The sequence below is a fragment of the Peromyscus californicus genome, unplaced genomic scaffold (genome assembly GCF_007827085.1).
Source record: "Peromyscus californicus insignis strain IS unplaced genomic scaffold, ASM782708v3 Scaffold_13__1_contigs__length_99412109, whole genome shotgun sequence".
In the NCBI taxonomy this organism is placed as follows: Eukaryota; Metazoa; Chordata; class Mammalia; order Rodentia; family Cricetidae; genus Peromyscus; species Peromyscus californicus.
The window spans coordinates 30579578-30651666 of NW_026294424.1; the positions used below are offsets into that span (position 1 = coordinate 30579578).

Sequence of the window (72089 nt, forward strand, 5' to 3'; positions counted from 1 at the left end):
CATTTCTCTTGGAAACACATTTTATTGTAACCAACACAGCAATAAATAGAAAGTTAGAACAGTACTATATTTATAGGCAAGTTGATTTTGGAAACACTTTGATGCCCAAATATCTTCAGTGGTAAATTATTTTCTAGTGTCACAGGAAAAAGAAATGTGAACTTTGTAAAACTCTTTTCAAAAATTGAAGTGGGCACATTTTCATCACATTTTATGAGGCTAGAATAATCTTGATGTCGACCTGTCAAGGAAAGAAAATCACAGGTAGTTACTTTCAACAATGCAGGGATGAAATTACGTATGAATCACAAGAAAACATATGCAGTGGAATAAGAATTTCATATGAACTTCAGTACATGACAATGTTTTGATGTAGAAAGAGTTTAAATATTAATATAAATTATATTTTAAAATGAGACAAACCATATAACCACTTTTATGCACTTAGTAGATGCATAAGATATAGTAGAGATAAACATTTACCATTTAGACCTCCAGGTAGCATTATGTTAAGCCATAAGTAATAATAGATTATCCCCACATTTAATGCACAGCACATATTTACTCCAAATTTCAATAGTTTGTTCCACACAATTTTCTTCATTACATTAAAAATATTTCATTGTAAATAATATCCATCTTGATCACTGATGATTTTGTTGTCCCTTTTCTTAAATTTGGGATTCCAGGTGCTATTCTACATCTGTTATCTTAGTTTTGTTTGTGACATCAGGGAAATGTAAATTAAAAACAACAAATTATTGCTTCAAATTCACTATGATTAAATGGTATGGGAACTAAGTACTGGCTATGACACTGAGCTATGTGAGTCCTTGTTCATTGTTGGGAAGAGTGTAAAGTGGTATGAGCGGTTTACTGTGCTAAGAATGATTGAGGCTTGTGATGCACTTGCTTTGACCTATCTGCTCACTTAAAATATACCTTGTATAAATAAAAATTTCTTTCAAACGTTTTATTAGCATGCTCAAAGTCCTATTGCTTCTAATAACCACCAAACAAGAAATAACCCAGCTTTCCATGATAGAGTCAAGGATAAACTGTGATGCATTCATGGTATGGACTATTATTATACAACAAAAGGCATAAACTTAGTTTGGGAGATGGAAGCAGGAGGATTTGATTTCAAGGTCTGTCTGGGTAACATAGCAAAACCTTGTTTGCAAAACAGAAATATAAACTGTGTATACACAAAACAAAATGAAAAAAATCCCACAGTGTTCTAGTATTAAGGGAAATGCTTAAATGTAATAGCTTAGCAATGAATAATTCAGCCTCTGTGAACTTCAGGAGCAGTCAAATGAATCACTGGTGATGGAATGATGGTCTCTGGCATGCAGGAGGGCAGAATGGAAAGGGAATGAGGCATCTTTTGGGATGATGACAATATGCTATGTCTTGATTGGAGCATTGGCTGTATGTTTACCTGTTCATATACTTGTATTGCAGATCTTATACTTTTGTTAGTCAGTTTTCTGTCACTCTGACACAAGAAAATCGGATTGTAAAGAGAAAAGATTTATTTTGGCATGCAATTTTTTTATTATTAAGAAATTTTCTACTCATTTTATATACCAACCACAGATCCCCCTCTCCTCCCTCCTCCCGTCCCCTAGCTTTCACCCGCACCCCCCCCCCCCCATTCCCACCTCCTCCAAGGCAAGGTCTCCCATGGGGAGTCAGCAGAGCCTGGTACATACAGCTGAGGCAGGTCCAAACCCCTCCCCTCTGCACCAAGGCTGCGCGAGGTGTCCCACCACAGGCACTGAGCTCTAAAAAGCCGGCTCATGCACCAGGGACAGATCTCAATCCCACTGCCTGGGGGCCTCCTAACCAGTTCAAGCTAAACAACTGTCTTGCTTTGGCATGCAATTTTGTAGGTACTAAGTGATGCCCAGGACCTGTGGTGAGGCAGTGCATCATAGCAGGAGCAAAACTATTTACATCATGATTAAGAAGCAAATGAGGGAAAGAGATATGTCTTTAAGCATATACTCCTAATGACATACAGACCTGTAGTGCCTCTATCAGTTAAACAACCCATCACTTCATGATATCACCACTAAGTGTGCCAATCTTTAACACATGTGCCTATAAGGGAAACAGGATTCAATCGAAAGCAGTATCTCAACATGTGTAAGTTGTCAGCACATTTTTTTTTAATATAAAATTACACACATCTATTTTTAGGAAGCTGGAAATTTGCTACAAGTTAAACTGTTCTTTAATTTTATTAAGTCTGAATTCTAGAAGGAACACCATTGATTGTGAGGATGTTAATATCATTTCTTTTAAAAATTGCAAGATGATTCTGATAGTTCTTAACTCATGGGGACTATAATAAAAATCCATGGGATTATATTCAGATTTCTAAATAGCTCAGAGTAGCTTGTAATTCTATAATCTTAGACTTCAAAGTTACACATGAAATTATAAAAATAATGATTTGTAAAAGTAACATTTACAGTACTGGGCTATGATATTCCTAAAGCACAATATAATGAAGACATTTCCTGGGATCCCACCAGCCATGCTGACTAGGGAAGGAGCTTGACATTATTCAGACCTTCATTCTCCTTCCTCTTTTCCAAATCTGATCCTCCAGTTTCATCTCCAGCTCTATAGAAGACCACCCGCTGTGCCCATCCCCTTCCTCTCTGCCCGCATCTCTAGAAAATCATGCAGATTTTTTCTTAGAGGGTCCTTTACCCCCATCCCTTTGACTCAACTCCCACAAGCACTCCCTGGGAATGCATCTAGTAATGCCAGCAAGGGAAGCAGGCAGACCAGAGAATCAGGTAGGCGATTTTCAGACCTTCTCTACCTCTTTTTCTCCAATTCAGTCCTCTAGTGTCATCTCCCAGTTCTCTCTTCCCTCTCTGCCCCCATTCATAGCTACTAAGCACATCTTGTTGGAACACCCTGCTGTCCTCCCTCTTGTGGAACCCCTCAGACACACTCCTTCCAGCTCATCTCCATCACTAGTGTCAGCTCCCACACCTAGAAACATTTTGTACTTGGAAATTCCAGTAGCCACACATAGCAAGGATCCCAGAAACATTCCCCACCAGGCAGCACATAGCTACCACATTCTCTTAGGAACCTGAATGGGCAGCAAAAACAAAGGAATGAAATACCTACTCAATAAGTCTAGACCAGATATCAGCACCTAGAATTATGATCATACCAAACCTAACTGCCTAGACACCAACACAAAAACATAATCATTAACAGCCAGGATGATATGTCTCCACTGGAGTTCAGCAACCCTACTGCAGTAGGCCCTGACAAATGCAATATAGCTGAAGCATAAGATAAGGGCTTCAAAATAGCCTTTATGAATATGTTAGGGTCTTAAAGGGGAAATGAATAAATCCACTAAAGAAATCTAAGAAAACACAAACAGTGGGATGAAATAAAGAAAACAGTTCAAGACAGGAAAGGGAAAATAGAATCAGCAAAGAAAACCCAAACTGAGGGGAATCTGGATATGAAAAACTTAGGAACTCAAACAGGAAGTTCAGAGAAAAGTCTCACCAACAGAATAGAAGAGATGTAAGAGATAATCTCAGGCATTGAAAACAAGATAGAGAAAATAAAGAAACCAGTAAGTTTTAAAAAATATTTTTAAATATAAAAAATTTCAGGCACAAAACATTTAGGAATTCTGGGATATTATGAAAAGATCAACTCCAAGAATAATAGGAATAGAGGAAGAGGAACAAACCTGAGTCAAAAGCATAGAAAAAATTGAACAAAATCATAGAAGAAAATTTTCCCAAATTAAATAGAGGTGGCAATCAAAGTATGAAAGGTATACAGGCACCAAATACAATGAACCAGAAAGGAATTCCTCTTGGGACACATCAATCAAAACACTGAACATACAGAACAAAGAAAGAACATTAAAAACTTCAAGGGAAAAAAATCAAGTAAAATATAAAGGCAGACCTATTAGAATAACACCTCACTTTTTCTTTATGGAGACTCTAAAAGCCAGAAGGTTCTAAACAGATGTTTTAAAAAACTTTAAAAGATCACAGATGCCAGCTCAGACTACTATAGCCAGCAACATTTTCAGTCATTATAGATGGAGGAAGACATCCCCTGATAGAAACCAATTTAAGCAGCATCTGTCTACAAATGTAGCTCTACAAAAGGCACTAGAAGGAAAGCATCAACTTGATGAGGCTAACAATGCCCAAGAAAGTACAGGGAATAAATAATATTAGACAAGAAAATTAAAGGAAGGGGAGGAAAACCCACACCACTACAACAAAATAAGCGAAATCAACAAATATCATTGACTGATAACTCTTACCATCAATGATGGTTTTAATTTCCCAATAAGAAGACACAGACTAACAGAAGATGAGATTCATCCTTCTGCTACATTCAAGAAGCACACCTTAACATCAAGGACAGACATCACTTAAGTTAAAAATTTAGAAAAATATAATCCAAGCAAGTGTACCTAAGAAGCAAGCTGCTGTAGACATTTCCTATGTGACAAAACAGAGTTCAAATCAAAACCAATCAGAAGAGATAGGGGAGGCCAGTACAAACTCATCAAAATAGAAATCCACCAAGAGAATATCGAAATTATTAACATCTATACACCAAACACAGGGGCACCTGAGTTCATAAAAGAAACAGTACTGCAACTAAAATTACATATTGACCCTAACAGTGATAGTGGGTGACTTCAATATAAAGGCACTCACCAATATATAGGTCATCCAGACAAAAACCAAACTTTCAGAGAAATGACGCTAAATCAAATAAATCAAATGGACCTAGCAGATATTCACAGAACATTTTACCCAAACACAAAAGAATATACCTTCTTCTCAGCACCTAATGGAACTTTCTCCAAAATTGACCACATACAAAGCACACACAAAGCAAGTCTTAATAGGTACAAGAAAATTGAAATACCATGCTGTATCCTATCTGACCACTACAGATTAAAACTGGATATTAACAACAACAGAAACAACAGAAAGCTTACAAACTCATGGATGCTGAGCAAATCACTACCGAATGAAAAAATGAGTCAAGGAAAAAAATTAGGAAAGAAATAAAAATCTTTCTAGAATTAAATGAAGATGAAAACACAACATACCCAAACTTATGGGACACAATGAAGATGGTTCTGAGAGGCAAGTTCATAGCAGTAAGTGTCTACAGTAAAAAAGAACTGAATAGATCTCATATTAATAACTATACACTGTACCTGAAAGCTCTAGATGAAAAGAAAAAAACACCTAAATGGTGTAGATGGCAAGAAATAATAAAACTCAGAGCTGAAATCATTAAAATAGAAACACAAAATCAATTCAGAGAATCAGTGAAACAAAACGTTGATTCTTTCAGAAAAATCAGTAAGATTGACAAATCCTTAGCCAAGTTAACTAAAAGGTAGAGAGAGAAGATCTGAACAAAATTAGAGACAAAATAAGGGCCATAACCACAGACACTGAGGAAATCCAGAGAATCATAAGGTCATACTTTAAAAACTTGCATTCTACCAAATTGGAAAATCTACAAGAAACAGATAATTTTCTAAGTATATACTACTTACAAAAGTTAAATCAAGATCCAATAAGCAACTTGAACAGACTAATAATGCCAAACAAAACCAAACCAGTATTTAAAAATCTTCCAAGCTAATAAAGCCCAGGGCCAGATGGTTTAAGTGCAGAATTCTATCAGACTTTCAAACAAGAGTTAATGCCAATACTCATCACACTTTTCCACAAAATAGAGACAGAATGAACTTTGCTGAATTCATTTTACAAGGTCACAGCTTTCCTGGTATACAAACCATATAAAGACTCAACAAAGAAAAAGAATTACAGACCAATTTCCCTTACAGAAGCTAAAATTCTCAATAAGATATTTGCAACCTGAATTAACAACACATCGAAATGATCACCCATGATGATCAATTAGCCTTCATCCTAGAAATGGTAGATGGCCCAACATATGCAATTTGATAAATGTAATTCACTATCAAAACAGATTGAAAGACAAAAAGTGCATACTCATCTCATTAGATGCTGAAAAAGCCTTTGACAAAATCCAACACATCTTTGTGATAAAAGTCCTGGAGAGATTCAGGATACAAGGAATACACCTGAATATAATAAAAGGCAATTTTTAGAAATCCCATAGCTAACAACAATTTAAATGGAGAGAAAAAGAAAGCATTTCCATTAAAATCAGGAACATGACAATGTTTTCTACTTTCACCATACCTATTCAATGTAGGACCTGAAATCTTAGCTAGAATAACAAGACAACTGAAAGATATCAAGGGGATACAGGGAAGAAGTCAAAGTATCATTTTTTTTTTTGCAGATGATCTGATAGTATACACAAGTGACCCTAAAAATTCCACCAGAAAACTCCTAAAGCTGATGTTTGAGTAAATTAGTAGAATACAAAATTAAGTCACAAAAATCAGTAGCCATCCTATATTCCAATGACAGACTGAGATAGAAATCAGGGAAATGACATTTTTTTTACAACAGCCTCAAATAATATAGTCTATATTAGGGTAACTCTAACCAAGCAAGTGAAAGACTTGGATGATAAAAACTTTAAGACAACAAAGAAAGAAATTGAAGTATATGTCAGAAGATGGAAAGATACCATGCTCATGGATCAGTAAGAATAAAGAATAAAATTGTTCATCCTACCAAGCGCAATCTACAGATTTAAGGAAAATCCTATCAAAATTCCAACACAATTCTTCACAGATTTTGAAAGAACAGTTTTCAGCATCATATGGAAGCACAGAAAACTTAGAATAGCTAAAGCACTCCTGAAAGAAGAACTGCTGGAGGTAACACTGTCCCCGATCTCAAATTGTAGATCTGTAGCAAAAATAAAACAAACAAAAACCCCAGACAAAAAGAATAATAAAAAAACCCAACTAACCAACCAACCAACCAACCAACCGAACATAGTAAAACCCATGGTATTGGCTCAGAAACAGACTGCTTGATCAATGGAATCAAACTGAATCTATACATCTATAGACAACTGAATTTGATGAAGATGCTAGAAATATACACTGGAAAAAGAAGGAAACACCAACCCATCTACAAATTCTCTATCTACAAGAGTGACTTGCCTGCATGATATGCTGGAGCAATAAAGGAACAAAGCTTGTGGGAGTACCCAACCATTATCTGATTTGAGTTGAGGCCTACTTCATGAGATGGAACCCATACCCACCACTGTTTGTGTGACTAAGAGCCTGAGACTATAGTCTAAGGACCTAGGGGAAGACCAAATACTTTTCTGCTAAAGGAATGTGGCAATAAAATGACTCTCCAAGTCATTCTTCTATACTCATAGATCTGTGCCTCACTCAGGCACCAGCAGAGAAGCTTACTCCTTCAGCATTGAGAACAAATACACAAGCCCACAGCCAGACAGTATGCAGAGAGTGAGAGACCTTGAAAGACTCAGTCCTAAAATGTCTTCATCAAATACCTCCTCTTGGGCCTCAGGGAACTTGGCAGAAGTGGAGGTGGAGATGAAAAACAGTGTAAGAGGCAGAGAAGATAGAGTAAAGGCCTTTAGACTCAAGAGAGCTGGCACAAATATGAACTCAGAGAGACTGTGGCAGCATGTACAGGGCCTACATAGGTCTTTAACAGATGGGGTCCTAGATCAGAAAGAAGTAGATGCATGCCCCTGTCTGTAAGCCAGAAGCTATCTACAATTGGTAGCTACTTGCAAATGAAAAAATTAGTTTTCTTCAAGGGAGTCTCACTGGGTCAACAAACTACTCTTAAGAGTAGGCCCCATGCCCAGCAGTAGAGAGCCAACACAAAATGAGCTCGATGGCATCTTTGAAAGTTCTTTATCTCATAATGCTGAATAAGGGATTTTTTAAAACCTTACAGGTCCTTCAGGTCCTTCATGTATATATTATGACTTCTTCCTTTGGGTTTTTATGGGATTCCTGTGTGACGGTATACGAGCATGTGTGTCTATGACTATCTTGTCTTTTTCTTTGGCTTTTTTTCTTGTTTGGTTGTTTTGTCATCATCGGGTTTGTTTGCTTTTTTATTTATCTGATATTATTATTATTCCTTAGATGCCTGTTTGTTTTCTAACAGAGACAGAAAGGGTGTGGATCCCGATGGGAAGGCAGGTGGGGAAGAACTGGGAAGAGTAGTGTTGTGGGCTATCCACCAGAGAAGACAAACTGGACACAGGCTAGAGAGTCTGTATTTGCAGGTTGGTGACTGCACTGGATGTTTGGGATCCCACTGTATCCCCGAGTCTTTCTTGGGATGAGTTTTTAAGCATATACACATAAAACATATCCTGGATCGACATACTACAGTTAACAAGAACAGTTAGCCAGAAGCAGAACTACAGAAGCCAAAAAGCAAGTTTAGTGCGCTTAGAGACTTTCCTAGAAGTTTGGACTTGGATGGATTAGGTCTTTGTTTTCATTTTAGTAGGTAGTGCTCTCTATGTGCTGAATTTTATGACCTGAATGGTGCTTCCATCATGAAGTCAGTTGTGCTAAGGTCTGGGGGCCTCCTAGTCTGGGGAACCTGTTACAGTGGGAGGAGAGAGAACTGTAATAAGTATATATTATATAAAAAGAAAAGCTCTCCTCAATAAAAGAAAAAAAGCAACCATTTTGTAGGACTTCCCTGGAAACTTACATAGCACCTTCTGGTACTTTAGAACTTCAGGAAGGAGGTTTTCAGATCAGAGACAGTTCAGATCCTCTGGGTCTTGTGTCTGAAGTGAAAGGTGTTATCAGCAATAGGGACTTACTTTTAACCTCTGGAAGGCACTCAAGGTTAATAGCAATGGCTTATATTGTGTAGAAGTCTCTTGGACTTCCCTGATCCATGCTTGAAGTGGGAGTTTCTTGGATCTGGTATTGGGATTCCTGTTAGATATGCTCTTTGATGACTATTATCAGCTCAAATGAGATAATGTCATTTGAACTACATACATACGTGTATATACATAGAATTGTATGTATTGAATATAATTTATGTGAATAAATATTTTTAAAAAACAAAAACAAACAACATTACAAGCAGAATTATAAAAAGCATATTATTCATACATTAATCTCTGTATGAAACTGGGAGGGACAGAGTTGTATGGAAAAGGTGAGATGCATTTAAGATACCATGATGAAAAAGATAATAGAGAAGGGAAAAACAAGTACTTTAAAATTTAGTCTACTATAAGCAAGCACTCTAAAACTCATTTAAATTTTGCATATGTTGTCATTAATGTTCTGTAACTTAATTATTGTGAAGCAATAAGTAACATATTATGTCTTTAGCTGCTAATACTCAGTCCCAGCTGTCCTTAAAAATAATTACCTGTTCTCACTTTTCACCTGCTTCACAGACAAGAAAAGCTCTGGCTAATGAAGTCAAAAGAAAGGCAGCAGACCCAAGGTTACTCTAGCAAGTGTGCTCCTGTTCATTTCTGGTCATAGAATATGCCTGAGTTCTATTTGTGTTGTTGTGATAAGATCCCTTGACAAAGAGCACCTCAGAGGAGAAAGAAAGGATTTATTCATCTTCTAATTCCAAGCCAGGGTTCATTACTGCTGGGAAGTCAAGGCAGGAATTGAAATGATCACATCCACAGTCAAGAACAGACTGAGTAAACAGGAGCATCCTTGCCTGCTTGCTCATGCTCAGCTAGCTTTCTTCACATTTATACAATTCCTGGCCCAGCCTGAGAAATTGTGCTTTTTATTCAGGGTTGGTCTTCCCATCTCAATGAGTTCAATTAAGACAATTTCACACAGAGATACATTGGCCAACCCAATGTAGACAATCTCTCATTGAGACTCTCTTCCCAGGTGAGTCCAGATTGTGTCAAGTTAACAGATATGAATCAGCTTGATTTATCAGATAATTTTAAGTATTTATATGTTTCTGAAATTATAAATATTCTTTTTACCTGGGTTTTGATAACATTTCAAATTAATATATTTTTAAATGGCTCAGATGATAACATTTTCAAAATAATTAGGCTGTCCTGTTTTGTTTATCTTTCTTCACCAGCCATTAGACAATGGGACTGACCTATTTCAGTAGGACAAATACATTCTTAACAGGTCCAGGAAATTAAGGACAATAAAATAGCTAAGTATAGTCATCATATTGTATGATATTTTTGAAATTTACTGGCTGTGCTATTGAATGTACTCACTTTATGATATTTTTAAATGCTCTCATTATATATTTAATTAAACAATGAATCTCAAAAAGGGAAGGGATTTGGTTCTATTGTATTCCAGTATTTCTCCTGAATGCTATTCTGAGACTCATTGTTGTCATTCTGTTCCAAGAAACATTTTCTTATCTGTTCACATCACCTCCAGTTCCAACAGTTGCTTCTGGTATTCTTATAAGACACATTTATATATTTTCAGAATTTTGCTGCTTGAATGTTCATCCTTACTTCTCCTTTGCTCTCTTGAATGTTATTATCTAACCCAAGCCTCCAGTCCATCGACCCTCTCACCTCACATGGTCCACCCTGTCAATTACCTGTTAGGTAGGAGAAGGTAAGCGGCTTGCATCATAATCATTACAACAAGCTTTCGTTTTTGGCTTATTTCCCTTGTACGATGAGGTAATATGTCTTTGTCTACAAATAAACCCACCTTTCTTGGGAGACTTTTGTCAGATTCCACATTTTAGTTGATTTCATCACTCAAGTATGTTGTCACTTGTTGAATCCTTGTGGAATCACAAAAAGGGGATTTTCATAATTACCTGAAATTCTATTAAAATACTCATCGCTTTTCCAACTCTGTATCTGTGAGGCTGGATTTCTTCATATGCTTCTGCTATAACATACTGCAATAGTTTGGGCATAGAAACCGTGGGAACAGAAATACTGTTCTCTCTTATTTAGCCAGCCATTGTAGAGATTTGTAGAAAAAGTAAAAAAAAAAAAAACAACCAGCAATTCAGTTCATCTATTTGTACGGCTACAAAACATACCTGAGATGAGGGATGGGATTTATAAGTATGGAAAATTATTTTCTTACATCCCTTGAGATTAGTGATTCTAAGAGTAAGATTGAGTAAGTTTGGTTGTTTGGCATTCTTTGTTTCCAAAATGTTATGGTGAATCTGAAGTCAGTTGGGGGTCACAAAATCCATGATCTCTCTGGCACAAAGACATAGGCAATAGATTTCTTCCAACAAGCTCTTTCAAATGGCATCATATCCTATCCACAAGGGAGGAGATTCCTGGCTTTATTGTTTTCAAAGACACCATTTCTTATTTTTAGCCCATTGGCAACATCTTAATTTTGGAGAGGAGGCATTCAGGCTAATAAATATGCCTCTGTTTATTTTACTTCATTTGATGAGTAAGGTTTATATTTGTAAATGTTTTTGTTCATAAAAATACACTGATAATGCCATTAATGATTTAAAGTAATGTATTTTCTGTTTTAATTTCTAGTACATTGTATCAGCAGATAAAAACCATATTACAATAAAGTTAGCATTTCAGTTATTTTTAAGACTACAATAAGTTCTGAGACCAAAATGTTGGAGAAGTACTTTGCGTAAGGTTTCAATTTAATTTGTTTCCCAGGCTTCTACAGACACAGGCCAGCCTTGCTGCTTTCTCAACTCTTCCAACTTAACTTTCCTGGCACTTCACTTCAGAGGTTCTCAACCTGTGGGTTGTGATTCTCATGGGGGTCACATGGCAGATAGCCCGCATAACAGATATTTACATTACAATTAATAACAATAGCAAAATTACAGTTATGAAGTAGCAGCAATGGATTAGTTTTATGGCTGGGGTCACCACAGCTTGAGGAATTGTATTAAAGGTTCACAGCATTAGGAAGATTGAGGACCACCGCTTTAGCTGCTTAACATTTCCTCCTTCGTGTCTTCTTGTCCCTCATTAATTCCCTTGGCTCAGACTTTTGTTTCATTTAGTTTCCTGCTCAGTTACCTCAAAGGTAGGCTCCTCTGAGAACAGGATACCCAATCACAGGCCCCATCACTCTCTCTTAGGAAATACATGGACCAAAGCAGCTATTTTGGAGAAATAGCACATACGATACTCAAGGCATCCTCTTGCTCTCCCGTTCCCTCCTTCTTTTGTGTATGTATGTATTTGATCAACTTGTCTTTTTAACGTCTGTCTTTAGGGCTTCGTAAGGCATTGAGTACATATTTCACAAATAATTTTCGAAGGAAGAAGTAATTTACAATGGTATGGCTGAAGTGCAGATGTCAGGCCAGAGCTTCCTGCAGCAGCAGGAGTGGAGATTCAGTTTCCCAGGTGTGATGAGCTGAGGGAAGCAGAAATCATCACAAACAAAAACACTGAGTAAAAACAAACCATAGAGATAGAATTTTCTAAAGTCAAGTTTTACCCAAAGACTTCTATTTTAGAAAGAGAATACCAATATTATTTCAGAAAACAAAGTAAGAAAAATAAAAATAAAAGTACTAAAGGACAAAGATTCATTTTAATAATTAGAAGAAAAAGTAAGATAACAGTTAAAAGACATGAACGTATTTCATAAGAACACCTAGCATAGATCTGAGGAAGCAATTACCTCAAGACTCCTTGGGAAAATTCTCCTGATAAACACTGTATAATGAAACAAGGCAAACAGAATTGAGAAAGAACTTGCCCCTGTCTTATAATTCAGATCCCTCTGTCTCCTCTCAGCATACCCTTGCCAGGAACCCATAAGGAACACGAAGAGAAACGTGGGTCGCTTATTCTATACTGTTGGAACACAGAGAAGTTGCTGTGTGGATCAGGAAGTCCATTCTCACCAGACACTCTCTGCTGCCTCTAGGATAGGGGACATCCAAGCCCTCTGGATTGTGGGAAGTAACTTTGTTTTGCTAAAAACCACCTGTGGTGCCACTCAGTGGACTAAGGGAGTACCTTAAGGGATTCTTTCTTTGTATTCCAGAGACTTTCAGAATAATCTGGTAAACATAAACATAGTTGTAAAAGCTCTTAGTGAGGAAACAAAAGATCTGATGTTCTCTAAAAGGTTAACAAATTCACATTGTCACATTATGACAATGATAAAGAAGAATTGGTAAGCTTTGTTTTGTGTTGAAATATGATGTTGATTGTTTACTGAGAATAATGGCTGCTTTAATCTCTCTTCTATTTCCTTTTACTATTAAGCTTTATAACAAATATCTTTATGGTATTGTATAAAATGATTCTGTAAACCTTATAAATCTTTTAGAAATGATTTGTTAGAATCTGTTTTCATTTAATTAACTATCTTTTATAACTAGATAGACATTTTTGAAAGTAAATGTTGGAAGGAACAAGTGACCCAAATAAAAAAAATACAGGGTCATATTATGGGACCACGTACTAGACACTGGAAGAAATGTAAATAATATAAAAAAAATTGGAAACCAGTTACTCTGAGATCACAGTGAATAACAGAGTAAAATATCTCATAAATATCACCTGGAGGCTATTTTATATTGCTCAGGTTTTGGCTCAAAAGACTATTGGAAGAAAAAATTAAAATACAGTGTTCGCAGCCGTCGCCGCGCCGCCGCCGCTCCCTAACGCCAGCGCCGCCTCTCGCTTGCAGAGCTCCAGCCGAAGGAGAAGGGGGGTAAGTAAGGAGGTGCCCATACCATGGCTCGTACAAAGCAGACTGCCCGCAAATCCACCGGTGGTAAAGCACCCAGGAAACAACTGGCTACTAAAGCCGCTCGCAAGAGTGCGCCCTCTACTGGAGGGGTGAAGAAACCTCATCGTTACAGGCCTGGGACTGTGGCACTCCGTGAAATCAGACGTTATCAGAAGTCCACTGAACTTCTGATTCGCAAGCTCCCCTTCCAGCGTCTGGTGCGAGAAATTGCTCAGGACTTCAAAACAGATCTGCGTTTCCAGAGTGCAGCTATTGGTGCTTTGCAGAAGGCAAGTGAGGCCTATCTGGTTGGCCTTTTTGAAGATACCAACCTGTGTGCTATCCATGCCAAACGTGTAACAATTATGCCAAAAGATATCCAGCTAGCACGCCGCGTACGCGGAGAACGTGCTTAAGAGTCCACTATGAGGGGAAACATTTCATTCTCAAAAATTTTTTTCCTCTTCTTCCTGTTATCAGTAGTTCTGAATGTTAGATATTTTTTCCATGGGGTCAAAAGGTACCTAAGTATATGATTGCGAGTGGAAAAATAGGGGACAGAAATCAGGTATTGGCAGTTTTTCCATTTTCATTTGTGTGTGAATTTTTAATATAAATGCAAGATGTAAAGCATTAATGCAAGCAAAATGTTTCAGTGAACACATTTCAACAGTTCAACTTTATAACAATTATAAATAAACCTGTTAAAATTTTCTGGACAATGCCAGCATTTGGAATTTTTTAAAATAAGTAAATTTCTTATTGACGGCAACTAAATGGCGTTTGTAGCATTTTTATCATACAGTAGATTCCATCCATTCACTATACTTTTCTAACTGAGTTATCCTACATGCAAGTACATGTTTTTAATGTTGTCTGTCTTCTGTGCTGTTCCTGTACGTTTGCTATTAAAATACATTAAGCTATAAAAAAATTAAAATACAACCAAATAATCAAAACAACTCATGTCCACTTTCTCTAGAAGATTCATGGAAATCACAGAAGAGACAGAAGAAGCATTCCAAAGAGAGAAGTTCCTGTTAAAAGCATGCCAGAGTGTAGCAATGCTTGAATATGTAGTTAGGAAATATTTAATAAAGTAGCTATCAATGAAAAATATCATCTTCACAACAATGTAGAGAATATTAATAACGAATATGGTGCTCAGAAAGTACAAAGGAAAGCCCGTGGAAAGACTAGCTACATAAAAGAGAAAGAACACAATTAAAAAATCATGAAATGAGAAAGTTTACTGATAAGTAATTAAAATACTATAAATGAATAAGCTTATTGGCAAACACACAAAAGAAAAGAACATGAAAATCAAATGAATCAATATGTATTGAAAAAACTGAGTGGTAAGAGAGTGGGGTAGACATTGCCTCCCATGTGAGTGGGCAATGAGATGTCAGTGTGTGAAGACTTGGCTATTCCAGAGACAGAAAGAGAAAGGCCTCCATTGAGTTTTTTAGAGTGAGAAATGAGGGTTTATTTCCAGTTTATTACCAATTGAGATCCAGTTTTCTGAGCACATTTTGTTGAAGATGCTATCTTATCTCCAAAGTATGTTTTTGGCATCTTTGTTAAAATTCAGGTAGTTGTGGTTTTGTGATTTATACCTAGACCTAACAGAATAGAGGTTCTAGTCCATTGTTCTGCATGTCTGTGTCTGTGCCAGTACTACACTGGTTTCATTATTATCTCTCAGTAATAGAACTTGAAAGCGGGTGTGGCGATGCCTACGGTATTCTTTTTGTTTAGGATTGCTTTGGTTTGTCTTTGTCATTGGTGGTTCTACATAAAATTTTGGATTTTTTTTCTGTTTGTATAGGATAGCTCTGGAGTTTGGATCTTGTTGAATGTGAATATTGCTTCTGGTAGGATGGGCATTTTCATGAGGTTAATTGTTATAACTCATGAGCATGGGAGGTTTCCCTTCTTGTGTTTTCTTCAATTCCTTGACTCAGTGTCTGAAAGTTTTTGTCTCTTTGCTTAGGTATAGTTCCAAGTCTTTTTTTTTCTTTTCTTTTTTTCTTTTTTGACTAGTGTGAATGGGACTGTTTTCTTGATCATTTTTTCCCTGTATACCTGTCACTACTCCATAGGAAGATTGTTGATTTTTTGTGTTAATTTTGTATCCTACCATGTTTTTAAAACTGTATACCAGCTGTAAGAGATTTGGGGTGGAATCTTGAGGATCTTTCATGCATAAATTATATAAAAAGGATTTTGTTTTTACTTCTTTTCCTATTTGTATCCCTTTTATTCTTTTTTCTTATTGCTCTGGCTAAGACTTCAAGCATTATATTGGATAGGAGTGGAATTTGTGGACATCTTTGTTTTGTTGTTGATCTTAGAGGGAGTTGAGACCATTGATATTCAAAGTGATTATTGAGGTATGTGTATTGATTCATGCCATTTTGTTAATTTGGTGGCATTTGTTTTCTTAGTCCTTGTTTGCTTTGTCTATGATATAACACTGCTTATTTTCCCCTGTAGCATTTTGGACACATTTATTCGTCTTGAGTCTGAAGTATTCTTTCCCATGCCCTCCATAGGGCTGACTCGTGATCATGAATTCGTTAGCTTTATTTTTATCATGATAAGCTTCTTTACCCTTAAGTTATGACAGATTCCTTTGGTGGGTTTTGTGTGTTTTTTCAGAATGTGTGCAAAATCAGTCTAAGCCTTATGACTTTTAAAGTCTCCATTGAAGACTCGGCTACCTTTATATGTGAGCCTTCTCTCCTGCAGCTTTCAGTGTGTTTACTTTGTTCTGCACAGGTCATGTTTTCACTGTTACATGACACAGGGAATTGCTTTTGTGTCAAGAAACAGCATTTTGTGTTCTGTATGGTTCTAGCATGTGGATAGGCATCTCTTTCCCTAGATTTAGAAACTTTTCTTCTATGATTTTATTGAAATTATTCTCTGCGCCTTTGATCTGGATTTTTTTTTCTACTTCTATGCCAATTTGTGGGCTTTATCATTATACGGGGTCCCAAAGACCCTGTTTGTTCCATTCTTTTCAAAATTTATAATTTTCTTTGATTGAATGATCTGCTTCCTCTACTATGATTTCATGCCCCAGTGTTCTGTCTTACAATTGATCTATTTTATTGGTTACGTTTCTACTGAGTCTTTATTATACTTACTGAGTTACTCATTTCAATTAGGATAATATTTATTATTTCTCTCTATTGAGTTCTAGTTTCATGTCTTGACATTTCCCCTTATTCAGTCAGTTGTTTATGTTTTTATTGGTCTTCATTCCAGTATTTATTTATGCCTCCTTTGAGTCCTTGAACAGATTAGTAATTGTTATTTTGAGTCCAAGGTCTTGAGTATTATCTAATTTGATCTCACCAGGGACAATAGCTGTGAAATTAATAATTTTTTAGAAGATTTATTATCTTGACTTTTCATGTTGTATGTATTTCTATGATAGAACTTGGGCATCTGGAGTTAGATCACTGTGTATTTTAGTATTGATATCTGTCCCTGCTTTGTTGAGTTGCTATTTTGGTCTCTATTTGCTGGTAGCTGAGCTTGGCAGATTTTGGTTCAGCTTGGTGATGATTGCAGCTATGTTTTGTGGCCACTCAATGGTGATTAGTGTTTGAGGTAACAGAGGTGATCCTGGTTCAGCTATGAAAAAGCATAGCTTCTGATTTCAAGAGCTACTGAAAGCAGCTTCATGACTTAAGTTCTCAGAATTTTAGGAGACCATGCTAAGGAATAGTGGAAATGTGTACCCTAAGGAGGGGCACACGGGTTCTCAGGTAGATACTCACATGATAGTGTAGCACAAATCTTAAAAGTTCTTATTAATAAAAACAAACCTGGAGCCAGGTATTGGGGTGAATGCTGAAAGATCAGAGAAGCAGAACAAGCCTCAACTTGCCAATTCCTCAGCTGATCCTGTTTCCTCAGACTGGATGCCTCTCAGCTGAACTGTGCTGCTCCAAAGCCTAAAAGCTTAATCAGGATCTAGTTCCTCATCCTCATGCCTTACATACCTTTCTGCTTCCCGCCATCACTTCCTGGGATTAAAGGCTCTTGTTACCATGCCTGGCTGTTTCCAGTGTGGCTTTGAACTCACAGAGATCCAGAAGGATCTCTGCCTCTGGAATGCTAAGATTAAAGGTGTGAGTGCCACCATTTTCTGGCCTCTGTATCTAGTGGCTGTTCTGTTCTCTGACCCCAGATAAGTTTATTAGGGTACACAATATTTTGGGGAACACAATATCACTACATGATAGTATTAGGGTCTCAGAAGGAAGAAGGAATGAAGGCTACCCATACAATGAGAAACCACTCAGTCTAAGTCCTCAGAGGGAGGTGTTAGGGGCTCAGAAAGCAGAAGTGGAGTTGGGATACCTGTGGAGAGAATAATAGACTCAGCACACGTCTTCAGATAACAGGATTAGACTCCCAGAGAAAGGAGGAAGGAGGGCTGTCTATTTGATAAACAAGCACCTGGAGAAAGTCTTTTGATGAGAGAAATGTTAATTTATTGTAGACTAAAACAACTGGTGAGAAATCTATGTTAAATCAAATGTATCAAAATTTTCATGTCATGAATGGAAATCAAGAACTACTACTATTTTTAAACTTTGATGTTATATGCATATAAAACATGCCTAGGATAAACATATAATCTAATCAGATATGTATTTCTATTCATTTTGGACTCTGAAATTATTTTTATGAAATACACAGTATATGTATGAAAATGTAAAGTAGGTCAAAGCTAAGCTCAGAGAATATGAAATAGTGAAGAGATCTCAATTTTCAAAGATGATATTTGTACATCCTTGTTCACAGTTTTAAATTCCCACAGCAACTGGAGCCTCTTAGGCATGAAGACTGCCAACTTGTCCCCAGACTGAGTTCTGGGAGATGATTGAAATGGCAGAGAACCAGAAGCACCCGAATCAAACCATCCACTGGCTCCAGACCTAGTGCATCAGTTTGAACTTGCTGAGGCTTTCCTATCACCTTTACTCACATGCAGAGAGTCCTGAAAAGCACATAGCAAACACTGTTGTTGCCTGATACCAGGGGTAAAAAAGTCATGGAGTACTAAATTCTATAAGAATATTTGAGTGTCTCTAAGAATATTGGTGAATTAATTATTCCTAATGAGTGATAATAATATTCCATCTCTTGTTGTTGCCAAATCCAGTAGGGTTAGCATCACACCATTGGTAGAGGAAACAAATTCAGAGCATATACTGATTTTTGAGGAACGATTAGAGAAAGTATTAGATATTTTGAAGCAGAAAGAATTTTCTTATTTTGGATGGATCTTTTTGTTTTCTCATTTTAATGACAACTCTTGGAAGAAATTACAAAAACAATTATCTATGCCACTTTACCAAGGTGTATTTGGTAAGGAAAATATCTAAATAGGCCACTTTTCCTGTAAACATGTATTTCATTTTGAACACCTTGAAAACTTGGAGATCAGAAGTGATCATACAGAAGGAAAGTAGTCACATGCTGCATGAGCTGCTCAGTTGCAAATGATAGCATTATTCTGGGCACACAGCCTTCCATGCCGTCTCTGGTTAATATTCACCCTTGGTAAAGGCTTGATTTTTCTACTTGCCTCTTTGTTATCAACTATGACAGTAATAGGATTTAATTTCTCTTCACAATTCTTATAGACATATTTCTGGGCCAACTGAAAAAGTCTTGTGAGACTGGAGGAGTTAATTAGGGTTGGCAAACTTTTCACCGAGGCATTGCAAATTAGTTACTTCAACTATTTCATATTTCAAAGTAGGATCTAATTTTAATACAAAATTAAACTACAGGAACGTTTTCAATGTCACTTGCAAGGCTGTGCACACTACGCTGCTACCCCACTCAGTGAAGGCAACATGTTGCGAGTGGTCTTGAGGGAAACCATTCCAGCAGAAATGGTGTACAGAAGGGCTGTTTCTGCTTTTAGCCATGGTATTTGTCTTTACATGTATGAAGCAGGCATAGGGTATGTGAGGATGGTGCTATGCTCGTTGTTTGCATTCTATGAAGGCCTGGCTCCTCTGGCCTTTATTTGCGTGAGTGGGAATCACTGAGTCCCTCATTTGTCACTGTCAGGTGCCAGGCCCTCTTTAGCCAGGGCCTTGGAAAAACCTTGAGATGACAGCCGTGACAGAGAGTATCTGCAACTGCAGGTGCTGAGTGTGCAGTTCCGAAATGTCCCATGGCCACTAACTTACCTTCCCCGAGAAAGTCTCACTAAGGGAGGTAGACAGAATGAAAATTGGCATAAATTCCCGGTGGGAACACTTCTTTCTGGAAGAATCAGACTGACAGGAAAGTGTGAGCATAAAGATGGTGAAAGTCTTGGAGAAAAGTCTCTTTACTATTGATTTTAGAATTTCCTGTGCTACATGGTAACTCTAAATGTTACATTGTATCTGACAATAATAATTAGATATAATTACTTCGTTGCTTGCACTATTTTAATATTATTGTATAGACTTTTTTATTGACCTGGTTTATATAAATTCTACTGCTGATTTCCAAATATTAATATGTTTCTGAAGCATCTTTGTCTTCACAAATTTTAAACAATAATGCACAGGTTTATGTATCTATACCAGTCAGTGTCATGTGGGATGTTTTGTGAACTGTCTCTTTAGGTTTAATTGCTTATGCATATTACTTTTAAAGAGAAAATCATCATAATAAAGCCAGAATTGTAATGCAGGCCTCAAAACATGTATTTCATAGTTACACGTTCATTCAAGGTTTTCATTTCTTACTTGTCCTAACACAGCTTTCTTTTTCTTTTGCCATTTACATAAAGCAGAGGCAATTAGAGTATTTAGGCTGTAGAGTATCCATGTGAGCAGGTCTGATTGCAGGATACTAAGAAGCTTTTCCAAATGTTGTTTTGTGTTAATGCTGTTTCCACTAAGACAGTGGAGTCCTACGTGTTCTTATCTCACAATACATTTCATCCCACTGTATCATCCCCATAATTTGAGGATTAACTGGCTGATCTGCGGCAGTCTAAACGCATGATCTGCTCCGTCTAAAATGTATCACAAAGTTCTTTATGCTCTAGCTTTACCAAGCTGAAAGAATTCAGGGAACCCGGAGCTCTAGAGCAGCTGTACTATTAGGAGTAAAGTGACTTTTTATGAATGTATCCGTAGACTCTGATTGTGGATAGGAATTAGGTTTTGGCAGTGTTGCCTCCTTCTCTTTACACTAGCCTTATCCTACACTAGCTCATTGCCAACTTTCACAGGAATCTTTTTAGCAGTTTCTTTCTTTCTTTTTTATTTTTATTTTGCAATACAATTCAGTTCTACATATCAGCCACAGATTCCCTTGTTCTCCCCCCCTCCCGCCCCCCTCACCTTCCCCCCAGCCCACCCCCCATTCCCACCTCCTCCAGGGCAAAGCCTTCCCCACAGACTGAGATCAACCTGGTAGACTCAGTCCAGGTAGGTCCAGTCCTCTCCTCCCAGGCTGAGCCAAGCAATCCTGCATAGGCCCCAGGTTTCAAACAGCCAACTCATGCAATGAGCACAAGATCTGGTCCCACTGCCTGGATGCCTCCCAAACAGATCAAGCCAATCAACTGTCTCATCCATTCAGAGGGCCTGATCCAGTGGGGACCCCTCAGCCATTGGTTCATTGTTCATGTGTTTCCATTCGTTTGGCTATTTGTCCCTGTGCTTTATCCAATCTTGGTCTCAACAATTCTTGCTCATATAAACTCTCCTCATTCTCGCTAATTGGACTCCCAGAGATCCACCCAGGGCCTAGTCATGGATCTCTGCATCCAGATCCCTCAGTAGTTGGATGAGGTTTCTAGCACGACAATAAGGGTGTTTGGCCATCCCATCACCAGAGTAGGTCAGTTCGGGCTGTCTCTCGACCATTGCCAGCAGTCTGTTGTGTGGGCATCTTTGTGGATTTCTGTGGGCCTCTCTAGCACTTTGCTTCTTCCTATTCTCATGTGGTCTTCATTTACCATGGTCTCCTATTCCTTGTTCTCCCTCTCTGTTGTTGATCCAGCTGGGATCTCCCGCTCCCCCAAGCTCTCTTTCCCTCGACCCTCGCCTTTCACTACCCCCACTCATGTCCAGGCTGTTCATGTAGATCTCATTCCATTTTTCTGTCATTGGGCGATCCCTGTGTCTTTCTTAGGGTCCCATTTTCCAGGTAGCCTCCCTGGTGATGTGAGTAGCAGACAAGTCATCCTTGTTCCACATCTAGTATCCTGCTATGAGTGAGTACATACCATGTTTATCTTTCTGAGTCTGGGTTACCTCACTCAGGATGATTTTTTCTAGATCCATCCATTTGTCTGCAAACCTCATGATGTCAAGCTCTACTATAGAGCTACAGTAATAAAAACAGCTTGGTACTGGCATAAAAACCGATATGTGGACCAATGGAATCGAATTGAAGACCCTGACATTAATCCGCACACCTATGAACATATAATTTTTGACAAAGAAGCCAAAATTGCACAATGGAAAAAAGAAAGCATCTTTAACAAATTGTGCTGGCAAAACTGGATATCAACATGTAGAAGGCTGCAAATTGATCCATATCTATCACCGTGCACAAAACTTAAGTCCAAGTGGATCAAGGACCTCAACATAAATCCAGCTACTCTGAACCTGCTAGAAGAGAAAGTAGGAAGTAGTCTTGAACGCATTGGCATAGGAGACTACTTCCTAAATAGAACACCAGTAGCACAGACACTGAGAGAAACGATCAATCAATGGGACCTCTTGAAACTGAGAAGCTTTTGTAGAGCAAAGGATATGGTCAACAAGGCAAAGCGACAGCCTACAGAATGGGAAAAGATCTTCACCAACCCCACATCTGACAGAGGACTGATATTCAGAATATATAAGGAACTCAAGAAATTAGACATCAAAATGCTCAACAGTCCAATTAAGAAATGGGCTATAGAACTAAACAGAGAATTCTCAACAGAGGAAACTCAAATGGCCAAAAGACATTTAAGGAATTGCTCAACATCCCTAATCATCAGGGAAATGCAAATCAAAACAACTCTGAGATCGCAGTTTCTTAAATAGTTCTTTCTTTGTATCTACTCTAATCTAATCCGTTATCAATACCATGAGGAGAGATAACTGTCAAAACTGAAATATATTAACACCATTTCTTAACTTAAAGTCTTGAAAATTCTATTGTCTTTGGAATCAACTCTAACCTCAAAATTGCTTTTCACAGAAAGATCCTTCACACCCTAGCTTCCACCTTTCCTATTGCCTGTCCTCAGCAAGCACCCTCTGTTATATTCAGTCATCCAACATATACGTGGCCTCAGTGTTATTCCCTCCCCATTAAGCATCTTTTCCTCCCGCCTACCTTCAGGTTTTAGGCCTTTTCTGGCCTTCTCGCCTCTTGGCTTAGATTTCTTACTGTTTGCTCTTGTAACTTCACTTTATCTGCTTTCTGCATGGTGAAAATATTATGTTTGCCCAAATGAGCCTCTGTGATTGATGCAGTTGCAAAAATTGGAATAGGTTTTGGAATTAAATAGAGGGTATTTCAAAGTTCAACTGGGTTCATACAAACAGAGGATAGAACCTTTAAAAAGCATTATGGGGTGTTATAATCTAACCAAATAAACCAGGTATTAAAATATGTAATAGAACTAAAATAATTAATGAATAGGAATAAACAAAAGATTTATTTAACAGAATAAGACTTTGGAGAACAACTCTAGACACAAATAAAGTTAAATGAAGATGGGGTGAAACCTCTGTGATGTTGTTATAATAGAATCACCAATTGGTAAAGGATAACATTAGTTTATAAAAGTCTATACACAAAAGCTAGCAACTTAATTACAAAATGACAATATTTATAATTGAAGATATGTATTATTATTGGCTAGTCAAGATTTTTTTTTACTTAAAGAAAATCACCAAGGGCAAAGATGTGAAAGATGGTGTGTGTGTGTGTGTGTGTGTGTGTGTGTGTGTGTGTGTGTGTGTACAAGTATGATTGTGACAACAATTTTATAAATAAAGTTCAAAGATTACATATGATGTGTAGAACTAATTTGAAAATGTATTTCAGGTACTAGGTTCACTAACTATAATAGCTAATCTTTCTTCTGGTCATTCAGTATACTAATACAGCATAAAACAAAAGGCCCATGGCAAACAATTATCATAATTGGAAATGAGAACATTTAGTTAATACATACATGGGATCTGAGAAATATAATTTGAAATCCAGTCAGATGACATTTGCTTCAAACCCAAACTGGTTAAAATACACAACGTAAGCAGAGTTGATGTGAGAGGGAAGCACAAGTCTCTAGTGAGCGTATAGGTTGGTAGCAATTCTATGAAGGGCAGTTTTTTTGAAACTCATGCCCTTTATCTTAGTGAATTCAATTCTGTTGACTTACATTAATAAAGTTCGAATTTCATAAAAATTAACTAACACATTAAATAAAAAACAGACTGGCATTTTATTTATATTTTTAAAATCAAGTTACAAAATAAGTGTATGGGAAAGCATGATAGTTAGAGAAATAAAGCTTGTATTTACATATATAGAAGTGAAATAATAAAATACTAATCATTAAAAATGATCAAATATTCTAGAAACTTTTCTGAAATGTGTTTTATTCATGGTCAGTAGACAGAAATGTTTTAAGGAGCACAGTTCACCTTTCTCTGGAAGTGGTTCCAGGGCTGGGGTGTCCTACTTCTGCACCTTCACATGTCGGTTTTGTTCCGTTACATACAACACATTCGCCAGGTTTTTCGGGCCTACAGCAGATGTAAGAATTTAAAATGAATAAATCAAGGATTTGAATCATTTATAGTTTACATTAAGCTATTAAAAATCCTCTTCACTGCTTTTGATTGGAGAATTTCTCAAGGTGTTGAGAAGGCATGATAGGGGAAGTGGGTCACATTACTTAATGTAACAAAACATTATGAAATTATCTGGCCACCAAGAACCCATGATTGAATAGGTCAGAGTGCCTAAGGGAGAACCTACTACCATTATTCTGCTAAATGGATTTAGTATTAAACTGTGCCCTAAGTTCTCATCTTTATATGCATAAATTAACATAGCTCTCAGTCTTCACCACAGAAACTTCTTTATGTGATAAATGGTGACTCCCTCCATGTCTCACTGGCATAATACCCCATGTCAGATGCTAAGTCAGAGTTCCTCTCTCTGCCCAGAAGTCCCACCTAACCTCTCCTGCCTACCTATTGGCCATTCAACTCTTTATTAAACCAATCAGAATAAAACAGTGACACATTTCACACAGTTTGATCAAATATACCACAACATAACCTGAATATTTTAGTATGTCATTTGATGCTTTCCATCAGTAGAGAGAAGATAGACAGTCAGGTACCTGAGTTGTGCCCATTCTTATCTCTTCTCACAAGGAAGGGAAAATAACTATATTTAAAGTACACAGAGAATTTTTCTCTTCAGCCCCTAATAACCAATAACTACCTATAACCATGTATGAAGATTGATGACTCAGAAAGGAGCAAAAATGTGCAGCTACCACTGTTTTGGATGAAGAAATTAGACCTGTTACTGGGGTAAAACTTGGTTTTTTTTTTTTTTAACACAAATGGAACTGCAACAAATCTTTACTTTATAGGAAGAGAGTATTTCTTTATAGCGACTGTAAAAGGAAATGCTTAAAGCACTGTTTACTAGCTTCATCTTATGTGAGCACTCAAGCATGCAGAAGATGACATGGGAAGGAACAGACCTTAACTGATGATCTTTCTGAAAATATGAGCACCAAATAAAATTAAATTTGGGCTAAAGAAATAAAGAATAAGCATACAAACATATATTTCCTGTCTCTGTATTTCTATCTGCATTTCTTATTCAACTGTCAACACAAGCATGTATAACATATATATTAAAAATATAAAATACATATATTAAACATTGACTGCTAGTGTCCTGCAGGATACTTACCAAATACATGTAAGCACAAAGGTAAAATACAATTCCATTCCTCTGGTTTCACATTGCTAACGATGCCTTGTCTTTTGTCCCCTCTGTCTCATTTAGCCACTTAGTTTATATCTTACATATTTGCATACCTGGTCTTTGAGTCTTCTCTCTAGCTTTTAGAATGTATGTGAAGCAGAGCATGGTCTTTGTTCTCATGCACAAACCCATGCAGTACTGAAATGGTAGGAGCTCAATGAATGTCCATGAATTGTGTGATGCAATTATAAAATAAAAGACATATTTTTCCATTTTGTGTGAATCATGTTGGAAAGTATGAGGATATTATTGTGTAATAGGAAATATTTTTTGATGAACAAAGCTATGAAAAGAATAAGATGTTCTGACAGCCAATCTCAATATTGAGACTGGAAAGAAATAGAGCAATACATGCAGAACAGTCTTCATTTGGTGCACAAACATTTTGCTTTATTTTCTCCTTTGTGTATTCCTTCATTTCCCACCCCCTCTGAAATGTGTCCGTGAAGTAAATGGAAAAGGTAATAGGTGAATTATTTATAGGAAAGTTATTCTTTTGGTGGCTGAAGAAGTTTAGGGAGGGGCATGGTCCCAACAAAAATAGTGGAGCTCTATTTTCTAAGAGAATGCTCTAATCAAGAGTGACCTAATCATGGTGATCTGGTGACAATGAAACTCAATCAAGCTATTAGTGAGTCACGGGGAGGGTGCATGATCTGATTTCATCACAATCAATTGAACTGAAGAAGGTCAGACGGAAGTTTCTGGAGTTATGTTAAACATTAGAAAAAGGAAAGTAGTGATAAAACTTGTTTTCTAATGTTTCTTTCAGAAAGGCATTTATATAGTATTTGGAATGATGGAAAGATAAAAAGTTAGAAGGCAGTATTTGATCCATATCCTTAAAGAAAGAATGATCCCGACTTATAAATCAATTATAGGTCTTCCCCGGAGTGGCTGGTGCCCAGGAATGGGGTCCGGGGCAAGCTAGGGCACTCACCTGGACATGAGTGGGGGTAGTGAAGGGCGAGGGTTGAGGGAAAGAGAGCTTGGGGGAGCGGGAGATCCCAGCTGGATCAACAACAGAGAGGGAGAACAAGGAATAGGAGACCATGGTAAATGAAGACCACATGAGAATAGGAAGAAGCAAAGTGCTAGAGAGGCCCACAGAAATCCACAAAGATGCCCACACAACAGACTGCTGGCAATGGTCGAGAGACAGCCCGAACTGACCTACTCTGGTGATGGGATGGCCAAACACCCTTATTGTCGTGCTAGAAACCTCATCCAACTACTGAGGGATCTGGATGCAGAGATCCATGACTAGGCCCTGGGTGGATCTCTGGGAGTCCAATTAGCGAGAATGAGGAGAGTTTATATGAGCGAGAATTGTTGAGACCAAGGTTGGATAAAGCACAGGGACAAATAGCCAAACGAACGGAAACACATGAACTATGAACCAATGGCTGAGGGGTCACCAACTGGATCAGGCCCTCTGAGTGGGTGAGCAGTTGATAGGCTTGATCTGTTTGGGAGACATCCAGGCAGTGGGACAGGGTCCTGTGCTCATTGCATGAGTTGGCTGTTTGAAACCTGGGGCCTATGCAGGATTGCTTGGCTCAGCCTGGGAGGAGAGGACTGGACCTACCTGGACTGAGTCTACCAGGTTGATTTCAGTCTGTGGGGAAGGCTTTGCCCTGGAGGAGATGGGAATGGGGGGTGGGCTGGGGGGAAGGTGAGGGGGGCAGGAGGGGGAGAACAAGGGAATCTGTGGCTGATATGTAGAACTGAATTGTATTGCAAAATAAAAATAAAAAAAATAAATAAATAAAAAAGAGAAAAACAAAAAACAAAACAAAACAAAAATCAGTTATAGTTTAGCCAGCATTGCCTAACAGAGGTAAAATTTTATTGCACAGTAGATAGGAACTATTTAATACTGCTGATCAGGGGTTATGAATTAGATTCTGTTACAAATCACTTGATAATTACTTTAATTGTGCATTTCCCTTGCCATTACAGATACATATGTAGATTAATACACATGCACGCATATACTTAAGTAGATTTGTTATTTGTTTATAAGAAGCATTCATAACCATTTATCTTTTAATGCTTTTAAAGAATATAACTCAGATGAAAAGGATTAAATCTTATTTATTTTTTTTTCTTTTTCTTTTCTTTTCTTTTTCTTTTTAACCAAGGCAATCATGCTTCTAATTGTTTTCTTTTAAATACATTTCTAGGTCAACAGACCCTCAGTATTTAGTGATGACAATGACTTCTCCACATCTCTCTTTTGCTTATTGTAATTATCTTCCTCATGTCTGTTAAAGAAGACTCATTCAATTGATTCTCCAAATTTATTCAATTTTTGTATAATACCATTTTTAAAAGTCAATTTACTTTTAATGACTCAACAGTTGCTTCTCTTATTAGAATAAAAAAATACAAAAGTTAAAGTCCTTGTTTTGTGGGAGCATTATCCAGTCACCTTCGTAAATTCCTAGCTGGCTGAGGTTAGGAACTCTACCTTGGTGTCTGCCGAAACCACAAATCAGTATAAATATCACATGCTTTCACATGGTTTCAATATTCCTTATGAAGATTCCCTAATTTGATTGACACCTAAGCCCGATTTTCCAGGAGTGATAATGAGTTTAATAACCAGTAACTCAGAAGGCAAGACACAGATAATGGTGGACAGAGTCAAGTCAAATTAAATTTTGCTGAACTACCTCCCATACTGAGTCTAAAGAAGGAGATATCATGATTGAACATTTCAAATGATTTATTAATTTATTATTTCAGATGTTCATTTGGCACTTATAGATTATAGGGTAGGGACATAAATTTTTTGTCACACATTTCATTTTCCAACTATTTTGTCATATCTATTATAGTAGAGCCAGTCAATAAGGGAAAGTTTTATTTTTCTAATATGAAAGAACTTCTATGACATAGACATTTATGCATCTTACAGTGATGTACTAAACAACCTGAACTTGTTATTTCCCCTTCTTATGACTCTTTTTGGGGGAACTTGAATCTCTCTGTCCCTCTCTGTGTCTTTCTCTACCTCTCTCTCATATATGTATCTACATATGTCTCTACATTTGTAGATCTACATTTGTCTCTCTCTCTCTCTCAATGCGTATATATACATACATATATGTTTATAATCATATACATGTATGTATGTGTGTATATAAACATATATATTTATAATCACAATACACTCTCTATATAATGTAAAATTCACATTTTTTAAAGAGAGAAACAGAATAATAAAGATACTTAGAACTGCATATATTGTGTAATAAAATTTTCTTTATATATGTTTAAATAACCCTTCTTTATATATATTTATACATTTTAAAATAACATACATACATTTCTAAATAACACTTTTTTATTTTGTACTTCCCTCATGGGATGATTTCATAGTGACAAGGTATATTAGACAATGAATTAGTACAGAAATGATGTTTCATTAAATACATTTCTCCTTGATTATTGTAAAATTTAACCCTCATTATATGGTACAATTAAAACTTTTAAGCGTGAAAATATGGGATCTACAAATTAGTTAATTTCTAATGGTGAGAATGAGTCATAGGTTGGCAAAATCAGATGTGATGTCTATCCAAAGTGGTTCAACTTCAATTTTAAAAGAAGCAATAGGCCAGTTTTCTTTTTAGCTTTTGTACCTGTCAACCAATGTATAACTAATTTCTAGTACTCTCTCTCTCTCTCTCTCTCTCTCTCTCTCTCTCTCTCTCTCTCTCTCTCTCTCTCTCTCTCTCTGTGTGTGTGTGTGTGTTTGTGTGTGTGTAGTTCTAAAAGGTGGATTTATGACAGAGATTTTTTTTTATCACATTTTCCCAAAACATTGTTACAGGGGGCTAAACTACAACTTGGAAGGAATTAGTTGGAAGTGAAATAAAAAATGTGTAAACATGTTTAGTGTTGGATGAATTGGATTTCACTGCCATGCAAAAATATTAAAATACTATCTCTACATGATCGAGGCCACTTATTAATGCCTAAGCTATCCTCAGTTGGTATCTAAAAACAATAATTTTTTTTTCTGAAAGACAAATGATGGTCAGAAAATGTAAGTCTAAATGGGTTATAACCTCCTTTCTTGCTTCATGTGTGGACAATGAGTTTTCTCCAGTAATGCTCACATCTGGATCTAGACATTGTTCCAGAAGAGGACTTTTAAAACACAGTTTGGAGATGTCACAGAAGTGTTTAATCAGATAAGCACCCAGCTGGGAATACAAGGTCAGAGTCATCCTGGGCATGCAAACTCCCTGCCACCTTGGTCTCTAGTGATGTAGAAATGTGGAAAACAGCTGTGACTGCTGTAAAACTCTTGGCAATACCAGAGAGAGAAAGTTCTGGGAAGGTTTTACAAAATAAAAAACAGTATGTTTTCCAGGGAATAAATGGGACCCAAGTCTGTAGTTGGATTATTTTGGTGGGCCACCAGCTCACTAATAAGGACACTGAGACTTCTTATTAATTATGAGAGCTTGCTTTTAACTTAGGTTTGTTCCCAATTAGCTCTTATAACTCAGATTAACCTGCTTATATTAATCTATGTCCTGCCATGTGGCTTTTATCTTTCCTCAGTAAGGCAAGTCCAAATTGCTCCAAGTTTGCTGGTGAAGCTCCCAAGCCTAGATTCCTCCTCTTCTTCCTCTCTTTCCCCAGAAATCCCATCTATCTCTCCTGCCTAGCTATTGGCCATTCAGTTTTTTTATTACATCAATCACATCAATATATCTTCACACACTGTCCAAGGATGACCCCAGCTAAGACCCAAAGCAATAGTGGAAAGGGTACAATCTACTATAATCAAATTGATGACTACCTAATTGTTATCACAGAGTCTTTATCCAGTAACTGATGGAGCAAATGCAGAGATCCACAGCCAAGCACTGGGTTGAGTTCTGGGAAGTCCTCCTGAAGAAAGGGAGGAAGGATTGTATGAGCCAGGGTAATCAATGTCATGAAGGATGAACCCACAGAAACAGCTGACCTTAGCCCAGGGGAGCGCATGAAGTCTGGACCAACAGTTAGGGAACCTGCATGGGACTGACCTAGGTCCTGTGCATGTATGTGACAGTTGTGTAGTTTGATCTGTTTGTAAGGCTCCTAACAGTGAGATTAGGACCTGTCCCTGGTGCTTAGCTGACTTTTGGGAACCTGTTCCCAGTGCTGGCTTACTTTGTCCAGCCTTTATATGGGGGGGAGGAGCTCGGCCCTACCTCAACTTGATGTGCTATGCTATGTTCAAGTTCATGGGAGGCCTGCCCCTTTCTGAATGGAGATGGAGGAGGATTGGGTGCATGCAGAGGGGGATAGATGGGAATTGAGGGAAGAGTACAAGAGGAGAGGAGGGAGGAGAAACTGTAGTCGGTATGTAAAATAAAGAAAAAAAATCTACTGATTACAGTAGAGTGCACACTTTCTACTATTGCTATGAGTCATAGCTGGGGTCACCCTTGTGGACTCCTGGGAGTTTCCCTTGGTATCAGCTTCTCCCTAGCAATCTGTCCTGCCCCCAAACTGCCTCCTATACTCAGTCCATCCAACCTACTTCCTGCTCCCTCCAGTTCCCATCCTCCATCCCCCTAACCCCCAGTTTACCCAGGAGACCTCTTCTACTTCCCCTTACTAGGGAAATCCATGCTTCCCTTCTTTGGGCCCTCTTTGTTATCTAGCCTCTTTGGGGCTGTGGATTGTAGGTTGGTTATCCTGTATTTTACTGCTAATATCCACTTATGAGTTTGTCTTTCTGGGTCTGGGTTATCAACCAATCAGAGAAATACATTTTACAATGTACAGAAAGATATCACTCATCATTTCCCCTTTTCTTTCTATTCAAAAGGAAGGTTTTAACTTCAACATAGTAAAATTACATATAACAAAACAGTTATCAAGCAAGAATTATAGTTGTAATATCTAGTCTATTTGTATTTGGCAAAATTAAAGAAGATATCCTATCTATCCTATATTTGTGAGTCTAAGGTTTAATATCTACCTTATCTCTTATCATAACCAAGGAAAACCATAATTATAACTATCTAGTCTTCAGCTACATCAAAGACTTCAGAAGGATATAATATTACCTAAGTAAATAAGAAGTGCATTGTAAGCAACTTCCAAAAATCTAGAATGACAGAGACAGCTGGCACCTGGACAGTCATCCAAAATTCCTCTGCAATGTTGGATCATCCATCTTCAGCCTCTAGGCCTAGAGTTTTTAAGTTGCTTCTCTGTGTGTCCTGTAGAATATCTGGCAGTCTCCTTTGCAAAGCAGAAACCTGAAGGACCATCTCATCTTGCAAAGTTCAGTGGTCACCTTCCTATGGGTCTTGCATGTTCAATTTATATAACATACTGTCAATCAGTCCATGCAAGGACACTTTTTTGCCCAGTGGCTAACTTTTGCCACAAAGAAAGCAAACTCCATAATGAGTTTCTTCAATACCCATCATCTTCCTTGAAGTATTTGGTGCTACCAGGAGCAGACATGTCTCATTGTCCAGAAAAGTTTAAGTTTTTAAAACATTTTAAATGTCATATTCTGTAGGTCTTTAAAATATTTGAAGATCGCTTACCTAATTTAAATTATATCTACATATATCTAGAAAATTTAACTAACATGACTATAAGTTTGACTATCATAGAAGACTAATTATTAATCAGTATTTCTTTTTTTTTTTTTTAAAGATTTATTTATTTATTATGTATACAGCATGTATGACTGCAGGCCAGAAGAGGGCACCAGATCTCATTACAAGTGGTTGTGAGCCACCATGTGGTTGCTGGGAATTGAACTCAGGACCTCTGGAAGAGCAGTCAGTGCTCTTAACCTCTGAGCCATCTCTCCAGCCCCCAGTATTTCTTAATTATCCATTACAATTTCAAATGAGCTGCATAAACATAACACCTTAAACAAGAGTAGAAATATACATTCAGTACAACAAAATTAACTTTAAATTTGTATCAATAAACTAAATTCTATAGCAATTTAAACCAAGTTGCTCTTTAAAAGTTGATTCAATAATTTACCCTTTCATCCTATCATATCTATATCATATCCCCCCTTTTCCTTTTAGAGATTGAATATGACCAATAACAATTTGCAACCAACAATCTAAACAAACATCCATAATCCATTTTTTGGGGGGAACATGGGCATAGTATTTTAGGCTATTGCCTGCTGATAGGGGGTGCTGGTAGTTTTATGGGAATCCTGAGATAATTTGAGATAATGGTGAAGTCTTGGAAAGACTGGCTATAACCTCTTTTGATAGGTACCATCTGTTAAGGTTCAGGAGATCTGGTTTGATCAAATCTGATCCATCTTAAACTGGAACAAATCCATAGCCTCTTGTTTCATGTGGAAACAAAAGCAGAGCCTTCTTTCAAAAGCAACATATCCTTAGATCCAAGTTTTGAAGTCAAGATGTCTTTAAAACATTCATATTGGTTTAACTGAGTAGCCTTTACAATCACATGTCTTTCTGCAGTTAAAAATCCCAAACACAATATAATCCAGACTCTCTGTGTAATATTCATCTTTATGTGGCTTATTTTTTATATTACCTTTACTGTCTCTTTAAAAGACTTTATTTTTTAAAACTTTCTATTTCTTTATATAATTGTCTATATTCCTTTTTATCTCTTTTCCAATCCTATGTACAATTTCACACACATTGTAAACCATTTAGAGGTTTATTTTATATGAATCTGTTTTATTGTGAATCTATTGCTTTAAACTGCAGCATCACTAGGACTAAAATGGCAGCTTTGCTTGCTGGCTCCACCCATCTCAGCTTTCCAACATGGCCTAGCTATGTTTACCACCAGCTCTGGGGAAACCATGCTCTCTGCTGACACTGGGAGGTAGTGGGTCTTCTTTCTGCTTCTGGATTTTCCACCTGCCTCTAAGCTGCCTTGCCATAGGCCAAATGGCTTTATTTATCAACCTATCAGAGTAACACATATTCACAGTGTAAGAAAGGCATCACCCATCACCTTTGTTTTGAGGTAATGCCTGTCTTTGAAGTTGAGGTGTTTTTCTTGTATTCCACAGAAATGGGGATCCTGCTTTCATATCCATGATGTTAGCCTATGTTTTTTATATGTGAATTGAGTCCATAGATATTAAGGGATGTTAATGACCAGTGATTGTTAATTCCTGTTATTTTGTTGTTGTTGTTGTTAGTGTGTGTGTATTTCCTTTATTTGGGTTTTGCTGGTGTGAGATTATCTATTGCCTGTATTTTTGTGGCTGCAGCTAATTTCCTTGGGTTGGAGTTGTTTTCTTTCTATTACTGTAGAGCTGGATTTGTGGATAGGTATTGTTTAAATCTGGTTTTGTCATGGAATATCTTGTTTTCTCTGTCTATGGTTATTGAAAGTTTTACTGAGTATAGTAGTCTGAGCTGCCATCCATGGTCTCTTAGTGTCTACAAAATGTTTGTCCAGGACCTTCTGGCTTTTAGAGTCTCCATTGAGAAGTTAAGTGTAATTCTGATAGTTCTGTCTTTATATGTTACTTGGCCTTTTTCCTTTGCAGCCCTTAATATTCTTTCTTTATTCTATATGTTTAGTGCTTTAGTTATTATGTGGCAAGGAGACTTTCTTTTCTGGTCCAGTCTATTTGGTGTTCTGTAAGCTTCTTGTGCCTTCATAGGCATGTCATTCTTTAGATTGGGGGAAGTTTTCTTTTCTTTTCTTTTTTTTTTTTTTTTTCGAGACAGGGTTTCTCTGTGTAGCTTTGCGCCTTTCCTGGAACTCACTTGGTAGTCCAGGCTGGCCTCGAACTCACAGAGATCCGCCTGGCTCTGCCTCCCGAGTGCTGGGATTAAAGGCGTGCGCCACTACCGCCCGGTGGAAGTTTTCTTATATGATTTTGTTGAATATATTTTTTGTGCCTTTCAGGTGGAATTCTTCTCCTTCTTCTATCCCTATTATTCTTAGGTTTGGTCTTTTCATGGTGTCCTAGATTTCCTGGATGTTTTGTGTTAAGAATTGTTTTGATTTTAACCTTTTCCTTGACTGATGAATCTATTTCCTCTATCATATCTTCAATCCCTGAGATTCTGCCTTCCATCTCCTGTATTCTGCTGGAGATGCTTGCATCTGTCATTCCTGTTCACTTACTCAGATTTTCCATTTCCAGAATTCCCTTGGTTTGTGTTTTCTTTATTGCTTCTATTTCAATTTTCAAGTCTTGAACTGTTTCCTTTACCTGTTTGATAGATTTTCTCTTGGCTTTCTTTAAGGGATTTAGTGATTTCTTCTAACTTTTTTGTTTGTCTTTTCCTTGATTTCTTTAAGGGAATTTTTCATTTTATCTTTAAGGGCCTCTATCATCTTCATAAAGTTATTTTTAAGGTCATTTTTTTTCTGCTTCATTTGCATTGTGTTGTTCAGGTCTTGCTGTTGTAGGACCACCACCCGGGTTCTGGTGGTCCCATATTGCCCTTTATGTTGTTGAATGTATTCTTACATTGGCTTTTACCCATCTCTTCTTCCAACTGGTATAGGTGGTGTTTGTGCCTATAGGGGCTGCTGTACTTCCAATTGGTATGGGTGGCACTTGTGCATATAGGGTCTGCTGGTGGTGCCAGAGAAGGCTGTTCTCAGGGAGGATGCTGGGGTAGATGTGGTTAGGCAGCAGAGTGAGTATTGTAGAACAGAATCCAGGGGTTGGCATGGTGGTGGTGAGGTCTGCCTGCAGGTCTCTCACTTGCTGACTTGTTGCTGGGGTGTACTCCAGAGCAGTGGTATTCCACCAGAGTTGGGGACAGAGCCCAACTGCCTTGCTGGGGCTAAGATGGTAGAGGAAGGGGCATGAAATGTGCCCTAGGGCTTAGGGCCTGGAGATTGGGGCTGTTTATCTGGGAGACCCTTCACTCACCTGTTTTTCCAACTTGTGTAGGTGGTGCTTGTGCTTATAGGGGTTGCTGATGTTGAGGGGAATGGTTGGACAAAGGGAAGATGATAGGGTATGTGGAAGTAGGTGGTGGAGTGGGTCTTGTGGGAAGAGAGTCTAGTGGGTGGCAGAGGTGGTGGTACAGCCTGCCCACTGGTCTCCTACCTCCTTTCATTAATTTAATTCTTATTGAATTCATACATGTGCATGATTATACATATACATTCCTAAATATAACATTCTCAATCCATGTAAGTTACTTGCATCTTTCAGGTCTATTTGTCAGTGAACAGTCAATGAATGTGGTCTTCTCTAGGTAAAGCCACCTCTCCTGATCCCAGCTTTCCTCAATTGTCTATAGTTCTTTGTGTAGGGTTGAGGTCTCCTGGGTTTTCCCCCATCTACTTTGATGTGTCCATTGGTGCCACTCTTGTTCAATTCATGTTTGAATAGTTTGATTAGTGAGACTTTATGTGTGTATCTTCTGATGTGCCTAGGAGACACAGTTTCACAAGAAACTCCCTTATCCTTTGACTTTCACTATCTTTCTGCCTCTATCTCCTTCTACAATTTTCCCTGAGCCTGAGTTTCCTGTGGTATGGGAATGTTTTGTAGATGTATCCACTGGGCTCTACAAGTCAGCATCTTGATTGGTTATGGTTTTCTGTAGTAGTCTCCATCTGTTTCAAAGAGAAGTTTACTTGAAGCGTAAAGACTATACTTCTCTGTGGGTTTAATAACAAATGCTTATAGATTGTTGTTATGGTCTGTGTTGGTTTAGTAAAATCGTGGTTGTAGCTGCTTTTCCAATAATCTTGACTTCAACAGCACCAAGCAATTAGCTATGTTTCCAATACTAAGCACAGTATTCCTCTTGTTTATCTGGCCTTAAGTCAAATTAGAGAGCTGTTGGTTCCTGCCAAGGTATGCGTGCCAGTACTGTGCCCTTAGGGTTATCAGGCTGGTCATTGATGTGGTTCATAGAAGTCAGCAGGGTAGGACTGTTAGTTACTTCCTTCCTTTGGAAGCTTGCATTGAAGTCTAGTTCTCAGAGAAGAAGCAGTCAAGTCAGTTCCAGCTCAGGAGTCTCTGAGCCTTGTTTCTGAAATTCATTGTGTCTTCATCAATAGGAATTAACCTACCACCTCTTGTAGACAACTAAGGACAATAACAATAGGCTGTATGTTTTGGACAGGACTGGCCAACAATTCAAAAGAAGGCTTCTCATGTCTGGTGTTGGGATTTTAGTTAAGCAGTCTTTGGTTCTGGAAGATAGCACGGTCAGCTCAGACAGATATGGTTGATATATTGTGCACCCCAATAAACTTATCTGGGAGTCAGAAAACAGAACAGTCACTATATTAAACATAGGTTTAGGCAGTGGTAGCACACATCTTTAATCCTAGCATTCTGGAGGCAGAGATCCATCTGAATCTCTGTGAGTTCAAAGCCACACTGGAAACAGCCAGGTATAGTGACACACACCTTTAACCCCAGGAAGTGATGGCAAGAAGCAGAAAGGTACATAAGGCAGGAAGGACTATGAACTAGTGCCTCTTTAAGCATTTAGGCTTTTAGCATCAGTTCAGCTGAGGTTCATTCTGGATGAGGACTCAGAGGCTTCCAGTTTGAGGTAACAAGACCAACCTAGAAGCTGGCAAGGTGAGGTTAGATGTGGCTTGCTCTGTTTCTCTGATCTTTCAGCGTTCACCCCAACACCTGGCTCTGGAGTGTTTTTATTAATAAAACCTTTTAAGATTTGTGCTACAGATGGGAAAAGATCTCATATGTATGTACATTTATACACAGAAAATTGTGACATTTTAAGACCTTCTTATTGTTATTTTATCTCTTTCTCTCCTTCTTCTAAATTTCCTTCTTTTATACCTCCCTTAGGATCCCTCCATTCCCCTTGCCAGGTCACTTGTACCCCTCTACCCTCCTCCTTTCCGCTTCTCTATTTACCTCCTTCTTCCTCCCTACAGAAGCCCCCATTTCCCATTTCCCTAATCAGATTAATCATACCCTTCTATTTCCCTTTCTCTTGCTCTCCGACTCCCCTATCCTGACAATGGTTATTTTTTACTTTCCTGGTTTCCAAAGTTACCCCAGGCCATGTACTCACAGGTGAAGATTTGTAGCTAGGAGCCTCCAATGAGAGAGAACAGGCAGCATTATCTTTCTAGGTCTAGGTTACTCACTTCACGTGATTTTTTTTTTTTTAGTTCTCTCCATTTACTTGCAAAATTCATTATTTCATGGTCTTTACAGCTGAGTCAGTATTCCATAGTGTATATGTGCTACATTTTCATTATTCATCCATTGGTTGAAGAACATTTAGTTTTTTTTTTTCAATTTCCTGGATATTTTAAATAGAGAAGCAGTGAACAGGGTTGAGCAAGTGCTTGGTGGAGTAGGATGTCAAGTCTTTTGGGCATGTGCCAAGGAGTGGTATTGCAAGATCACATTGTAGATTTATTTTTAGCTTTTGAGAATTTGCTGTGCTCATTTTCAATAGTGACTTCACCAGTTATCAATCCCACCAATAGAGAACGAGGGTTCTCTTTTCCCTGAATCCCTGTATTTGCTGATGGTGGTTCAGTTGATATTTTCTGTAGAATGCTTAGTTTTAAAAATGGAGTTTGAGTTGTTGACCAGTTTCCTAAAAAGATTGTTAAATGAAATTCGGCTCAGGATTATGATGAAATTTCCAACAATTTTTGAAATAACCATAGGCATACTTTACTGCCTTTAAAATTAAAAAAATGTATATTTCTTTTTATTTTACATCTATAAGTGTTTGCCTGTGAATATGTCTGTGCACCATATGGGTGTCTGGTGATTACAGAGCCCATAAGAGGGCATAGTGTCCTTTAGAACTGAGGCTGCAGATGGCTATGAACCACCATGTGGGTTCTGAGAAGTGAACCCTGTCCTCTGCAAAAGCAGCAAATGCTTTAACACCTGAGCAATCTCTCCAGCCCCAATTCTGCCCTTTTGAAATATGTATTTATGCAAAACACTACTCTCAGCATTGATAATTACAAAATCAATATATTGGTGTGGGAGCCCACAACTGACTCAGTTTCCCAGTTTGAATCTGAAGTCTATTCTGAGTCAATAGAGTTCAAACTTGCTTGCTACAGGGCTGTGAGAAAGTCCTGATTAGCCCACATGAAGGCACACACTATCTAGCTAGATGCAGGCTGTTGATGCCAGCTGTAAGTACATGTAGATAGAAAATGAAACTGCCTGCTCCTTGACCATTATCCTATGCAGGATAGATAGTGGTTGAATGCCTGCACTATGCATTGTTCTACCCCTGTCCTTCAAAACTGTATATAAGCTGGCTGTGAAATAAACTCGGGGCTGTCAGGCTTTGACTGGCAGACCTCTCAACTCTTTTCTGTCTTCTTCATTGTCTCTACAATCCACACACCTCTACCCAGCTACCCAGCTGACTGTTGGCAGGCTCCGACATATTGTTCAATCCAAAAAGTGTTGAAAATGCTTATGTTCTGCACTAGCAAATATTCGGACAAGATTTAATTATTTATGTAAAAAATAAATGAACATATCCATATCATTAATATCTGAATGCACTTTGGTTTTCTCAAATGATAAAATTATATATTTCTAATGAATTGTTTTAGAGTAGGTTTCCTTAGGTGATTCCTTGGTACAATGGATTGCACATTTAACTTCAAAAATAAGTTTCCTTATGGTTGATTATCAATAAATGTTTTATGTGTGCAGCTATGCTTGGGGTTATATTAAAGTTTCATGGGGGAAAAGAGGTTGTGAAAGGAAAAGAAGCACATGCATAAAGCAGTAGTCCTCAGCCTTCATAGTTTTTAATACATTTATTTATTTTTATTCAGTATTTATTTATTGGGAGAATATGTGTGTTTGTGTTCATATGTGCATGGTCTGGTGTGCATGAGAAGATCAGGGAACCACTTGAAGAAGCAGATGTAGCTGGAGTTTTCTCCAGTCCCAGTCAGGCTCAAGTTGCTCAGACCCAAGTAAACACACAGAGACTTATATTACTTATAAACTGTATGACCTTGGCAGGCGTCTTGCTATCTAGTTCTTATATCTTAAATTAACCCATTTCTACTAATTTATACCTTGCCATGTGGCTTGTGGCTTACTGGTACTTTACATCTTACTTCTCATGGCGGCGGCTGGAAGCATCTCCTGACTCAGCCTTCCTGTTCCCAGCATTCTCCTCTCTCTTTGTCCTGCCTACACTATACTTCCTGCCTGGCTATTGGCCAATCAGCATTTTATTTATCAATCAATCAGAGCAACACCTTCACAGCATACAGAAAGACATTCCCAACAAGCAGGTTTTCCTCTTCCACCATGTAGGCCCTGAGGATCAGATTCAAGATATTCAGGCTTGGCAGAACACACCTTTAGTCACTGAGCCACTTCGATGGCACAGTTCTCATAGTCTAATGAACATGAGAGGTTCCTAGAGAGCTCATGATTCCATTTTCTGTGTATTCTCTCTAGTAGTCTTGATTTAACTTATTCTAAGAGTGAGTGGGCTACATACATTTAAATTTCTGTAAATCTCCTTGGGCTTTGAGAACCTCAGCGGCAGAGTCACATCCTTGTTTAAAAAAAGATTACTGGCCTGGCAGACAACTTCTGATGCTCAGTTGTTGCCCTGAGTGGTGTCAGAGAATTGGAGCAATGTTCATGTGATTTTTGAAGCTGATGTATTCAGGCTCACACTATGGAAACATCAACTAGTATATGATGCTATGGATGGCAAGTTACCATCACAGCTGTGGGAGGAAAAAGTGCCCAACTCCACAATTGCAGTTTTCCTGCGGTTCATTATGAGGATCAGGAAGAGCAATCACCAATCTGGTATTTTGGGTAAAACTGGCTTTTCTTCACAAAAGACTCTATTAAGCAGAAGTGATGTTGCTAGGATGGAGTTTGTATATTATTTATGTGAACTGACTCATAGCTAAAGTTGTCACGTAGGGATGCACAGGCTGGACATTGAACCTTCTCCTCTCTGAAATATTGCCTATTTTCCTGACATACCTGTTCATGGAGATGAGACTTTGCCTGATCTTGATGTCTCCAAAGGTGGGGCATGACCACATGGCAGTTCAAACCCTGGAATAGCAACTGTGACTCAATCCCTTTTTATCCAGTGGAACAGAACTAGGAAAGAAATAACAGGAGAAAGAGGTATTAACTGTAACTATGCAGGTCACATAAGAGAAATTCAGTGTAGGAAATGGAGTACCAACCGTAGGGTGTGAGAGTGTAGCCACAAGCTGGCTCTGGAATTACAGAGCATGTAACAAGGGATGGATTTTGCTGGTGGACTAGTGCTCAGCCCTAAGGACTAAGGAGCAGAAATGGTCACCTCAGGTAGAGTCACACCTATCACTGTCTAGGGAAGCCTCCCAGACAGCTCAGTTGTATTTAGCTAAAGGGTCTGAAACATCTTGAATACTATTGAGGACACAACTTATCAGTTTCTTGGTCCATCAGTTTGTCTCTTCTCCATACAATGTACAGCACTTTTATGAGTTTCAACTATGACAGGAAGCAGAAGGCAAGAATAGCAATCAAAGTTATTGGTACCTCTACTCAGCAGCTGCATTCTCTATGCCTGCTTTTGACTAAGAGAAGTCTGTTGGTGATCAGGAAACTGGCAACTGCCAGACATGGGTGCCCTGGATTTTCAGTTCATGAAAGTCAACTCTCGGGAAACACCAGAGTGGCTTGGAGAAAGTTGTTTCACCAGGCATGAAAAATCTCTCTTCCTCAGGCATTTTGGCCATTTCTTCCTCTTTTAAAATTTGTACTGTGAGAGATAGGATCCAAGGTCTTCAGGTGCTACACAATGCTCTACTACTGAGCCATATCCCAAGCATATTTGTTATTTGTTAAGTGCTCTTGTCTCCACCCTAGAGGCAGACTCCTCTGTCACTAGTGTTATGGTTGTGATGGACAGAAGATAACCAACTGTTGTGCTTACACTATTACTTGAAAACAAAATATGAAATGATCATTTTACTGAAGGAGGCTTATTGGCAATCTGTATGTATAACCTGTGTTTGAAAGGACAAGATAAAACTTTCATAGATTTTTTTATTAATTGAAATTATAAGGAAATGGAGTAGAGATTCTAAATGCAACACTTATTAATAGGAGGTAATTGGAACCAGGACACTCAAGGATGCTTATCAAATAGGTTAGAACCTCATTAATTCAGTTCCTCCACACAAGGAGAAAGCCCACAGGGCTCTTAATTATAAATATGTTCAAATATTATTTTCTCTAAATTAGTCATGATTGAGAGGAAACCTAACTAAAGTAAAAATCTGCATGAAAATACTCAAATTTAAGGCTCTCAACATCTAAGAATAGAAAATAAGTTCATATATGAGTAATTCTTAATGTTTGTAGACTCCACACTCAAGTGGAATTCTGTTGTCAAGTTTCCTGATTCTACTCATTATATATCTGCAACATTATAGTTTAAAATGAATTTCATATAATCATTAAAACTACATTTAAATTATATTTCAGAATGCACTTGAATTTTTACTGATTTTTTTGTTTTGGACTAAAACTAAATTTCTCCCTTGTTTCAGGGTGTTCTTGTTAAGCTTCCTGCCTCCATGTATGTCTTTTTTACTCTTCAGTTGCTGAGGGGGATGCTTCCTTTCACTCTCTGTGATGATTCAATTTCTGAGGTCAGTGCAAACCCTCTACATCCTGCTTGAATCCATGCATGTGCGGTGTCTTATTGAAGTGGTTGCTGTCTTCCTCTCATGTGTTTTACATCCTACCCTTAGAGATTTTCATCTTCTTCTCTAACACAACACAAACAACATAACACACACACACACACACACACACACACACACACACACACACACACACACAATGCACTTATGAATAATTCAACTAGCTGTATTCTAGCATGATTTTTTATTTTATTCCCAGCAAAGTCTCTGAACTGTCTCCATTTTATCTATCTATCTATCTATCTATCTATCTATCTATCTATCTATCTTCCTCTTCATCATCATCAATTATCTATAATCTATCACCTATCTTATCTGTTATCTAGATATCTATCATCTATTCATCATTTATCTTTTTCATTCTCCTGTCTTTTGAACTAACTTCTCCAGTCACACCTGTCTCATATGTTTCCATGAATTTTTCTCTATATGATGTCTTTCTCTAGCTTGCCAATCCCTTGTCATTTGTGAATGAACAGTGACATCATTGCCCCTCTTCATGGGTCTTTCTCACCTCTTCTCTAGAATAAATTGCTGAAATGAGTTCCCGACTTCCTTAGAATATCTTTATTTCCAGGACATAGATGGAACTCTGAATTAAAACCATTTATAGCAAGTTTACACACTGTATTTTCATGTCTTGGTTTCTGTTCTTCTCATTTAACCTAATGTCGTCAGTGCACAGTACATGACTAATAAATTGAAAGAGCTTATAGAATGAATAGAATCTGAATGAAGGGTGACTGAAAATGAAAGGACTATGCTACCCCCTTTTCACATGGTGAGTGTCCTTCTTATTCCCAGGATTTTTCTTAAAGAAGGGCATACATACATCAGATAATATATGAAGATGATGTAAGGATTCAAACCTTGCAATGAAAAGAATATTTAGGATGCAAAATATGGTTCAGACTAGACCAAGACTCTCTGCATAATCGTCTTCATATTCTTGACAAACAAATTGCAAAGGAGATCAACGTTTTTTGTGTGGCTACAGGCATGAGAAGATAGACAGTTAAAACCATAGAAAAGCAACTCAAAGTCTCTTTGATGTGGTGTTCTTAAAAATAGTACTTGCCTCTGAAAAGTGTTCTCACAAAATATATATCACACAAATAAGGGCAGTAGAATATATCTTATGACTTAAGTAAAGAAAGAACATATTAAGAAAATAATAGCCATTAAGTCACTAAAGCATAATAATGGGGAAATCACAATAGCAAAAGTTGATTACCCTCTCCAGAATCTATATAAGGGAAAAATTTCTCTATCTTGTTAATTAAAGAATCCATCCAGAATTATGGTAAAATTTCTGCTCTTGAAGTATGCAAGTCCATTAGATACTAATGATATTAAATTTAAATAAAATTATATGAAACAAAAATTTTGGCACCAGATGTATACAGTGAGGATGCAAAACCTCCAAGGTATGGTTGAGGGGAAGGTTTTTATTGTAGATATGAGGGAGAATGCAGCCAGAGGCATACAGAAGAGTCCAGTGCAGGGAAAGAGTGGAGCAGACTGAATATGGAAGTAGACTGAACTAGGCCACAAAAGGAGAAAGAGAGGGAGAGAGTAAGAGAGGAAGGGAAGAGAGAGAAAGAGAACGAGGAGAGAAAGAGAGAGAGAGAGAGAGAGAGAGAGAGAGAGAGAGAGAGAGAGAGAGAGTAGGCTAAAAGGACCAAGAGAGCGAGGACCAAGACAGAGTGCATGGATGAAATGGCAGGGTTATATGGGAATCAGAAACTGGGAGAAGGGAAGCCCATGAGTTGGAGAAGTTTAGGGTCAGGGACAGGGTGAGAAGAGCTGAGAGGAGTCATAGGTACTGAGTGAGCCTGAAGGCCAGCAGTCACTTTGGTAGGCTAACAGGCACAAGAGTTAGCCATTTGTCAAGTTTCTTTCGGACCTGACAAAATAACTCAACTCTCCCTGTTGAAATCATGTTTACCCTATGACCTTATAAAAATGACTTTGCTTTGGGTAGACTAGGTACTGGCGGAACCGACACATATATCTTCTCTGTTTAATAATTAAATTTGAATTTTAAATTGCAAGTTGATCTTATCAATCAGTCTTACATGGCTTTATTTAGCCTGAGTAAGAAATTGGGAATTATCAATGTGAAGACACTGGTACATTTAATTTCATGAAAAGCTAAAGAAAAGAGGAGAGCCGTGGGTCATAATGAACAAAATAAATGGTGCCATGGTAGCCAGGAAGGTGACCTGAAAATAGTGTGATGGAAGATAGAAGGCAATATTTTGCCTTTTAGCAGTTTTTATATAAAAAGAAATGCATTCATGTTTTTGCAACAAAGTAATGGGAACTGGGAAGTAGGAGGGGAATAAGAGATACTAATGGTAGCATCTAAAGAGACTGTTTTGTCAGGCCAGTCACTTTTGTAGATCATGGTGTTCATAACTAGTATGATGGATGATTACTTTTCTCCTCTGATGCTTTACATAGCAACTTGAAAAGAAGAGGAAGCACAAGCAACTGCAGAAGCCATTAGAATGGAAACAGATAACTATGAAGAACGGAAGGTTGGCCCATCAAACTCTCCCTACTCACTGAAAAAACAGACAAAAGTCAGCTTAATTCCAAAGGATTCAAACTGGAGTGGATGTTATCATCTGTGCCAAAAAAAGAGAGTGAATGATAGAAATTATAAGGATGAAGAAAAAATACACCAAATGAAGGAAACAGTACCTTTTAGAAATTCTATGACAGCATAGAACACAGGGGAAAACAATTTAAAACAGATACTGGAGTCAATGAAAAGGAAAAACAATGAGACAGAAGTTGTATTTAAAACTTAAAACTCAGTGGAAGATAATCTGTACAAAGGAGAAGAAAAAGGTCTGTGTGTGAGAGAAAAACCATTATACATTTGAAGAACTGATATAGAACGACTGATTCTGAATACTTGCCTGATGATGTCAATAGGCTTGAAGATCAGAATACAGCCATGAAGGCATTTAGACAAAACCCCGTTTTTGGGTTTTTGTTTTTTTTTTTTTTTGTTTGTTTGTTTGTTTGTTTTGGTTTTTCAAGGCAGGGTTTCACTGTGTAGTTTTGGTGCCTGTGGTGGATCTTGCTCTGTAGACCAGACTGGCCTCAAACTCACAGAGAGCTACCTGCCTCTGCCTCCCTAGTGCTGAGATTAAAGGTTTGTGCCACCACTGCCAAGCAAACCCATTCTTAGAATAGAAAGAAAGTAATACAGTGTAGCTAGAGTTTTCCTGCCTGGCCCACAGTCAGGACAAATCTCTCTCACCCGCCAGTCCCACAGCCACTTAGACCCAACCAAGTAAACACAGAGACTTATATTGCTTACAAACTGTATGGCTGTACCAGGCTTCTTGCTAACTGTTCTTAAAACTTAAATTAATCCATTTCTATAAATCTATACCTTGCCACGTGGCTCGTGGCTTACCAGCATCTTCACATGCTGCTTGTCATGGCAGTGGCTGGCAGTGACTCCTTCTGCCTTCCTGTTCTTTCTTTTCTCCTCTCTGTTAGTCCTGCCTATACTTCCTGCCTAGCTACTGGCCAATCAGTGTTTTATTTATTGACCAATCAGAGCAATTTGACATACAGACCATCCCACAGCAACACAGTGTGAGTTGTCTCAGATATATAGTAACAGAGAAACTTCATCTTTAAGAAACTCAAGAGAAAGGTGAAAGTCAAGAATTTCATATGCAGTTAAATTTCTTTGCATTCCATAGAGCCAATAAAACCACTTATATGGTTGGAATGTTTTGTTTAGATACTCACCTGAGGTATAGCCTAGAAACCAGGTTTTATCCAAGTTGTTCTAAAATGGCTGAAGACACTCTACTTTAAGCACCATGTATACACTATGTATGTATACATATATACATAGAAATATGATCTGTGATGTATTAGAACCAAGTCAGAGTGATGGTTTAAGTCAATGGGGTCCGGGAAAGTTGGGCAGACTTACTATGAGGTGAGGGTTGGGAGTTAGCTGTTAAATTAGTCTAGAAAAACCAACAGAAACATGTTGAAGAACAAAAAGAACACAGATAGTTACCTAATTTAATTAACACATAATGAAGTTAACATTGAAATGTCAGATTTGGTACCTACCAACCCCAAACTAAACAAATGAAACAGGAAAGGTGTAGGTGGTCCACATGGTGAGATATCAGTTCTTTGTGCCTGTGGATACAGTGGGAAAATGTGACACAACATATATTCAAGTTTATTCTTTCATTTGGCATCACCTTTGAAGTAAATGATGCTTAAATGGCATGGGTTGTTGCTATTGGATACATCTTCCATGACCATCAGCTTGTCCTGAGAAGACCACGTAAAGTGGGGAGGGAGGTGAGCAGGTTTGCTAGAATGGGAAGCCAGCGGGCTGTGTTAGTCCATGTTTTGATTGTGACTTAGTAATTAAAGTGCACTGCATGCTTTCCCTCACCACTGCTTATGCACCACTCTGCCCTCTAACAGACGTTACATACAATGTCAGTGTGCACTGCAACTACCAAGACCAACTCAAAGTGATATTAACAACTATCATCTCAGCTTAATGAGAAAAAAATTAACAAATTATGATACTTTGTATGTTAAGATCATAAATAGACCTGATTATTTTCTACTTTCTCACCTGACAAGGGAGATAGTGAACACACCCACCAGGAAACTTTCAGTAGATACAATTTAAACAGAGTCGTATATTTCTTCTAACATCTCCCCCAATTTATATTTGCCTTCCAGTAACAGTGTTTCAGTGTCAAAGCAGTATCATTGTATCATAGAGTTTGGTACATTAACTAGTTCCAAATGCCTGTTTCTTCACTCATCAAATTCATTGCACTTTTAATGTTTACTGGTCACTACATTTCACTTGATGTTTTGTTCTTTGAATTAGAAATTTTGATTTTGTCTCATAATAACTCTGATTTAAGACAGTTTTTCTCAAATATTTTACAATTAAGTTACTGGCTTTTAGTTTTTATTTTCCAAGGTAACTATGAAAAAATTATTTTTTTTTACATGTAGGGTAAAACAAAACTGCAAACCGCTGGATTTTAATTCCATTTGTAGAATACTTTCTTAAAAAAACAAAAACAAAAAAACTCAGTCTTTTGAAATGTAGTTCGAGTTTATTCCCACTGGGTTAATATTATGATTCATCAGGAAAAAAGCCTTAATCAATTTAAAATATTTAAAATAATTAGTTCTCTAACCACAATGTAATCAAATTTAGAGATCAGTAACAGAAAAATGATAGAAAAAAATGAATACCTAGAAATTAAATAAAACACCCCTGAGTCATCCATAGCTCAAGGAAGAAGTTGTAAGAGAATAAAAAACTGAACTGAATGAAAAAGAAAATATGAGAAGCAATGGGCTGATCTTTGAAAAGCAATTAATTCAATCTGCTAAGCTCCAGTATGATTGACAAGAAAAAGCAAGAAAAATATTACCAGAAATAAAAGGGGTTTCATTACAGGTTTCACAGAAATGAAAGAGAAGATGAGGTTTTACTAGGAACAATTCTACACACATTCACCTGGACACTTGTGTGAAATGGACTATTTCCTCAAAAGAAAAAAACTGCCCTAATTTAAAACACTGTGAAACAGATGACCTGAATATCCCCATGTCAATTAAATGAATTCAATTTGTAATTTGAATTATTTTCCCAAAAATCTTGAGGACCAGGAGTTTCACAGAGATTCTGCAGAATATTTCAACATGCAGTAACATCATCATCTCTACATAATGCCTTTCAGAAGGTAGATGAGGAGGAAATAGGCCCGAATTCAGCTATCATAATCTATTCATTGATACCAAAATCAGAAAACTCACAGACCAGGCTACTAATGAATATGGATGGAAATTCTGAATCAAAAAACAATAAATTTGGATGAAAATATTAGGAAGAAAAATTCAGTAAGTTATAAAGAGAAATACGCACCATCATAATGTTTATAGGTACCATGTGTAAATTCACTTTTAGTAACACATAAAATCAGCTAACATTATAGTTGGTGCCAACCATCAAAGCCTTCCTTTCCTCTAAAGGGGTACAGACCAGAGATTCTTACTATTGTGGATGGAAGTTTTAGGCAACAAAAAGAAAACAAATGCATAGGGATGGAAAAAAATGACATAAAATGGCCCATTACTGAATAAGAATCTATTTACACATGGCCCTCCTCTTCTGACACACACACAGTTAAGGATCTAATCAAACAAAGTCACACTGCAACTAAATTGAGATTTCTCTATGATCACAGAATAAGAGGGAAAAAGAAGAAAATTAAAGCAAAAACAAAACAGATAACTTATATTTTACATACTGGTGATGGACACACAGAACTCTATCTCATTGTCACACCCCCTCCCAAATTCAAAAATTTTGATTCATTTATGACAAAGCATGCACTAAATTTGGGTTCTTAAATTTGCCAAAAGTTAAACAAATGATAGAAGATGCATAAATGGGAAAACACCATGCAGTCACAGATTGGAAGGCAGTAGAGCTAATGAAGCAACTTATCAATAGGTTGGCCCTCTGAATGGGTGAGACAGTTGATTGGCTTGATCTGTTTGGGAGGCATCCAGGCAGTGGGACCGGGTCCTGTGCTCATTGCGTGAGTTGGCTGTTTGAAACCTGGGGCCTATGCAGGGTCGCTTGGCTCAGCCTAGGAGGAGGGGACTGGACCTGCCTGGACTGAGTCTACCAGGTTGATCTCAGTCCTCGGGGGAGGCTTTGCCCTGGAGGAGGTGGGGATGGGAGGTGGGTTGGGGGGAAGGTGAGGGGGGCGGGAGGGGGGAGAACAAGGGAATCTGTGGCTGATATGTAGAACTGAATTGTATTGCAAAATAAAAAAAATTAAAAAAAAACCAAAAAAAAAAGAAAAGAAAAAAGAAAAAAAAAAGAAATGTTACCATGTAACATTTCTAATTGGTACCATGACATAGCACTTCATGTGTCTTGAAGGAGGAATTCCTTGTATTCAATGATGTGTTTCTTTCTCTGCTATCATTTTTGGTTGATTAGGCAGAAGCTGTTTTAAGACCTTATGCATTTCGAAGCATCAGAAATATGCAATCTTTTACATGGTCTCACAGTCATAGTAGGCAATCACCAGCAGAAGTACCCTTAATTAACCAATGACAGGATGTGTCTTACTGGCCTTCAGTTAATGCTCATTAATTTTCAATTTCTCTCTCACCTCTCTCTGCCCAAGATTCCCTCATGTGCATTTATAATTGTCTAGCTTCTTTGTATCTTTTTCTTTTTCCTCACTGTGTTTATTTTTCCTTTATTTATTCCATTTTGAATAGTTTCTTCTTCTATTTACATATTGATTAATCATTCTTTGTGGTGTGTTCAATCTGCTTTTAATCCTATCCCTTATAATTTTTACCTTACACATTTTTTTTTATCTCTAGAAGTTCTTTCCGAGTCTTCAACAAAGCTGAAGAATTTTTCCACCTTCCTGAATATTTGGGTTATATTTATAGTAACTATTTTAATATCTCTGTCTACTAATTCTATTATCTATGTCATATCTAGGTTTGTTTTGATTGATTGAGTTTTCTCCTCAATATGAGTCACATTGCTGCTTCCTAGCAAGTCTAGTTATTTCAGAAAGATGGTAGAAATTATATAATTTGAGTTCTATACTAAGTATTTGTTCATTTTCATGAAAAATGTTGAGTTCAACTCTGTGCTGCAGTCACAAACTTGGAAATGGTTTGATGCTTTATAGATAGAGCTTGAGTTTCCGGATAGTGATGCCTGAATTCACCATGAGTACCTGACACCATTATCCCCTGTCCTGTGCCCTCTGTGGCTAGCGAATGACCTCTAGGGATCTTCTGATGTGTGTCCCCCAGGCTTCTTTCCTCACTTCAGGCTTTTCCGCAGTGTGTAGTATGGTTTGATTCTTTTATGTTTTCCCAAAGGTCTGTATAGTTGGTCTCCAATTTGTGACACTACAAGGAGGTAGTTGAAATTAAGAGGTGGGACGTAGTAGGAGAAGTTGAGCCACTTGAGGTCTGCCTTTGAAGGGGGATATTGTGATTTCAGTCTGTCTCCCTTCCTCACCCTTTCTTTCATTTTTTTATTAAGAAAATTTTTTATTCAGCTTACATATCAATCACAGATTCCCCTCTTCCCTCCTCCCACCCCTCCAGCCTCCCTCCCCGACACCCCGCAACCCACCCTCCATTCTCACCTTCTCCAAGGCAAGGCCTCCCAGGGGAAGTCAGCATTGTCCAGTACATTCAGTAGAGGTAGGTCCAAACCCCTCCCCCTGCCTCAAAGCTGTGCAAGGTGTCCCACCATAGGTAGTAGGCCCAAAAAGCCAGCTCATGCACCAGGAATGGATCCTGATTCTACGGCCTGGAGGCACCTTAGGCAGATCAAGCTACACAATTGTCTCGATTATGCAGAGGGCCTATTCCAGTCCCATGGAGGCTCCACAGGTGTTGGTCTAAATTTCATGAGTTCTGATTAGTTAGTTTTGGTTGTCTCTGTAGGCTTCCCTATCATAATCTTGACCAAGATTTGAGAATTTACCACAAACTCCCAAGTATTTCGTCCCTTAATCTCAGGTATTTTGTTATAGCAACAGAAAGTTAGTACATGGGATGTCTGTACTCACCTGGAGGTCAGAAGAATCTCTATAACTCTTTCTCTGTATAGCTCCCCACAGCTACTCAGTGTCTTCAATTCAGGCTCAAATCAGGGCTCTGCCCACCTCTATCCCACAGGTTCTGTACCCTGCAGACAGTAAGGCAGACATCACAGTATGAGCCTCACATTTCTCTCTTACAGATCACTGCTCTAGCTGCATAATGTCCAGTGTCTGGAGGCTTTTGTTTCTGATGTCATGACTATGTGGATGTTTGGGGAAGACAGTAAAGTCACTTTTGATTCATTGTTCTTGGTGTCATGTAGCACAAATGGTCTTCTTTGACTTTCAATATTGTTTTAAGTTTCCTTCATGTCTTTTCGTAGCTTGATTGCCTATTCATTTCAGTGCTAAACAACATTCCATTGGTTAGATGCACTAGCTTGTTCTTCTCAATCACAATTAAGTTTTGGCAATTTTGAATAAAAGTTTTGTGAGTATCCATGCACAGGTGTATTTGTCTGGCTATGAATTTTTACCTGCTGGTGTATATGGTGATATGTGTTCAGTTAAGTATAAAACCCTGGATTCTCTTCAATTGTATTCTCTCAGCAATGAAAGAACTTTCTCCTTATTCCACATCCTTGCTAGAATTGGGTTTTGCCAAAATTGTGTTCTCTTGCTATTCCAGTAGATTTGTTATGGTATCTCATTGTGTTTCCTTATACTTTTCCTGATGACAGATGAGATGCAGCATGACTTTATGTGCTCGTTATGTAGTATATAGACATCAAAAGTTTGCTCACATTTAAGAGGAAAGATTGCAGAGTCACCCCTGAATGGAAAGGTGGCAAAGTCAAATTGTGAAATAGCATGCAGATGGGAAGTCTTACACAAACATCTTTTAGGAATATGACCTTTTAAAGAATCTCCAACAAGACAGAGCAGGACATGAAAGAATGTTTAGAGAAACTTGAGAAAAATATTGAGAGAAAGAAATATATTTGTAAGGCAAATTGAGAAATTGAGAATAAATAGTTGTTAAGAACTAAGTTATTCAACATACTATCATCTCAAAAATTGGTTCACACCACCATCGGGCAAAAGGCCTTTTCCCAACAATCTTGGTGTTATTTGTCCTTTGTCCCCACTAATCCTTCTGTATTGACACCCCTCACCATTTGCTATTGTGAATCAGGTAACAAGGAACACTGCTGAGCAGGAATCTTTGGAAAGTTTAATAAGGCCTAAGGGAATCTCACTTTATATTTAACCTAAAATTGTATACAATACATTGTGTGTGTACATGTATTAATGACATTAATGACAATTGTGGCATTTGGGATGAGAAGGCTCTCTACATGGACTGTAAACTAACAAAAATCCAAGGACCAGACCTGGAAAACCTCCTTTGAAATGGTTATTCAGGGTGGTCCAAGTGACTTTTAAGACAATACAGACCAGTGATGTTGCCCTCGGTTGAGTCTTAGTGGCTAAAGTTAATCTCTCATCAATGGAGACACTGCACATTTAGGACACAGGAGCCATTATTTGTCCTGAATCTAACCTAAAACTCCTTTCCTGAATTCTAGCTTCTATTGTGACAGAAAATACTATGCAATTGGCCAAGGGAGAGAAGCAACTAATAGTTCTACCCAGCTGTGGCACCTATGAACCACAGAAATGACCAACAGGATAAGATATGCATAAAAGTACAATAAGGGGCGCTCACGTGTTAATGGTAAACAACAGCTGTCTAATTAGAGTTGGCCCACTCAACAGGAGGAAAATCATGCCTGATAATGGAAACCTAGCCAAATTCCTGGGGCTAGTGAGGTCATGGGTCTTAAAAGGGAATCTACTGCCATCACTTTTCTATACCATCATAATTCCTAACTATATTCTAAATCTTAATCTTATACCAACAAATAATTATAGCTATCACCTATCATCAAAGAAGCTTCTCATTGTAGCAAACATAAATCCACAACTAGACACATTTCAGATGTCAGTATATAATGGGAAGCTCAGCCACAATGGATATATATATATATATATATATATATATATATATATATATATATATATATATATATATATATATATCATAGTTCCTACATTTATCTCAGAGAGAACATTGAGGAAAAGGAAGTGGAAAGATTATAAAAGCCAGAACGCTGGGCAGTGGTGGCACACACCTTTAATTCCAGCACTCAGGAGGCAGAGCCAAGTGGATCGATGTGAGATTGAGGCCAGCCTGGTCTACAGAGCAAGATCCAGGACAGGCACCAAACTACACAGAGAAATCCTGTCTCGAAAAACCAATAGAGAGAGAGAGAGAGAGAGAGAGAGAGAGAGAGAGAGAGAGAGAGAGAGAGAGAACGAGCCAGAAAACCAAGAAGTCTGCTGTGAAAACAAAAAACAATCTCTCTTAGAAATGGCTGCATAAAGACCTGAACAAGTAGCACCATTAATAGACGTGCAACATGGACGAGGAAAAACCTCATGGGGTCTTATCTCTAGGAAAAGAACTACAGTCAACCAATGATTGCTGAGAGAGGGAGAATTTGCTTCTCCTATGCTTGAGACTCTTAATTGATTCTCCAATGCAAGGTGGTCAGCTCTTAAACCATATCCATACAAAACAACAAAAACAGACTGATCAGGTTGCATTCATATATTTGCACATGCACATACGTATATATGTGTAACAATAATAATTTAAGGAAAAAGAGGCTATCAATTTGAGAGTGAATGGGAAGAAGGAGGCATGAAAGTAATTAGAGACAGGAGACTTAGGAGGGACTGAGGAAGGAAAGGGAAGGGGGAAGTGATATAATTATATTTTAATTAAAAATGATAGATCATTGTCCCATATACACACTCTAGCATCAAATTTGATTTTAAACCCTTGATATCCAAAGCAGTTCCTGAGGGGTTTATAGAGCCAGTGTGGCGCCCTTCGTTTATTTAGCAACACTGGCTTGTGTGTTAAGTTCTTTGTAAGATTTCTTCCCACTCAAGGGCTTGGATTTTTTAAAGAATAGATTTACATTAAGTGGAGGCAATTTTTCCTTTATGTAAAGATGAAGTCACTTTGGGGTCGGGGTCATTTAGAAGAGGCTAGAGGATGTAGCTAGGCACTTTGATTAATTTTGAAGAAACCTTAGGGAAATAAAACAAACACACCCTCTCGGGAAGTATTGGCTTTTTGTGTCTTCTCCTGCCTCCAGAAAGGTCTCCCGCAGGGAGCACAGGTCTTTACAGGTGACAAGGAGTGCTAACCCAGTTCTGACTGGCTGACAGAAGACGCATAGATGCTAAGTTCATGCAAAGTTCTTTACCCCTAGACGTCTGTCCCAAAAAGCTGGGAGAAGTTTTCTCATATCGAAAAGGTCAAAGTGTGAAAAGAAGAGAAATAAGCCAGAGTCTCATAATGGCACCCCTCCCTCGGAGGCCCTCCGTGTATTCCTTTCTTGACTTTGCTGCCATTTCCACGGACTTTTCAGGTCTAAATGTCAGCTATCAGAATTCAAAGTGAAACACTTCTCTTACTTATGTGTGTTTCTCTTCCCAAGAGCCCCAAAGCCTAAATTTTAGATTCTATTTTTACCATCCTCACAGTGGAGAGTGATGTGTTTCTATTGATTGAGCCAGTGGAGAAATTTCTTTTCCTATAAGCCCGGCATGACTTAAAGAGGGACAGGACCAGGTGAGCACCCAGACTCACTATCTAGAGAGTCATTTTCCGATAAGAGAGCTGGAATTGTTGCACAGCTCCTGGTGTCCCCAGCAACTCTAGTTCTTAAAGGAGCTGCAGGCTTCCCTGAGCAAGGTCATCCAGTCTTACCTGATATCTGCCTGAAACTCACAGCTTTCATTAGTGTTGTGTTTCCTTTCACTCTTGTACAAAAGAGGCACTCTAGCCCCATGTTCTATTTCAGCTTCTTTTAATTTTGATCTCCTCTCGAACATCATGTACTCAGAGAATTCTTTTCTTTCCTTCCCAGTAGAGTAGTAGATGCTCCTGCCAGGGAGCCTACCAGAGGCCAGAGGCTGAGGTAAATTTCTCCTGTGTCTGCAGTTTCCACAATTTCCTTTTATCCTGTTAACCTAAAATAAGTCTTGTGATTCATTACACATTTCAGATGATGATCTTCAACACCATTTACCCCAATATGCAAGTACTCAGACCTCATATATCTAAGAAAACATACCTGTGATGGCTAATCTTGGTTATCAACTTCACATACCTGGGATAGGAAATCTCAACTGAGTAACTGCCTCTGTCAGATTGGCCTGTCTGGTTATTTGTATGGTATTTTCTTTTCTTTTTCTTTTTTTTTTTTTTCAAGACAGGGTTTCTCTGTGTAGTTTTGGTGCCTGTCCTGGATCTTACTCCTTAGACCAGGCTAGCCTCGAACTCACAGAGATCCACCTGGCTTTGCCTCCCGAGTGCTAGGATTAAAGGTGTATGCCACTGCCTCCCAGCTTGTATGGTATTTTCTTGATGTCTAATTGAAATATGAGGGCCCAGGACACTGTGAGTGGTGCCATCCCTGGGCAGGTGAGCCTGGACTGTATACAAAAGGAGTTGAGCAAGCCAGGTGAATCCATCAACCGTCATTGTCACTTCTCCATGGTCTGTGTTTCAGTTCTGGTCTCCAGATTCTTGCTTGGGTCTCTGCGGTGACTCATCACCTCAGTGATGAACTGTGAGGTCGACACGTGAGCCATTGGATACACTTTTCTTTTCCCAATTTGCTTTTGGTTATGGTGTTCATCACAGCAACGAGAAGTGAACTTGAACAGAATTTGATAGAAGAAAATGGGTTATTTTGTTGGACCTAGCAGTATTATTTGTGTGGGGAGGATTGTGGAAGGATTTTGGGGTTTGGGGCCGGAGAAGCCATTGAGTGGTCACAGCTTAATGAGATGTTATCTGGGAGCTTGGAAGGCAAGAGTGTTTCAAGCAATGAAGAGAATAATAATAGCTTGTGAGATTATTAAGGAAAGCATGGGCTTGTGATACAGAATTTCAACTGTCAATTTGACATACCTTGGGAATGGAAAATTCAATTGAGGAATTGTCTCCAACAGAGTGACATGTGGGACTGCTTGAGGGTATTTTCTTGATTGCTAATTGATTTAAGAGGGCACAATCCACTATAGGTGGTGACTTTCCTGCTAAAGTGGACCTGGGCTGTATGAGAAATGCATGTAAGCAAGGCAGTAAGCAGCATTTCTCTGTGGTCTCTGTTTTAATTCCAGACTCAGCCTTGAGTTCCTATCTTGGCTTCCCTTGATAACAAATTTTAACCTGAAGCCAAATAGACACTTCTGTTCCCAAGCTGCTTTTGGTCAGTGTAGTGGTTTGAGTGAGGAGCCCCCGCCCCTGTAGCTTCATAAAATTACATTCTTAGTCCCAGCTGATGAACTGTTTGGAAAGACTAGGAGGTGTGACCTTTTTAGAGTAGGTATGTCTTTGTTGGAGGAGGTGTCCTACTGGGGGTGGGCTTTGAGGTCCAGTCTCTCCTTCCCTCTCTCTTTGTCTCTCTCTTTCTCTGTCTCTGTCTCTGTCTCTATCTCTCTGTCTCTCTCTCTGCCCATGGATCAGGATGTAAAGCTCTCAGCTACTACTTCAGCACTACCATTTCCTTCCTGCTTCTGTGCTCCCCATGATGATAATGGACAAACCCTCAAAAACAGTAGAAAACTCTAAGCAAGCCACCAACTGAATGCTTTCTTAATAGGAGTTTTCTTGGACTTCACAGAAATAGAACATTAGCTACGGCTGTCAGTATTTAATCATAGTGCATAACAGAGATGCAAGCAAGATTTGGAAAACACCTTGTGTGCTGTTATTCAGACTTCATTTGTCTTGGAGAGCTCACCTATTCCCAGATTTCAGGTTACCTTATTGTCAGGTGGCCGGAACTCTCTGTTATGTTCAAGAAAAGTTAATTTGTAGATGGTATAACCTTCTTTGATGTAATGGCGGAACAATCATGTTTCCACCATTCTAAGATTTCAGTAGAAAGTAAGACTCAATCTTATGTGTTCTGTATATTTATTAAGAGAAAAGAGAAGCTGAACTAAAGTGATAAATATAAATAAAAATAAACCCTGGCACATTCCAGATATAATGTTCATTCATGTTGTATTATTTTCTTAGAAAGTATTGAATTAGAAAGTTGTTATAAATAAATACTTTTAAGTGTTGTCTATATTTGATTCTAATTTTGAGTTTCTGTTTTCTTTACAAGTTTTTCCCTTTCATTTATTAGACTTTTCATACAAATTTTATCTTAATTATTTCTTTTATTATTTCCTACTTAGTTACAAAATTTTAAATCTTTTTTATTATATGACAATTACAGTGACTGATGCTCATAGTTGCAAATAAGTGTCTTTATTATAAATATAAGTTGAAAGACTTTTGCATATTTTCTAAGAAGATATTACATAGTTATTATTCCCAAATCCACTGTCTTAAATTTATTTTTATTTCCAGTGGTACAAACAAACAAACAAATATTGGTGGGTCTATGTCTATTTGTGAAGTTACTTAAAGATATCTAAGAAATTCCTTCCTGGGCACAATTACTGCATTCCATACTCAGTCAGGGACTCTGTGGCTTAGAGGATGACTTTCTATTATGAGTTTGTTGATTCAAGCACCCCAGGTAGGAAAGGGAAGAGGAAAAACCAAACTCTCTGCATACGGGCCATTGATGCCACTGACTGTCTTCTGTGGGGATGAGGGTTGGTACTGAGACAGAGTTCCCTGAATAATGCACAGAGGTTAAGAGAAGTGGACCTTTCTTCCCAGAGGTACACAGGCAATGCTGTCAATGGTATTGAGTTGTATGGCCTCATAGAACCTTCTAAAGTGAGATTAAAAAAGACTGCACACTTTTAAACATCCAGATTTTCTTTCCTATTCTTCTTGTCTCATCATCCATAAGGCCCCATCTTGGAAGCAGACCTTCACGAAATGCTAGATCCAGTCCTCCTAATGACTTGATCTCAGGCTTTCTCACACTCAGAACCATGGGATTTTCTATTGCTTAAAAACTGCTCTGTATGTGACAATTTGCTGAAGCAGTATTAACATATTAAAATATCTCTGTTCCTTTAACTTCCCGTATTGCAATGTCAAGTGCCATTCCAGTTAAAACCGCCCTTACTTCCTATAATATCAAACTATACAGTATAATTATACTTGTCCTGGGGTACTCTTCGATAGCTTTAAGCCACTGTTTACTTTTACAAATCTAAATTAGAAGATATCCCCTTGTTCTAATAGCTTAAGAATCAAATCCATAGGTTTGACTTACATGATCAGACTCTGGGCCACTTTCCTAAACCTATTCCCTTCTAACTGTTCCCTTTCTTTTCTTTCTGATTCTATGAATCCTCACTGTCCTGACTACACAATGGTAATGCTATTTATTCTTATTCTTGTCTCAGTTCCCCAGCTGAACCCATTTATGCAGCTCCCTTGCTTCTTCGTCAGTTTCTGCTCCAATGTCTCTTATTCCCCTCTTCTGTTAAATTACTCTTGTTTACATTTCTTTTTCTGTAAAGTTTGTTGTGATTCCTTTCACAAATTATGTATTTATTTTTACTGTCTTTTCTTCCTAACAGCATCAACACATGTTTGGAGGAGAAATCAGCACCTGTAGTGAATGAATTACTAAATAAATATGTGTTGAATGAAAATACTAGGAAGTGAGTAAAAGGCAGGAAGAGTTTAAGTACTCTAGACTGGCCATAATTTAAGTCCCTTTGGTGAAACATTTCTTTCTTCCCAAGGCAGCCTAGCATACATATCTTTACACTGGCTGCCAATAGTGCTCAGAGTTCCCTAGTGTTTAGTCTCAAGGCATACTCTTACTTTCCACCTCTCTTATTTTAATTCAGGCAATGTTAAAGGTTTCTACCTTAGATAAATTAACTTATAGAAGGAAATGTCTACGTTAGCTAGAAGAGAAATCGTGAGTTGCCCCTTTGGATGCTTCACTTGTAAAAAATAGGAGATTCATATTCCTAATTTCCCTGTTGTTGGAAGCACTTTTTGTTTCAGTTATATTCTGTGAATGGAGGTTTGGATGCTAAGAAATGTCTCCTACAGATGTCTATATTCTTGTCGTCTTGGTTGTGAGCCTCGCCTTTAATGGCAAGAGCATCCCTCCTAGACTGAAATGTCCTTATTCTCATAGCCAGACCTGTGAAAATATTACCTTGTAGGACAAAGATGATTTCTGAGGGCATGGATAAGGAAAATGTCATGGCCTGGATGGAGGAATATTCTGGATAATCTAGAGGGTATAGTGTTGTTACAATGGCCTTTTTGAAAGCAAGTAGCAGAGGAGTCAAAGTGATGTGAATGTAAACAAACTGTAGTCTCTTTTACCAAAGTGTTAAATAAGATAAAAAAACTCCATAAAAACTATAAAGAGGACACTTGGCAAAAATACAGATTTCTTTGGGTCAGAATTGTTTAAAATCAGAACATATGCTCAAGTTTCATTTCTTCCTAGAAACTGTGTTAGCCAATCACTTTAAACTGTAAGGCAGGACACTGACCATGCAGAGCCAGGTCCAGGCTCACTCTTTATTAGGAATAAAACCCCAGGGGCATCCCTGGGTGTCCTTGCTTTGTTAGCTGAGGCTGGGCAGCCTTCTGTAGAAGTAGAACACTTTGCCTTGCTGAAATGCTTTGAATTGTATTATACCAGAGAATGCCAGACCCATTCATTCCCAACAATGATGTGAGAAAATAATGAGGAGCAAAGGAATGTAGAAGAATCTAGAAGTTGAAAAGTTGATATTTTTTCTTCTATAGCTAACTTGATTTTAGCCCCACGGAAACCATTTCACAGTTTGGACTTCTGGAACAGAAATGGATTTGGATTATGTTGAAGCCACTCAGTTTTCAGTATGTTATTACAGCAGTGAGAGAACTTTAAAATAATTATCTAGAGTATTAAAGTCATAGCAAAGTATTAAAAAATCCATCCTATTGCTTCTTTTAGGAAAGGAAATAAATGTGTAACCCTGCTTTCCTCACACACCCCAATTTGTGCCTTAGATTCTAGCCAGCTGACAGCATGACACCCATCCTCACTCACTGACAATATTCCTTCAGCCCTATCTTCTGTTTGCAGATTTTTATTTCTGGAACTTGGCCCACAATATTTTAACACATCTCTCCTCTGTCTTGAATTCTTATTCAAGGGAGTGAGGACCAAGGTCTGTAATTGTAGCACTACAGATAATTGTAAATATTCCTGTTACTGCATTTCTCCTTTCGGTTGAAGACTACCTCAAATGCCAACTTACAATTCATTTGAGCCTGGGATTTGTTTCTTTTTTCTATTGTCACTGGAGTTCAGCCTTCTGGCCAACTCCCTGGTAGTTTGGGTGATGAATTGTTTGGGCGCATAAATAAAATCTGTGTGTTGTTTTCCTACTTGACACTTTTGGGTCATTTTGCTTTATTCTCAGATCAATTGCAATATTTCTAATGTGACCTTGGCTTGAAAGTCTTTGTGACCTCTGTGCTGCCTGGATCCTCAGACTAAGCTGCCTGCACTTGCCTACAGCTTTTTCATGCTTGGACAGCACCAACTCACCCTTCTTTACCTCTAATACCCTCTGCTCCTAATTATTTTCTGGAAGCCTATTGGTTCCTTGAAAGGTGGCAGTGGGAAGTGGCAGCATCTTTAAAAGTTGGTATCTACTGGAAGGTCTTTTGGTCACTGAGGCACGACTTGAAGGGGTTGTGGGACTTTCATCTCCTCTTTCCTCTCTCTCTCTCTCTCTCTCTCAATCTCTCTCTCCTTCCTGTCCCTGAGTTTGGCAGTTTTGTCTTGTCACATGCCCCTGTCATTCTGTACGGGCCACCTCACTTGAGCAATGGGGTCAATCAATCTTGGACTATAATCTTCAAAACTGAGTCCAAATATAGCTCTTCTCTCTATAAATTGTCTCCTTATGAGTTAGAGAAAGGGGAACTTGGCTAGCACATATGTTAAAAGAGCCCCCCCCCCTCCATTTAGGGTCTTTGCTTATGCCGTTTTCTCTGTTTGCATCATTTCCACCTGCATAATTTTCTGTGACTCTTTTATTTCAATTTCTGAGTTAGGACTTCCTTTAACGTTTAAGCTGTGCTAGACCCTCTACTTACATTTTTTTTTTGCATCACATATCTTTCCTTTGAGGCACATGTTGTCCATATTCTAATCCCCAAACTTGTGTCAATATTTCCTTTTAGAACAAATGGAATTTTAAGGGTATGGGCAAGGACCTTGCCTTGGACCAGATGGGACAATAGTCTGGATTATCTGGAGGATTCAGTGTTGTCTCAGTAGCTGTCGCAATTAACCAGCTATTTGGTTTTCCTTCTTCCCGCATGTGTTTGTTGCAGATGGACACTGCATCTGTCCTTGTCTTTCCTTTGCAGCAATTGCAAGAGTATTCTAGCTTCTAGAAACATTAGCAAAGTGAAATCATGTATTACATTTTGTGTCTGTCACCAAAACTTTATGTTGCTTGAGAAGAAATCCATCTTAGGACAGTCATTGCTAAAGCACTGTACTTCAGACTTCTGCTTCTCTCATCTCAAGGTCTCAAATTCTTCTGTTAATTATATCGTAGTGCTAGACCATTACACTAGCCACTAAGTAGTATTCTCTTTAAGAATTCACAGGAAATGACGAATCTCAAGCAGATTCTAAATATTTTAATTTGTTCTTTTCATGGTAGTAATTATTTCATTTTTATCTTTGTTTAAATAGTATGCCCCCTTTTCTGTGTAAGATATTGTACATACAAAAGTGTTTTAACACTGAATTTAAATGAGCACCTCTATTGGTTTTCCCATTTAGGCGATGTTTTTAAGCAGAAAATTGGCTTGGGGTTGTGAATCCTTTTACTTTCTGCAATAATATTTTGCATACCAATAATATTGCTACAATGTTTTCCCTATAGTGAAAGTGTTATTTCAGTCACTTTTTTCTCATATAATTCTTGCTTTCTAGAGCCATGTTCAACATTTAGGAGTAAGTAGAAAGCACTTTGAGATTTGCTAATTTAAATATCAAATTGTATTTAACTAGATTATATCTTTTGTTGTAGTACAAAGAAATTTCTGAGACTGTCTTTTTTTTTTTTTAACAAGAAACTTGGCAAATTGGTAAACAATGTTCTTTAAAATAGCTTTCTAAAAGAGTTGCTTCCTAGATCTGAAGCCAGCTTTTACAGGGATGAAAATGAATTTCCCCGGCCCAGCCAACTGTTCCGCTGCTTCACTCATCTTAAGTAAAATGTACCTCTCAAAAATGTACTACAAATTTCTGCAACATATTCAGTCATACTCCTCTAATTTAGCTTTTCTAATTTAATCTAGTAATAATGCCATTTTGTTTTCCTCTGTGAAATATATTGACGACAGTTTGAGGAAATTTTTTTCAAAATAATGTCACTATTTTCCATTTAGTGGATTTTTTTTTTCTGGGTTTCTATTCTGTCTTGAAATATGGTCTTAGAGTTTATCTCATTCTATTTCATACATGGCTTGAAAAGATAGATTGTATTTTTAATGATTTATGTATATTCATGTTGCAATTTCCTTCATACTCAAGATGTAATTTATGGCACCTGATTGAAGGGCACCTTTAATAAGTTAAACCTCAGGTGCAATAATGTGAATATCTGTTACTTCATGAAGAGTGAGGATACCTCTTGATATTCAAAGGGGAAAGTCTAAATTCAATTATCTTAATGTTTTAAAAGACAACTGTGTTTAGATTACTACCTGAAGCCTCAGTAAGGTAACAGCAACTTAAACTATGCTGACACATCTTCCATCAAGGGTTGTTGCTGGGACTCAGTCAGTGGTTTTTGTTTTTGTTTTTGTTTCCCTGAAGAAGCATTTAGATATTTAAATCAAAGAAAATGCTAGCTTTGGGGGAGTGTGGGGAGTAAAATATTAATATTTACAACTCATATTTTGCGTAACTATGGATCTTACATGAATTTAAAAGAGATCTTTTTGCTAATGTGTGTGGCAGGATTGAGGAGTTCTTCACATGGCAACATGATGAGTAGTGTTGTTTGCAGTGGATCTTTAAAAATTTACAAATAAAGATTTACTGGCCTAGTAAAATGGCTCTGAATTTGAACAGAGAAATTAAATCATAAAATTCCCATTAATCCCTATAGGAATTGTTTTCAAGGAATACTTGCTACAAGCATGTTCCCTTTGCAGTCATGTGATTATGACACTGGTCTTCCAACCAACATGTTGTATTCAGTTATCATCATTGAGTACTAACCACACATATCCATTAACATTCTACGGCTTGTATAAATCAATGATTTCCAACAACAGCTCTTTAATTTTCTGCTTTTGCCTGTTTCTGACACCAAAAGAGAGGAGCTTAATCCTCCTTATAGGGTGCTGTCTTATTTTTTATCCAGCCCTTCATTTCAGTGGCTTTTCACCAACTCCTGCATCATCTCTTGGGTCTAGTTCAGCTCAGTTTAGTGACGGAATCAGAAAAAATTAACTGGCACTTAAATAGTTTACATTTTCATTCCCGTTTTGAAGTTTTTATTTAATTAATATACAGAATGGAGAAAAATTTAAATTTAAATATCAAATTCTGTTTGAACGGTGAGGTTTACAAAATAATGGAAATTTTTTAACATAAAAATGTCAGGGATTATAGCCAGGAGGTAGTGGTGCACGCCTTTAATCCCAGCACTCGGGAGGCAGAGCCAGGTGGATCTCTGTGAGTTCGAGGCCAGCCTGGTCCATAGAGCGAGATTCAGGACAGGCACCAAAACTACACAGAGAAACCCAGTCTCGAGAAACAAAACAAAACAAACAAACAAAAAAATGTCAGGAATTTAATTTTATACATTCTTTCCTATACTCAGAGATTATTTAGTGAAGAATTTTATGTAGAAACATCTTAGAGGGAAAATGATGAGTAAAGACTACTTTTTTAACAGGAAATTCTTTGTTCATCTGATTTCTGTTATGAGTGTGGGGTAGCAGTCCTGGGGATCCAACTGGGGGCCCATGAATGTTAGACGATATTCTAACACTGACGTATATACCCTCACTACTACGTCCAGGTTTCAGGGCTGCATCTCAGCACAGACTGCAAAGCAACACAAGCAAGCTGTGTTGTTTATTAAAGGATTTACTGTTTGTGTGGTGGTGGACTCTGTGGAACATTAGTGAGCAGTGTCTTAAAATTTTTATTTAATGCCTTGTAAATTTACAAGCAGCAGCTTTTAATTGGTGTCTGGCTGGGGATGCAGCTTTCTTAAAATTTCAGCACAGAATAAAATCATGACTATCTTTAGTACTAAACATGGTAAGTGCAGGGTTTTTGAATTCACAAAGGGTGGAAGTCAGAGAGTCATAAATCACTGCTAAGTAGCTACATTGAAAAACACACGCAGAACTAAGTGTTGCGTTGCGGTATCCTACCGTGATCTTTTCTTTCCTCTTTTCTTTCCTCTTCCCTTTTTGAATAATATATGCACAATCATTCTCCTCAGAACTAGCACAGCTTGAATTGAAATAATCGCTCTAATTTGTATGGAAAAAAATCACCCTCATTTGTGCTGATAAAATGCAACTCATGGCAACTCCGACCCTGTGGTTTGAATGTGATTCCAAAAGCTGCCTGCAGTAAAGGAATGTATTAGAGATGCTAAATGCTGATACCATGTCGTTTCTGTAACACTGTGGAATACTTCTGATGATGGGAAAGATGTGCACTAGATTTCTCTGGTGAGTGATTTTACAGTCCCTTAAAGTTACTTCCAGATCCAGAAACTTTACTATGTGAAGACTTGTCATTCCACAGAACCCACATAGGTGCCTGGTTTTTTGTGCTAAATGTAATTGCAGTATGTCTGAACCTTATATGAATGACAATACAATATTTTGAAAAGACAGAAAATAATGAGGTAGAATGTTTGACTAAAAATATTTTTCCCTTAGACTGGTTCATGGGACACTCAACAGAAACAGTGAGGATGCCTTATTTACCTGCCAATAATGTCTGCATACAAACTCTGAAGCAACAGCTGAATCAAGAAAAAGTACAGGAATTGAAGTTTTCAGAGAAGTGCAAAGTATCAATAGATAACTATTCAATAAATAACTATTATTCTGTTCCCAGAAGTTTTTTAAGTTAATGTCTTGGGTTTGCCTCCTATTTATTTGGTAAAATACTGTGACAAAAGAAACCTAAGAGAGATAGGATTTATTTGGCTTATAAATTCATGTTAAAGTCCACCATTGTGGGGGTTTGACTGACAATGTCCCCTGTAGACCGACATAATGACATTCTTGCTCCCCAGGTGATGAACTATCTGGAAGAATTAGGTGCTGTGGCCTTGTTGGAGGAGGTGTGTTGCTGGTGGTGGGCTTTGAGGTCTAAAAAAACTCATGTCAGACCCAGTCTGTCTGTCTCTTTCTTCCAGCTGTCTGTGGGTCAGGATATAAAGCTTGCTACTTCCTGCCATGATGATCATGGACTAACCCTGTGCAGCTATAAGCAAACGCCCAATTAAACATTTTCTTTTATATGAGTGACTGTGGTGGAAAGGATAAAAATGAAAGGCAAGGTGGATACCTTTCAGTGGGCCCTGCCAAGGTATGCCACTAAAAAAACCACACCATTCCCAACACAGCTAGTGTAAGAAGTTTATTGGGGGAGAGGAAAGGGGAGGAGTGAAAGGGTGGAAGACAATTTTTATAGGAATTCCAACCAGGCCCCCATGGTCGTGCATGCCCGGCGGGACATTTCATCATTTCTGCCTAGTCATTTCCAGGTCATACGTCCTACATAACCCATGCCCCATGGCTACGTGCTCACATAATTGCGTGGATGTGACCACGTGATCTATGCTCATGTGTGGAATAGCCACATGGGCCTGTATGCGCAGGTGTGTCCTGGCCTTTATAAGATGGGTGCCATGTTCCCCTGCCCTCTTTTTCTCACATGTCCTTCCACAGGCCTGATCACATCTATCCCTTTCTCTTTGTCTTGATAAAACTCTTGTTAGTGGATTCTGTTGTGTTTCGTGACTTTTCCATTGGGGCAAGAGCGCTGCTAAAAATCCATTACATGTCCTAGTGGGGACATGAGAAAGGCAGGCAGAGAGACAGGGAAGAAACAAGAGGAAAAAGAGAGGAAAGAAGAGGCAAAGGAACAAGCTGTGCCTGTCAAGCACTTTTAAGGGGCACACATGTCACATAGCTGATGGTATGGAAAGGGACCTGGCAACAGGGGATGACATAGCTTAACTGCTTTGTCAGAGGCAGGATGCTGCCACAGCAGAAACTAACAATGGTTATGATGTCTCCTCACAGAAATAGGATAGTAACTATGATAGAAATTAGTATCAGGGACTGGGGTATTCCTGTGACAGGAACTGGCAGTGCTGTTTATTGGAGGTGTACAGAAGATTCTGGGACTTTGAACTAGAAGAGCAGTTGGATGTTTAAAGGGCCATCTGAGTAGGAGCATGGAAGACATTGGTACTGAGGGCGATTTGGACTATAGGGGCCTAGCTCAAGGGGTTTCAGAGGGGATAAATATTAGCAACTGGCTTAGAGACCATTCTTGTGATATTTTGGCAAGGAATAAGAAAACAGGAGCCTTTTGCAGTTGTTCCAAAAATCTGCCTGAGGCTAAAGTGTAGTGTTTTGAATTAACAGCACTGACAGAAGAGATTTCAAGACAGCTTAGTATTGACTATATGATGTAGTTTTTAGTGATCACTCTTCTGCAGATCTACAATGAAAAGCAGCAAGTGGGCAAAGAGAAGTAGGAATTGTACAGTGTGAGAAGAAAAAGAACACAATGTTATGTTGGAGCCAAGTCCTGAGATCAAGGAGATAAAAAAGTTTAAAGAAAAGCCTCATGCTAAATGGAATAAAGGGAGTGGTGACCTCAGGGCAAGACCCTACCCAACTAGTCTTCCAACTTGTGAAAAGAAATTAAAGGAAAACCTAAGGCTCAAAGGAAACCATCAACAACAGGAAGCTCATACAAGTGCATATCAAGCAAAGGCTCAGGTTCCAGCCTCAGCATTTGAAGAATTTGGCAGCTTTGGCCACATGGTTCTAGTTTAGAGTCAAGCAGGATATAGGAGTAAAGGGGTTGTGAAATCTCCACCCCTGGTGAAGGAAAGACATTGAGGCCAGGAGTGTGGCAAGGGAGTACCTGCAAGGAGGCCCAGAGAAGCCATTGCATGAAGCTGTGAAGGTGAAACCTAGGTTGTGTTGGAGACCCCAAGATGTTGGAGATGCCAGAGTTGAGCGATTCCTGCCAAGAAGAGGTGCAGATCAGGTGGAGAGCCAGTCCAAGAGAGAGAAGAGTGTTGCAGTCAGCAAAGCTGAAAGGAGTTGGAGATCTGAATGTTCCCCTGGCATAGCTTGCCCCAGCAGAGAAAGCCCCATTCCTGCCTCCCCAAACCCTGCCCTCTGAGAGAAACCACCAAAAGTCACTTTCCACCCAGTTTGTAAAGGATGCATCAATGCACCGTGCCTACAGCTTCCTGCACTTCTCCTTCTCCAAACCCTGCCCCCTCAGAAAGACCACCAAAAGTCCAGGCTCCTTCCCCAAAGCTCAAGACCATGCTTACAGGATATTTAAGCCCTGTTCCATTTAAGACTGGGTATGCAATTTCTCTCCTGCTCCCTTTCCAGAGTTACCCAGGAGTGCTTTGCTCAGATTAAACCTGATCCTTTACTTCTTAATTTGGCTTGATTTGGTTTACTGCATCAGAGGGAAAACCTACTACTGGGGGTACAAAAACCCCTACTACTGAAGAGCACTTTGACATTAGACTTGGAGATCCAGAATGTGGAATCTGCCCTTCTGGTCTTTGTCTTGCTTTAGTCTAGTATTTTCTCACTATGCTCCCTTCCCCTCTCTGGAAATTGTAATACATATTCTGTGCCACTGTATGTGGGAAGTATGTGATCTGTCTTTTGCTTTTGCTTTTTCCAGAGATTACAGCTAAGAGATTGCCTTGAACATTAGAGGAGATTTGGGGTTTTGGAATTTCAAGCACTCTTAAGACTGAAAGACTATGGGGACTTTTGAAGTTGGATTAAATGCATTTTACATTATGATATGGCTATAAGCTTATTGGGAACAGGGAGTGGTTTGAAAGAGAATAGTCCCCATAGGCTCATGTATTTCCATGCTTAGCCCTAGATGGCTGTTTGAAAGGTTTAAGAGGTGTGGCCTTGTTGGAGGAGGTGTGTTGCTGAGGGTGGGCTTTGAGGTCTCAATACCCCATGTTAAGCCCATTCTGTCTCTCTTCCTGCTGTCTGCAGATCAGGTGCTACTGCTCAAGCATCATGCCTATCTGCTTCCTGATATGATGATGTGAAACTAACATTCTGAAACTGGAAGAAAGCTCCCAAATAAATGATTTTTAAATTAAAAGGTGTCTTGGTCATGGCGTCTCGTCACAGAAAGAGAATAGTAACTGAACAATCACCATGGAAAAGTTAAGCTATCAGGAACTTGAAGCAGCTAGTCACAATTCATCTGCAATCAAGACTAGAAAGCAACACAATAATTCATGCATGTTAATGCCCAGTTATTTCTCCATTCTTAAACAATCAAGCATACACTGCCTAGGGAATGATGTCACCCACAATTTTACATTATGATATGGTTACAAGCTTATTGGGGACAGGGAGTGGTTTGAAAGAGAATAGTCCCCATAGGCTCATGTATTTCCATGCTTAGTCCCTAGATGGCTGTTTGAAAGGTTTAAGAGGTGTGGCATTGTTGGAGGAGGTGTGTTGCTGAGGGTGGGATTTGAGGTCTCAATACCCCATGTCAAGCCCATTCATCATCAAGATAGTTCTTCAAAGATATACTCACAGGTCAAACTAATGTAGATAATACCTCATTAATTTTCCCTTCCCAGTGATTTTATATTGTGTTGAGATGATAATTTAAAGAAAATGACACTCCTCCTACTTAAACTATTAGCTACCAATAGTCATTCGGGCAAAGATGGGGTTTCATGATACACTCATTTGTCTATGATGAAATGCTGAAGGGCACAGTATTGTGCTAGATAATCACAGCTGCAGTAAGTTCAAGAGTGAAATGGCCATTTCATGTCCAGAAAAATATTTTCTTATTTTGTTTTTAGTAGCATATATCCCTATTCTTTAGTTCTTACATTCTTTCAAACCCTATTTCATGATCTCTGAGTATCAGAAGGAGTAATATAGATACTGAAAAGTACCCTTTCACTCAGCCTTGGTACTCTGATGGGTTATGAGTCCCCACCATAACTGTTGCCTAACAGTATTGATTGGTGGGCATTAAGGAGGCAATTCACCATGTCTATTTAACAAAACAACAACATTAGGTTCCTCTATACAGTCTATTACTAGTCTAGCCATGGATTCTTAATCACATTTGCAGTATCAGGCACAGTTTCTGCCTGTGACATGGGCCTCATATCTAATCATAAAGTGGTTGGTTGTCTCCAAAAGCATCATGCCACTATTGCACAGGTCTGTACAACTTGCTTGGTAGGTTGACATTGTAACTCAGAATTTTGCCCAGTTCACAGCTGGGCAAAACTGCTGATGCCTTCCTTTTCTCCCCTAGCAAACCACACAGCATTTTCTGGCACTATGAGTGTCGGCCAGCAGGATAAAAGCTTCCTTCTCAGTTCTGGTGTTATTTTCTGTGTTCTGAATACAAGGGTGTGGTTGGTGTCCTCAGCAATAGGGTCTTGATATCAGGCTCTGGTGTGCAGCCAACGCCAATAGCTGTAGTATGCATTATTTTGAGTGGCCCCCAAGATGTTACTAACTAACAACTCATAGGACGATATCCTATTCCTGGTACTGACATTTTCATTTAATAACTTACAACTTCTTAGAAGAATATTCAGGCTCCCTAATGTGATTACTTTTTAATTTTTTTATTTAGTCATTTAAACTATCCATAAATTTAAATATATAGAAATTTTCATTCTAAGTAGTAATGTAACAATGAATGCACACCATGACTATGGTTAATGAGACCCTAAGTAAAAAGCCATAATTTAATTTTCCCTATTTGGTAATTCCAAAGATCTACTAAAAATACAGTACACAGAAACAAGTAACTCTTCACTTTTACATTTTAAAGATGGCTTAAGGTTTGAGGAGAGACAGAGAACTACCCAAGTCTAGCTGAGCAGAGTTTTAATCTATTGTGGCAGATATGAGGGACAAATGTTGAGTCAAATAGAATATTTCTATACATAACAATAGCTTAAAATGTTAATTAATGTCATGATGTCTAATTATAAAGTGATGCCCTAATATAGTTTATATTATATTAATTCTTGTTATTCTTATATTTTTAGTTTTTCTTTGATGAGTAAAGAACTTGAAATTCTAATTTAGTAACTGATAAAAATTGTTGATTTACACTCGGGAGGCAGAGCCAGGCGGATCTCTGTGAGTTCGAGGCCAGCCTGGGCTACCAAGTGAGTTCCAGGAAAGGCGCAAAGCTACACAGAGAAACCCTGTCTCGAAAAACCAAAAAAAAAAAAAAAAAAAAAAATTGTTGATTTAAATTGGAATAACTATTATACAACAAATTCTTTCTAATTTAGAGTACATTATTCATTTAAACATAGGGAATGATATTTACGTAATTCAGGGATAACTGTTTCAACAAGAAAGTTAAATGTGTATGTAATTCTATGTGGACATATGTGGATGTAATTCTATGTGGACATACACTATTCTAAGTGAAGGCATAGGGAATTTCAGTACATTCACATTATCCATTGCTGGATTAATTCTAATCATTTCCTTTGTCCAGAAAGTCTTTTTTTTATACCACAATTCATTAAATCAGCCATACATAGTATTCACTGTTTGATTTATATACAGAAAATACATCACTGAGGTTAGTCCAAATGCAAGTATGAATAAGCGTTTTATGTGAATGAAATGTTGGAGTCTATTATTAGGCCTAGTCCCCCAAGAAGAAACAACATCTGAACCTGCAGTCAGGTCAAGTATACAAAAATCAGTATTTACAGTGTTATTTGTAATCATGTGGAAACCAAAAATCAATCAAAGCAATTAGCTCACCTAATTAAGGAAAAACAAAAAAAATCTATCTCAGCTATATTTACTTCATGAATGAAATGAAAGAGCAATCTGACTTTGAACTCAGGGTTGAGTTTTTCAGGCTGTTTTTGGAATTCCTTTTAAGCCGTTGTTAAATTTTTTAAAATCTCATTTGTTTTATGTTCATTGTACACTGTATTAGCTATATGATACATGAAATATTGGGTGGTGCGTGGGCTAGGTGGATATGATGGTTATTCTTGGTTGTCAATTTGACTACATCTTGAATTAACTAAAACTTAAATGACTGGGCATACCTATGAGGGAATATTTTATAATTAAATCATTGGATGTTGGAAGACTCACTTCTAATTTGCATCTCTGAGGTGGGAAGGTTCACTTTTAATCTGGGACACACTTCTGGGTGTAATTGACAAAACAAATATTGCATGTATTTAAATTATGTAATGTAGTGATTTGAATATTTGTTTACCCATTGGCTTATTTTCTGAAGCGTTGTTTGTGGAAATAAAATTTTGATACATGCTATATAAGAATTCTATCATTGAGCTGTATTCCAGCTTCAAATATGACTTATGATATGTGCATATTATGAAATATATCCATTGGTTAATACTATGTGTGGTGATAATATTTAGTCTACCTATTATCTGGTTTATATAAATATAGTATGAGTACCTGGAGTCACTGTGCTGTACATAGCTGTCTAGAGCTTATTCGTCTTGCTTCACTGAAACTTTGCAGCCTTTGGTCACCGTGACTCCACTTTTCCATATCACAGGTACTAGAGAACCACTATTTCATTCTTTGCTCCTAAGACTTGAACGTG

General features: G+C 38.1%; 1 protein-coding gene across 1 annotated transcript; it reads left to right on the top strand.

The window, feature by feature from the left end:
- The first annotated feature begins 13594 nt into the window (after positions 1 to 13594).
- Positions 13595 to 14415, top strand: LOC128108354 (histone H3.3A-like). Its single transcript, XM_052734798.1, has one exon. The coding sequence runs from the start codon at positions 13699 to 13701 to the stop codon at positions 14107 to 14109; it is 411 nt and encodes a 136-aa protein (XP_052590758.1). The 5' UTR covers positions 13595 to 13698; the 3' UTR covers positions 14110 to 14415.
- Positions 14416 to 72089: the final 57674 nt, after the last annotated feature.

Coding starts and splice junctions, on each gene's coding strand:
- LOC128108354 (XM_052734798.1), top strand. CDS start 13,699: ATGGCTCGTACAAAGCAGACTGCCCGCAAATCCACCGGTGGTAAAGCA.